A 72089-nucleotide genomic window follows, 5' to 3' on the forward strand; every position below is an offset into this window, starting at 1 on the left:
TTAACCTCACCCTTTAATTTACAATTAAAATCATGATTAAACCATATTTAGAAAATATTGGAACAATAAGAATTGGATGCCTTGCTAATTGATCTAAAAACCGGCATGGACATTCCACTGGATAGTTCATCACAACTTATTTGACAAACTATATTTAAAAATATGAAATCTACACTATCAGGGTTTTATTTCTATTTGGATTTATAGATCTATAGATTACTATTAATTGTGTATGCATGCAAGTTAAAGTTTTGAAGAAAATAGAGAAAAATGAAATAAAAACTCACAAACCATGATTTGACGGAAGATATGATCTGGGAAACCCTTTCGATAGAAAAAACCAATGGAAGGAGAGGCCACTCTACTTTCTTTCTCTAAATAGAAAATGGATGTGAGTACATAGAAGTATGGCTTCCATCCCATGGGATACTATAGTGCACAAATCCTATTTGTGTGTTCTATCTCTTATCCCTCTGGGCTATTTTTTCCCATCTATGGGACAAATGAACTTGAAAATAATGGAATCCGTTTTCCTCCTAGTGGCTCAGTTATAACATATCCCAATAGCATACTAGTGGTTAGGTTTGAAAACCTCAACTCTTAACCATAGTTACAATATGGTATATTCTAAAGTATTATTCATCATAATCATGTGGCTAGCCCACTTTTCATGAATAATGGTGGTTGATGTGGAATCTTCTCAAATTATGGATGTGAAAACAAGAAGGTCAACTTCTGAGTGGAAAACATTTTGCACACAGACTCTAATTGAGGAAATTATTGTGTCATTATAAAGGAAAAAAAATTTACCCCCAAAATATTTCATTTGATGCCTCAAACTGCTCCTAGAAGGTTTCAATCCCTAATTTGTGAAATTGGTTCCCACTAATAAAAATGGTCCTGTGAGCCAATTCCTTTATGTTTTCCTCTTTAAAAGCATTGACATGGGTGATAAAAATATAATGATCCAATATAGATCACACCTCCCAATTTTGGGAGTATTTTGGTCACTGAAATATTTTATTAAATGATGTTAGCAAAATTTTCCTCCACCTTCTCTTGGGTGTACCATTTAGATTTTCCTGGAAGTTGACCTTCCAACCCAATTTTCCAGAGTTCATGCTACCCATATATTTTAGTTTTAGACCTCTTCTGCAAAATTGTATATTTTTTCAACTTTTCATGACAATATAGTGTTAAATCCTCCACAGAAGGTAGGAGTTGTTCCTCTTCCTTTTCTAACATGGAAGATTCATATAGCTTTAAATTCTCCACATTCACAATTGGGTAAATGCACGTGTGCGGGTACACTAAATTTGTAGTAATTATCTCCCACCTTTTCAAATATCTCTAATGGACCATATCGTAGAGCCTTGATTTTCTTACCAAGATCCTATACCCTCTCCTTATTCAACTGTAAACATACTTTCTCTCCCACCTTGAATGAATTTTATGTTTTGTGTTAATCATGTGTGGCCTTATATTTTTCTCATGACTTCTATAGGGTCTCTTATACCTGTAGATGGATATTCCTAATCTTGTTAAAAAATATTTTAGCCCGCAAGTCATCCCATGTAAGATCCTCCCTCACTCCTCCTTGTTGTCCATATGATATATCAAAAGTAAAAGGTGGAAAATATCCAAAATAAGTTTCAAAAGGGGACTTACAAGTAGAAGTGTAGACTAGTTTGTTATAAGAGTGTTCTGTTTATACCAAATTTTAATCCTAGGTCTTAATATGGTTTTGATTATAAGCTCTTAAACGTTGCACCAATTTCCTATTGACTACTTTTGTTTTCCCATCTATTAGAGGATGGAATATTGTAGACCTCTTCAACTTCATGTCCATCTTCTCCCACAATGTAGTCCAAAATGCACTGAGAAATATTGTTCCTATTATAGTCTAAATCTACCTCAGGCTGAGAAAGGCAGGTCTAGGGTAACATCAAACCACGCTTAACTTGGTAGCTAGCCCTATCAGGTCGGGAGAGGGCTCTCTCCTTGTAAATCTCAAAAAATATAAGGAAACTAAGGCTTGAGATGACTGAAATGAATAATAATTTTAGGCTAGGTATGTTTGCGCAGAGGATTTTGATAGATTTTAATAGTTGGTTGCTGGATCAAATGAGGAAGGCAGCTTTGGGTTCGGGAAATCAACATAGATTTGCAGAGGTTTCTGTGGGGCGAGGTAGGAAAGTGTTTTAGCACTTTGAAATGAATGAAATGGTGAGTCTAAAGATTGGTGAGGAGTTGTATAGGGCATGCAAATGTCATGAGTCCTCTTCAAACAGCAGAAAACATTTAAAACTAAATAAACCCCAAGGCAGAGCACTGACACACCAATGAATTCCACCTTTTACACTTGATTCATTTAGTTATGTAGAAAGAGATAGATGAGGGCACATATAAACATGAGATAAACTGAATAACAGAGAAGAAAGCAATGCTAATTCACATGACCACAAGAATCCCACAAAATGCTGCAAAACCCTAGTTTATTTCCTTACCAAACTACAGAAGTGATGTACAATAGTGCTCAATGCATCCACAAGTGTCCAACCTTGACAAATGACTAATAAAGTATAAGATATAGGCATCAAACCACCTATGCTAGTCATCAAGGGTCGAATCCATGAGTCAAGGAGCTGTTTCAACAAGATCTAAACTAGGAACTAAAAAATAGGCAGTGGAACAGCTTGCCTCTAAAACTATGGAAACTTATTCATTCAACTCAAAACCAATTATAATTGATGTATCTACCTCCTTCAGTAATTTTTCATAATTTTTACATCATAGAACATCAAGTTACGTCAAATTACATCATGAATTTTACCATGAGTGAAGAAAAAGTCAAACTAGTAGAAAACTAGGTGAAATTTTGAGTTTTTGAGCAAAATTGGCAAAATTTTGCCTAATGCACAGTGCCATCTGTCTCATGCACAACGCCACTTCAAGGCTGAGTTTGAATGCCTTCCCCTTCACCAAATTAGCTCCAAGATGGCTTGTTGGAAAGATCTGTCTGTCTAATTTCTAGGAAAACTAGAATTTTTGGATTTGGAGTCCATTTTCCCTTTAAAAATCACTTTTCCCAAGACTGGTTCCTGTGTGTCCAAAAAGTGGCAGAGAGGGCATTTTTTTAGGTGTTTTTTTTCCTTTAGGTAACCCAGATCTCCTCCAAATTTCATGAAACTTTCTGGGTTTCATTATTTTTCCATGAGGAATCCAGAAATGCAAGCTATTTTGCAAAATTCCTAGCCAATTCAATGCGTAGCACCAGTTGTGTTGCGCATCAGCTGAAAATTCCTATGTTTTACATTTAAAAATTGTGAAATGACAAATTTTTCTCAAAATTTCTTCACAAGGGTCCCTCATTGATTGCTTTGTTGGGCTAAAGTGACATCAGCCAAAATGTTGAGCTTTTCATCCTTCTTTTTTCCTTTTGTTACATTTTTCTCCTACATCTAGCATTCTAGTGACTTCTGCAATAATAGCTGGTGAAAGAGTGAAATTGATCCCAGCAAGGTGTACCACATTATTCTCCATGTTTATGACAAACTACCTTGCTAACTCATTATGGTACTTAACCCTCTCAACCATCTCAGAAAACTCAAAGCAAGACTAGTGTCTGAAACAATTGGTAGCAAGGGGACAAGCAAGTTGTTCAGTCATGCTAATATGTTCTTATCTGATATGCTTTCCACCCTTACGAGGTCTCCTAGGCTGTAAATTTCTTTCTCTTGACCTGTCACTTAGTGTTTCTTCCTCAAAACTTGACTCACTGTTTCTTGTCATGGTGCTTGGTGCTTATCTTGGGGAAGTGATGTGATGATAATATAGTGGAAAATAGAAATGAGGGAGGACAAGGGAGATGAGTATGAAGAGATTTTATTAATGCGAAAAGGAGTTGGGGAATTAAGGGATGGGTTTTAGGAAACTAGGGTTTTGTGAGGGATTTAGGGTTTGATGAAGGGGATGAGGGTTTTAGGGGAGTGGGATATGGAAAATGGGATTAATGGATTGATTTAGGGCAATGTAAGATAGAAAAGGGAAAAATGATGTTGGTTGTAGTCATGGAGTGAAAGTTGTACAATGAACTGGAAAATGATGAAGACAAGCTAGGGTTTGCTTTTCAAAATGAAAAAATCATGAAGAACACATGTAGAAGATCAAATTCAGCTCAAATGCAAAGAAGAATTATTTTTAGAAGAGAAATATAGTGTTTTTGAGGGTTATTGAGTGATTTGGAATGTTTTGGCAACCTCTGGACTGGTGCAGCGCCTGTGTAATTTAACACTGGCAAAAATTGTCTGATGCGCTGCACTCCACTGATGCGCAGTGCCAACCCTCTGATGCGCAGCACCTCCTGATGTGCATCACTTTTGTAATTTAACACTGGCAAAAACTATCTGATGCACAGTACTCCTCTCATGCGCAGTGCTAACCCTCTGATGCAAAATGAGGCTGCCTAAATGCAAAGTGCTATTGCAGTCAACTTTTGAAGGTCTTCCTCAACTCCAAATTAAGCTCATGATAGCTAAGTGGAAATCTATCTCTATCTAAATATCATTTAAATCATCAAGCAAGTCATTTGAACATCCCAGCTAGGTGAAATCTTAATTTTCCCAAGGTCACTCCAGAAGTGCATCAATCCTCTTGAGGCCAATGATGTTTTCGACATTTCTCCCAAACCATGAAACTTGTGTAAAAACTGAAAGAGTTTTTTCTTCTTGGGTCAATTATGGAAAAAAACCTCTCTCACTTTTGTCAAATTCATCTTCTCTTTCTCAGAAACATCATTTGAATAAAACCTATCTCGATGTGTGGAACAGGGGATTTGTGGAAATGAAGGGAAATGAAGGGGATGAGGGGCTTCTAAATTCTTGAGAAAATTTTTGGAAGTAGGAAGGGATGTTAGGAATCAGGGGAAAGTGGAATTTCAAATATTGAGTGAGGGGAAGGGATCCAAAAGGTCAAAACACAGGCCTAGCCTAGAAAATTGTCAAATTGTAGCAAGAAACTAGGGTTTGTGGGAAAATGACGAATTTGAGGGATATCAGTGATTGGAATTGTTTAAGAAGGTATATTAGGGATAGGGGAAGGTGTATGAAAATCATGACACAAGTTTTGTTGCTCATTTGGTCATCCAAGAAAAATTACCTTCAAAACCCTAGGAGAGGGAAATGAGTCTACCCAAGTACAACTGAAGCATGAACAAGGTGTAAAATGACCCATTGGAACCTGAAATGATAATGACAACTCTTTGAATGATGGTACACTCAACTGAATGGTGACATGGACCGAAATTTGGACAATTTTGAAAGAAGTGAAAACAAATCCTAAACCTAATACCTATTGACCAAATTTTACTTGAAGACTCACTGAAATGACAAAATTTGACCATGACACCTTAAGAACACTTTGTAAGAGTGTGTTTGATCACTGGTGGAAGGCTTCAAAGACTGACACTAATAGTGTCCATGTATAAAATGATGCTCCTTAGTATCCCGAAGTGTACCCAGACCTATCCAAATAATAATTTTGTTGCTTCTTTCCCATTGATGGTCTTCTTATAGGGAATCAAAACACACATCTTGTTGAACCTATCAACTACCATGAACATGTAGTCATGTCCATCCTTGTTTGTTGGTAAACCTCACACAAAGTCCATGGAAATGTTTTCCCAGGACAAGATAGTATAGGTCTGGGATGATATAGACCTTGTTTCTTATTACTAGGCTTGTCGATACAACAAAACATGCATATTTTATGGACTTAGCTACTTATTCTTGCATCTTGGGCCAATACACATACCTCTACAAGTTGGCCATTTTCTTCCCTACACCAAAGTTCCCTTCAACCTTGGAGGTGTGAGTCTCTATGATTAGCTAAATGTTCACTTGTAGGAACACATAACTTATCAAACCTGTAGAGTAACTCATATTAGAGATTGTATTGAATGGCATTGTCACCATAATTCACATGACTTTCCTTCTACAACTACTGAAACACCTCCTCAAAGTGCTCATCCTCTTATTATGCCTCTATGTATGCATCATGGATTAATGGCTCCATGAGGATCAAATTTCCCAAAGCTTTGATATTTGATGTGGCGGCCTTGAAAGCATGTCAAATAAATAAATAAAAAAATCTTCCCTTCATGTACTTGATCACTAAATGAAACTACTGGAGAAACCCCATCCACTTGTAATGCCTGGTTTGATGTTGCTTAATCCAGGCTTGTATTTATTGTAGTGGCTAGCAATATATGTGGATTAATGTCTCCTCTCTCATTAGATAATTGTTAATGTTTGGTATGTTCTATGCTAGATCAATTTATTTAATTTCTTTTCCATATTAGCAATCACATCAGCATGAAGTAAACTGTAGATAGAACATAAATATAAATCGCAGAAGACAAGCCAAGACAAGAGGACACAAGATTTGGCACAAGCCAGGGACAAACCCCATAATGTGTGGGGAAACCCTTGATCAATTCTTCTTTTACATTCTTCAGAGTTCAGCAGAGAAAGAGAGAGAGAGAGAGAGATAGTACATTTACAACAGAAGTCAACACTTTGACTTATCTAGATCTAGTATAGATTATTTCGTATAACGATGAGATCAGTTGAATACATTCTACTTCAACTAATTCTCCAAGGTGACTCCTTCACCTATCATCATGCTACATCTAGTTCTCATGTTGTACCACTACATCTTGCACCATGCTACACTAATCATGATTATCATCATGCTGCCCATGTCCATGATCATCATTCAACTTCATGCTGCCCATACTAATGTGCATCATCATCATGCAGCTGCCTTAACAGATGGCATTCTATCATTGTTGTTCATTGTGATAGGGTAGCTACAGGTATTATCACATCGTCCTCACCACACCTCGTAGGTCAAGTTATGATGGTATCTCGGAGACATCCGAGATGGTTAATCAACATGACCTTGCTGCTGCCTTAATTCAAACTTGACTACGGCCAGATTACTCTTTCTGCCCATGAATATAGTATAGCCATTTCCAGCATCTGTGTATGACCTACGTATCATGTATCATGGCCTGCATATTGTCTCTGCGTATATACTTTCTGTGTGACTATATCATATGTGAATGTTGTGCATATATACGTAATTACCTATGTCACTGTATCATGGTTGTGCATATATACTTCCTGGGTGACTATATCATACGTGAATGTTGTACGTATATACGTAATTACCTGCGTGACTGTATCATGAATGTTGTGCGTATATACTTCCTACATGATTGTATCATACGTGAATGTTGTGCGTATATACATAATTACCTCTTCATCATTGTTGTTTGATGATTGTGGCACCCTAGACTGTGTATGAGTCTTCATGACCAGCATATAGGGTTTCATCATATTACTACGGCTACCCTTTAATGCATTTGGTTGCACAGAGAAAACTCCACACCTTTTGCTCTCTCTATACACCTAGGTCATAACCCTAACCAAAATAAAGAACTCGACAGCACGCAAATTCGACACTTTTCTTTACATGGCTGCAGACAGAAAACTCCACGTCCAAGATTCATGACGTGAGTTCCGAATGTGCCTTGAAAAAGTTGCGGCTCCATATTACAATGGATACTTTTTACCGCAACTTCTCCTATGCTTGACTACGGGTCATCTTGACTGCAGCTCTTCTCCTCCATGCGAAGATCTTTATTTCTGCATATAAATATCTCTATACCCTGCGTATAAGGTATCACATGAACAGTGTGTTAGATTCTTCATTGGCTGTGAGTAAATAAGTCTTCATGACTGTGTTGGATCAGCTAGGGCATCATACTTGGCCCAACATACGCTTTAGTGTCTCTCCTTCTCCAAAAACCCAAGACGTGGAGATGAGGAGATCACTCAAGAATTGTATGATAAAATGACATCAAATCTTCTTCAATTTATACTAGAATGTATAGGTTGAATAAACATGACGTTTGGGCTTCTTGAGCCTACATAAGAGCTGGTCGGCTTGATAATAATTACATAAACAAAATAAATTCATATCTCCATAAATACTTATCAGAATTGGATGATCTTTGGGTCAATCCTACACCTCTCGACAATAGGGATCCAATAAAAATTTTAGTTGCCATAAATAAGCTGACCCACATGGATTTTGGCCCTAGTTGCCAATTTAGCACTCCCTCTCAATTAGGGAGAACTCCATCTATTGATCCATAAGTCTGACTTTACTATCTTTGCCATCAGTGGCCTATACTGCTCTGCCCAGATTTTCTCAGCTCTGCTGTCTCCGCTAGCTCTGCTCTACTCTGCTCAGCTCTACTAGCTCTATTCAACTTTGCTGGCTCTACTCTGCTCTGCTCAGCTCTATTGTCTCTATTCAGATTTGTTGGCTCTACTCTGCTCTGCTGGCTCTATTCTGCTCTGCTCAGCTCTGTTGTCTCTGCTTTTCTCTTCTTAGCTCTGCTCTGCTGAACTATGAAGAAGAAGAATTGATTGAGAATTTCTCATACCATTCTCCATTGACCCGAAGTCAGTCTCAGAGTGCGTACCACTGGTCCCAAACCAGTCTCAATGTACCCAAAGTGAGCGTCATAGTGGGTACCACTCCTACCACTGGTCCCAGACCAGTATCACAGTCTTAGAGAGTGTACCACTAGTCCTAGACCAGTCTCACCCGACCCGAAGTCAATGTCATAGTATGTACCACTCTCACTGGTCCCAGACCAGTACTGCACTGACACGAAGTCAGTCTCAAAGTATGTACCACTGGTCCTAGACTAGTCTCAACTGACCTGAAGTCAGTATCATAGTATGGTACCACTCCTACCATTGGTCCTAGACCAGTATCATTGATCCCAGATCAATGGAGGTCATCCTAGCATAGGGAGTACAGTAGATACAACAATGCATCCATTGGTACTACTATGGTCCCTAACTTCATTTCCCTGCTCATTGATCAGATGAGAGGTACTTCCCATGATTCCCAGACTGCATGGATAGGATGCCTCGACAGGAGAACTTAATCAATCCTGTCCTCACAGGAGAACACATCAATCCAGGCCTCACAGGAGAACACATCAATCCTACTACAATCACCATGGAGAACACATCAATCTAGGCCTCACAAGAGAACACATCAATCCAGGCCTCATAGGAGAACACATCAATCTTGCTACACAAGAGAGCGAATCATCCTATTCCACAAGAGAGGGAATCATCTTGTCTCACAAGAGAGAGAATCATCTTGTCCCAGTACACACCACAAGGGGAGGGTGAGTCACCCTGTGGTCGTACGTTGCCCCAGTAAGAACTGCAAGCCTCCAGAGCTCCCAGAGCTCAATGTATACAATATGCAGGACCCTTGTACAAGGGTTTCTTGATGACTCCAAGTCGTTCAGGAAAATCACAGATTTGATCTTCCCCCAGGGCTTTGACAACGTGTACCGACCTGTACATCATATTAATGTGATGGAGCCCCCTTGCTCATCGACTTGCCATATCATAGATAAGGTAGTATTTGATGTCTATCCACTGGAGCAATCGTGGAATACGGGATTCCTCAATAATTGAATCCCACCTTTGGTTGTTACAGAGAATCTCAGTGGTATTCATCATGTGTACAAACAGCTCACTGAAGAGCTTCCCCAACCAAACAACTTCATACGAGATCATACTCGTAGATATGTATCCGATCTCGATGGTGCTTATAACAGCCAACTTTTTCTTCCCGCTTAGAAGCAGAATCCAAAGAGGAATAGCACTAAGAAGTGCTCCAGTGATCCTCCACATTGCCTGCCCAATCAGCATTCGAGTAAACATGCAGTTTCATATTTCCATCATTGTATCTCAATCCATGAGAGATTGTTTCCTTAAGACATCTCAGAAGATTCTTGGCACCAATCCAGTGAGGCTCAACCAAATATGAGCTCCTCGTGCTAACTGCAAAACATATTTATAAAATCCAACTCAAATGAGAGGGTCTACAATTGTCAGAAATAGTTCGTCTACATAAGGTTCCGGTATGAGAGGTTTATCATCCACAACCTTTGGATAATGGTTTGGATCGGTTTCACTCCTTAGTGAATCTCAGCTTCATTAAACAGCTATCAGTACTCTCATAGTATGCCTGGGGTGTTTTGCTTCAAGCCATAGAGGGCTTTCTTCCACCCATATACATGAGATTCCCGTTCATGAATCTAAACCTCCACGGGTTGTTTCAAACCGTGGGTTCTACTACATGAGGGGAATGGTCCCCTTGTAAGATTTTCCTTTGGTACATCTCAGACATGTACCTTCATGCTCTTTTTGAATTCAGGCTTCCCTGTCCCCATCTGACCCACAGACCTATGGTGCTATGTATCAATGCACATGATCCCAAGTGGACTTCCTGTAACTTAATACAACCCTAACTCAAAAGCATCTTTGAAAATTCTATTTTCAAACACATACCTTTCCATCGGCGAATTCCACCTTAAAAAATTTGATTTCCATTCCTGGGGTTCCTTGCTTCCTTGAAGAGTCAGCCATGTCCTTGATGAGTTGCATCTCTGCCATTCGGACACTCCTTCGCATAAGGGCTGAACTTATAACCAAGACATCTGCCTTTCCTTCCACCCTTAGATCTTAACTTCCCTATGAAGTGATCTTTAGGTAGGCCAAAAGAAGTTCCGTTGCGCCATTCTGATAATATGCTCAGCTTCGACTTCACCCTATGTGAATTAAGGAACCCATTGATCCTTCCGTCTTGTCCCAACTATCTTTGGTGATTGCTCTTTCACTCTTGCTTGGGCATTGTCTTCACTTCAGCTTTGATACCATGTTAATTTTTGTTATGTTCTATGCTAGAGCAGTTTGTTTAATTTATTTTCCATATTAGAAATCACATCACCATAAAGTAAACTACAGATAGAACATAAATATAAATCGCAGAAGACAAGCCAAGACAAGAGGACACAAGATTTGGCACAAGCCAGGGACAAACCCCATAATGTGTGGGGAAACCCTTGATCAATTCTTCTTTTATGTTCTTCAAAGTTCAGCAAAGAAAGAGAGAGAGAGAGATAGTACATTTACAACAGAAGTCAACCCTTTGACTTTCTAGATCTAGTAAAGATTATTTCGTATAATGATGAGATCAGTTGAAGACATTTTGCTTCAACTGATTCTCCAAGGTGACTCCTTCACCTATCATCGTGCTACATCTAGTTCTCATGCTGTACCACTGTATATTGCACCATGCTACACTAATCATGATTATCATCATGCTACCCATGTCCATGATCATCATTCAACTTCATGCTGCCCATACTAATGTGCAACATCATCATCCAGCTGCCTTAACAGATGGCATTCTATCATTGTTGTTCATTGCGATAGGATAGCTACAGGTATTATCACATCGTCCTCACCACACCTCCTAGGTTAGGATATGACGGTATCTTGGAGACATCCGAGATGGTTAACCAACGTGACCTTGCTGCTGCCTTAATTCAAACTTGACTGCGACCAGATTACTCTTTCTACCCATGAATATAGTATAGCCATTGCCAGCATCTGTGTATGACCTACATATCATGTATCATGGCCTGCGTATTGTCTTTGCGTATATACCTCCTGCGTGACTATATCATACATGAATGTTGTGCATATATACGTAATTACCTATGTGATTGTATCATGGTTGTGCGTATATACTTCCTACGTGACTATATCATACATGAATGTTGTGCATATATACGTAATTTCCTGCGTGACTATATCATGAATTTTGTGCGTATATACTTCCTGCATGACTGTATCATACGTGAATGTTGTGCGTATATACATAATTACATCTTCATCATTGCTGCTTGATGACTGTGGCATCCTAGACTACGTATGAGTCTTCATGACCAGTGTAGAGGGTTTCATGATATGATCGTGGCTACCATTTAACACGTTTTGTTGCACAGAGAAAACTCTGCACCTTTTGTTGTCTCTACACACCCAGGTCATAACCCTAACCAAAATAAAAGAACCCGACGGCATGCAAATTCAACACTTTTCTTTACACGGCCGCAGACAGAAAACTACACGTCCAAGATTCATGATGTGAGTTTCGAACATGCCTTGACAAAGTTGTGGCTCCATATTACAGTGGATACATTTTACCGTAGCTTCCCCTATGCTTGACTATGGGTCTTCTTGACTGCATCTCTTCTCCTCCATGCGAAGATCTTTATTTTTGCGTATAAATATCTCTATACCCTGCGTATAAGATATCACATGAACAGTGTGTTAGATTCTTCATTGGCTGCGAGTAAATAAGTCTTCATGACTGCGTTGGATCAGCTAAGGCATCATACTTGGCCCAACGTACTCTTTAGTGTCTCTCCTTCTCCAAAAACCCAAGATGTGGAGATGAGGAGATCACTCAAGAATTGTATTATAAAATGACATCAAATCTTCTTCAATTTATACTAGAACATATAGCTTGAATAGACATGACATTTTGGCTTCTTGAGCCTACATAAGAGCTAGTCAGCTTGATAATAATTACATAAACAAAATAAATTCATATCTCCATAAATACTTATCGGAATCGGATGATCTCTGGATCATTCCTACACCTCTTGACAAGAGGGATCCAATAAAAATATCAACTACCATAAATAAGCTGACCCACATGTAGTTTGGCCCTAGTTGTCAATTTAACAATAATGCTTGCACTTCTTCACAACTTGCACCAAGGTATATATCTCATTGTTGTAGGTAGGATACTCAAGAACTTCCCCGAGAAATACTTTAGAATGGTAGCATACAAGCCTTCAAGTTTTTCTCCCCACATCAAGACCACTCCCATACCATAACCGCTCACATTTGTCTCCACTTTGAAGGGATGTTGCAAGTTTGGCAATGCCATAACTAATGCTTGACTAGACTTCTTTTTCATCTCCTCAAAGGCCCTATGTTGATCCTTTCTCCACTAGAAAATCTTGCCACTTGTTGTTATAGCATGGATTAGTGCTGCTACCACCGAAAACAAGGATATGAATTTCCGTAGGTACTATGCTACCCCAACAGAACTCCTAACCTCAAAAACATTAGTGGGTATTGGCCATTTCATGATAGTCTCCATCTTGGAAGGAAATATCTTCAAATCTACTCCACCTGTCACATACCCCAGATACACCAAAGACTGTTGTGCAAAATTACACTTCTTAATATTTTCTAGTAGTTGGTGCTTCTTCATTGTCTTGAAAACCCACATCAAATTTGTGATGCCATATCAATATATCATCCTAGATAGCATTGTATACCAATATATCACCAAAATATACAATAACAAATGAATCTATAAAAGGGCACAAGATATCATTCATTAACCTCATAAATTTAGTTGGTGCAATGCATAGGCAAATCACATTAATAACCATCCATACAAACCTTGCCTAGTTTTGAAGGCAAATTTCTAAGTATCTTCTTCTTTGACTCGAACCTAGTGATATCCATACTTTAAGTCGAGCTTGGTGAAGTATTATTGTTGTTTGAAAATAATCCAATAGATCATCTATCCTAGGAATGGGGTACCTGTTCTTGAGTTTTATTTTTTTCAAGGCCATGTAATGAATACACATCTTCCAAGTCCCATCCTTCTTTAGAAAATTGATTATGGGTGACCCACATGGAGATGTACTCGGTCAAATGTCATCCTGTTCCAATAGCTATTACAAACAAAAAAATTCACCTCAATTGCTTCTATAACAAACTACCTATACAACCCAATGTTTTAGCAATGGGGATTTTAACAATAGCTATATCTCATGCTCCACATACCACTTGGTTGGTAACCCTTTAGGCTCATGAAACACATCCCTATATTCTTGCAAAAACTCTTCCAATTGATGTTTCTATTTCCTAGTGCACCCATATAGGGATGCCTTACCTCTTACAGACTCTTCTATAGCCTAATTTTCTCTTAAAAATAGAAAAACATAGTTCTTTATGGAATTGATAAATTTCTCGGCTTGGTTGGAACTTACCTAAAAAAATTTCGACGTGCCTTTATGCATATTGATGGTGAATTATTTTCCATCCTTGACAATCTTGTGCTAGTTGGATTTATGCATGAATATTACATGTTACATGTACATTTAAGGACTTCCAAACATGACTCCACATACGTCAAGGGTAACTACATCTAGTTCTACTTCATTAATAAAATTATCACTGATGGTAAATCTAATTTTGCATGATTTTTTTACTTCAACTCAACATCCTTATTTACCCATCCCAATTGATATGGTATCAAATGATCGTGAACTTCCAAATCCAATTTGTTGACCAACTCTACTATAAAGAGATTCACCTGTGATCTTGAGTCAAACAGAGCATCAATATTTGTCTTCTTGACTTATATCTTTATGTGGAATATTTTGGTCATTTATTTCTCTTCCTATTGTTCAAGTCTAGTCAGATTCACTGCCTTCTACACAGATGTACAGATAATCTTCTCATCCACATTTGAGTTTATTTCAACCTAGTTGCTTGAATTAGTGGCGATGATGTTCTTCTTCTTATTGTCTTTATTTTTGTTCTTTGTGTTAAGCTTTGGATGCAACTTCCTACACTTCTCCTATGTATGGCCATAAATGTTGCATTGGCTGTAGTGGTTGTTGGCATGTTTGAACTATTCTATTGTGGCTGCAATATTTTTATCTTTTCCCCTTTCCACATTTTCTTCCCCTCCTTAGAAGTGTCTTGTTTCTCCTTTTGCTTTGATCCACTTGATTTCCTTTTCTTCAAGGCTATGTTTTCTAGGTATTGTGCGTGTACACAAACCTTGTCCACTAATATAGGATTGAATATCATCACTTCTAAAGATGGATGTGTATACCCCTAAAATAATTGAGTAAATATGGGTTCTTTAGGGAGATAACTAGAATTATGGCCATCTTTTAGAACTCTATGGTGTACTCCTTTAAGCTCTACCCCAGCTTCTACTTGAAGTAGTGCCACCAGATCAACTAGTCCTCTACATACCCAAAAGGGTAAAAGTGTGACTTTATGAGGGCTTTGAATTCCTCTAACTTAATCACTAGAGAATCTCCCTCCAACCTTAAGATATTTATATATATTTCCAACCAAGTCAAGGAATGGCTCACTAATTTTAGCCACAAATGGAATCTTATGTTCTTCCTCAAATTGATGGACACTAAAATACACTTCTAATTACTACAACTAGTGATTTATCTTTAGAGAATCGATATCACCTTGGTATGGCTTGATATTGAAATTTTCTTCCATTTTGAATAGAGACTATGAATGATTCACAACACTGAAACTAGGTTGATATTGTTTGGGTCCTTTCTTTGGATAAGTTCTATAAATAATTGAAGCTAAAAGGTTTAAGTGAGAGAAATGGAGGTATAATGCAGTAATTGAACTAAAACAATAAAATACGATAGAAAGGAGTCCAATGATAAAATATGAGGAGTATGTTTAGAGACTAGAAAAGTTGTTCAAAAAATTGTCCATGGGAAAGTGCAAATTTGGAGGCATGAAGTATTTTTTGTTGCATAGTAAAAGAAGAACATGGAAAAGAGAAATATGTAGTGCTATGAAGATCATAGTTGATACCATTTCTAGAGCTGAAACATTAAGAGTAAAGAGTTGTGTGTAGAATAGAATTGTAGTGTACAATAGTTGTAAACAAAGCATAATACGCCATAGAATCATTACACATAAGTGGATAGGTGTCTACAAGAGTATTCCAATAAATAAGATTTGGTATTTTCTCCATTTAATGATTTCCACTTGGTTTTTGTGTTCTCTTGAGTTTTTTATGTCAATGATGCTAATATGTTTTAAATTATTTTAATTGGTTAAAATATCCATTATACTTGTTGGGTGTGGAGCCTGATTATCTTCTGTATTCAAAGGTATCACCGCATTGGACCCTAGTTCGTAATGGGGCAGCAACTCCGCCAGTAAAATATTCGCTGCAGGGGAGGTCTAGGGGGGGCGGCTGTGACCTTTGGGAGCTCCCCCTGGTGGGGGGATCAACGGCAATGCCCCCGAAGCTAAGAATAGATGTAAAATTTCCTTGTAAAATGTTGTAATTTCGTAGTCAATCTGGGCCGTTCTTTAGGCAGAGATCTGATGGTAGAAGTTCTGTTTAATTTAAGGTTTTTTCCCTAGAAGGCAACCCCTCACTATATATGAGGGAATTGTATTGCGTCTATGTATATCTGTATTCTGAGTCAGGAAGAGAGATGAGATTGAGACCGAAGAGGGAATTGTATTGCGTCTATGTATATCTATATTCTGAGTGAGGAAGAGAGAGGAGATTTAGAGGGAAGATGGAATTACAGCAAATCTATTGTAGGTTGTATCTCTTCAGTTTGCTGGATAATATAAAAAGAAGGACTAGCTGTTTCTCCATGGACGTAGCCCAAATTGGGGAACCACGTATATCTGTGTCTCTCTTGTTTTATGTGTTTTCTGTGTTTATATTTCTACAATATTTTATGTGTTCGATTGCTTTGTAATACATAATTATCTAACAATATTGATTCAGCCCCCTCTTAGTATAATTATAATCCTAATAATGGGTAAGAGAGCAAGGTTCCTTCAAAAGTAGTCTAGCCACTTGTTGGCTACTTGGGCCTGACCCAGGTTTAGAAGTGATTTAGCCAAGCAAATCCCGGTCCTACTGGCCCTTTTGGAAACAATCTACAGAGCGCGGACTGAGGTCTCACCCAAAGTAGTATGGGAAGGTGGTGGAACCAGGTTTCCACACCCTAGGGATGTCTTGATGAAGGTTCTGGAGGTTCACAGTCTGAACGTGCGCACTTGCACTGTTCCGTGCAGCAGCCTATGCGCACCTATGTGAGGGGCACGCATACAGTACTATCCTGATCTCGATCCTTACTGCGCTATTATATTGGTGCTTTGACTTAGTTGGTGCGGGCCCAATATTCTTATTACTTATTCAACTTTCAAGTAAGTATGCATAATCAAAACCAATATAAATGCATAAAGATAAATAGAACCATAGATGCACAATATTCCGAATCAAACTTATCTTTATTAATAATCCTTTCCAAGTTCAGTTCAATTATAGACCCGACACTTCCCTATGCACTCAGCTGCAGGGGTCCATGCACTCAGCTGTGGATTTTACTAGGCCTCTGTGCACTTAGCTGCAGAGCCTCTTCCTACTACTATGACACAATACACTTCAGATCCACTTCTATCCTCTAACCATGCCTTCACATCTATCTATTACTGCATGTTCCAAAAAAACTATCTTTACACTTAGAGCGTCACTCTATTTATACAATCCCATGGTCCACAGACCATGGGTAGGCCAACACAACTTTACATTATTTTACAATTCTTAGGGAGGACAACCCTATGACTCATCCTAGACTTTCGTGCTCTGCGTCCGTACTTCGCCCCAAAAACATGTTGTGTGGGATCCCATGCCCAACAGGCCCCCAACACAATCATTGTGACTCATCCCGAGTCACTCTGCTGGTGCGGCAATCTTTACGCAAAGTCCATCCAGCAGGTCTCACGCAACTTGGGTGTCCATAGCACACTGTTCTGCTATCTGCTATACTTATTGCACACATATCTCTAAACTTTCGTGAGGAGGGTCACATTCCTGTCTAACCGCATAAAGTTCCTACATTTGGGCCAACTTCCCTTCAATGGTAGCTGTAATTGTGAAAGCTTCATCGATCCATGGTTGGATGCATGCTTTAAGCGAGGCTTCTTTTTGGTGCACGACATCTAATTGGTCCTTCAGTTCCCTTTCCTGCTATAGTCTGGCAATTCGTTGAGTAAGGAAAACCATCTGAATGCTGCCCCAAACACTGTCATACTCCTACTACAACTCACATGCCTCTGTCTCTAGGCATTATAGGTTCGGGTCTTCCTGCAGGTGTGTAAGCATGGTTAGTGCTTGCTCCAACATCCCAATACAATCCTGTGTCGCCTGGCCAATTTGCTCCAACCCCATCTGGATAGCACAACCGCACTGCTCTCTTACTTCTAGGGGCATGGAGGGGTGCACCTTCAATCGCATCTCACCAATCTGTAGGTTCAGCTCCAACTGAACCTTCGCCATTTCCTCCCTAGCCTCATGGAATTTGGCCGCCAATCTATGGACCCGCTTTGCTGCTGGTAGTTCTGCCAGCACGGCCAACTCTGGGATGCTCCTACACGCATCCTCTACTGCTTGCTCTAGTCCACAAGCCTATGTAACCAACTCATCACGCTAGAGGCTGAGCTGGTCCATGTTGATTTTCTGCTCGTTCAGGACCTGGATTGCGCGGCCTTCCCGGGCGCGGAGCTCTGCGATGACCCCATCCTGTAGCTGGTACAAAATTTCACATGGCAGGGCTACCAAGTTTAAGCCGACGCCTTTCATGCTGCTCATCGCAACCTGGTCACCCTCGCTTGCTACTGCTGGCATGCCTTCGGGAAACACAAAAGAGTTGTCCATACGGGCATGCAGCATTTGTTTGGCCTCGGCGGTTCTTGCTGCAATGTACTAAGCCATTGTACCTGTTTGGGGGGGGGCTGTAGCTGTAAGCCTTGTAGTTGTGCACTGAGTGCCCCCAACATAGTGTTCTACTCCATCCTCAGTTCCTGGAGCGCATCCTTCGTGACCTTGCGAATCCTTTCGCCGATGTCAAACATATCACCTTCTCTGAGCGTGATCGGGTCAACAGACATCTTTGTCGCTTTTACCTTCTTCATGGGAGCTATTTTCTCAAGGCCGCATGGCCACTTCAGTTGGGTCGATGTTGAACTGAGGTTCACGCATTCTTTTGTCCTGTCCACTTCCCTGGTCTGCTACCTCATGGACATCTCTTGGCCCTCCTCGGGCTCTCTTATTGGTGCTTTTGTGGTTTTTTCCATCTGCGCCGTTGTTGCTGCATTAGCCGTCTTTTGTTGTGCGGCTGCTTCTTGTTCCTGGCACCTCTTTTTACCTAGATGTGCGATACGTAACTTGGTGTCCTTCTTTCTTTGCTGGGCTGCGGCCTTCTCCATTTCTGCCAAGTTTGGGGCACACCATCCCGGAGGCCATGACTTCATTACTACGAAGATTGCATCATTCATTGCGATGAATGGAAGCTTCACCCATTTCTACGTTAGATCCTTATGCGCTTGGATATACAGGTTATGCATATCCACCTTGAACTCTGCCGTGCTCTACAAGCTATTACGAACCGTAGGAGATAGGCGCGGCCTTCAGTTGATCCACATTCAGATGCTCGCCTCCATGAACACCCAGAACAGCTTCGTCTTGCGAATCCTCTTCATGTCCTTTGTAGCCCAAAGCGAGGTGTATCTCATGGCTTTGAGCAGAGCACCCTCAATAGTGGGAAACTGGTTGTCCTCCTGCAGTTCCCCTGTAACCAACAAGATGGACAAGAGCAACCATGCATAGTGGAATGTCTTACCTTGCTCCCGGGCCTTCTTGCAGTTCGTCAGAAACTGTTCGCAGAGGAACTGTGCCCAGTTGAACTGTACCCCCTCTGCACACTGCTCTGTCAACGTAATCATAGACACTGGTACTTCGTCGGTGCAACATTTCCTCATTATCTTGTTGGCTAGCAGCTAGGTGGCTACGCACACCCCTTTGCCCTTAATGCTTGCTATTGTGTACCCCCGCTTTTTCTTCTCTAGTTTATACCTGATCTTCATGGATTTTGCGAGGGTCGAGTTGTTGTTTTTTCCCACTATGGCCGCGGGGTCATGTCCTTTGAAGGGCAGTCGAGAAATTTTGTGAATTAGGTTGGTTGTGATGGGAATAGGCTCCTCCAGCCAGAGATATCCATCATGCACTAGGCACAGTAGCTACCTGATGACGAAAATGGTGATGGGTGTGCAGTGGTAGTGGGGTATCCATCGTAGATGGAGTAACCCAGCCTTCTCCACATCGCGCAACCATTTCTACTTCATTAACCTTTCCGTGGCCAAGTGTGGGAACTTCTCACTGTCCACAAGGTCCCAATCCTCGAACTTCATGGTTGGTATTCGTCCCAAAGGCGGACCTTCAAACATTATACCATCGGGGAGGAGCAGGGTCTGGAGCACACTCTTCATGGCCTCTAGGTCTTTCAATATCTTGGCTTTCCCTTTCCATGGGGGGACGTACGTAGGTAACTTTGTTGTGGAAGGCATTGGTGAGACATCCTCCGCCTCATCATCTTGCACCTCAATTTGAGCGATTAGAGCTTGCAAGTCTTCCTCCTCTGCATCTGATTCAACGGTGACGACTTTTCCCTTTTCTGCCATTAACAATTTGCTAAACCATGGGTTTCTTGGGGATACACGGACTAGGCCCATAGTCTGCTTATCTTTCTACAGCCGCAGCATTCGTGGTGATTTTGGAACTTCTGGCATAGCTACCACTTCTCCAGGCTCCTCATGGGCCATATGGGGCTCTGCGGTAACTTCGGCGAATCGCACTCTTGTTCTAGCAGCCATTGTCGTGTCTATAGTCAAAGCTAGTAAGAGTACACAACACTCACTACTCTATAACTGCTCAATTCTCACAGAACCAAGTGTTGCCTCAAGGCTAGTCCTAGGGATTTTATAGCATATTTTGAATTTGAATTCAACCATTCCCCCCACTTCTAAGTCATTAATGCCTTCTTAGCGGTAGATCGTCTCAAATATAGCTCTTAATTCGTGTCTTAATTGCCCTTCACCTGCTCCTTTTTGCCTTGAATTGGACCTCTTATCATGAACAGTGACACCAACGGTCACATCCCAGCCTACTCATGTTGCAACGTAGCACCCTATGTGCGGGTGCCACCAATGTGACATATTGATCCTGCGCGCAACCTCCTTATTGTGAGCTCCCATACAGACTCTTTTATTGTCCCGCACTCTCTTTCAACTGCTTGGAGTGCTGAGACTGTGCTCCCTACGGATAGTCAGGTGGTCGCACCACCTATGTGAGGCTTCAAATCACTTTCCATCTTTGTCCGCGGGCACTTCTCAATTACCCTCGCGACAGTCAGTGCCCTGCATTCTTCCTTATGCAGTGCACTCCCCTGGATACATTTTCTGTTAAGGTGAAGTCGCAGCCATGGTAGAAGAGCCACAAATTCTCGGTGGCCATCTTCTAATGCAGTAGTATGGCTACCCATATCTTATCCTATCATTCTTATTTTATCGACGCGGTAGGCTTGTGTGTTTTCGTTTTCCAGTTCTTTGATCTCTACATCCATTAACACACTTTTCTTTCTCAATCATACCTGATCTTTGAGTTTGTGAAGCTTAAGGTTCCCCCACTTAATGGCTTTCTGAATCTGCATAGGTTCATCCTCGTGGGGATGCATAATTCCTTCGTTTTGGTCCTCGCGTACTATCCCAACTGTGGGAGCTACTACATGAAGATTCCTTCCTTCCAAAACTATGGTCTCAACTCTGCTCGTCAGCTTCAGGATCATCTCAGCGCTCAGGTTTTTGTATATGGCCCTATAGGCCCACCGGACCGCTGGTACGCGCAGGTCCCAATCAGTTCGTCTCACTCGGTGAACCCTATTTAGGATTCCACATACCTTCTTGAATGCTTCTACATGGAACGTTTGTGGTGCATGTCGCTTTTCCTACTGCTACATCCTGTTCCAATTTTCGATCCTTAGTTTGGGGTGTGTTTGTGTGGACTGCACAGAACACATCTGTACCCATTGACACAGGTGGGTGCGCAAGCTTCTTCGTCCTAGCTACCCAACTCTCATTCGAAGTTGGGGGCTTCCAAACCACAGGCACATCATCCTTCTATATCCGCACTAGTCCTCAAAATTGTCGTGATGTGTACCCCACCATCGTGTGGGTGTTGCGCACAGTGCCCATTTCAACACATCGGACCACTGTTGTTCCAGTACTGCACTTTCAAATTTTCTCAAGAATTCATCCATCGCTGTCAATCCATCATATGGCGGTAGTTCCCTTGCCTCTATTTTCATGCAACACAGTGATCTAACCATCATGTTTTAGTTCAACATTGTCAATTCGTGCAACTGATTCTGCTATTGTTCTACTTCTTCATCTGAATCCGAAGTGTAGGAGCTTTCTCACTCCCACGAGATTCTCCCATCTACAGTTGGATTCACCCAATCCTAGTCTCATGAAGTTATCTTGTAAATACAATCTAGCTCATCGTTGCTTTCATCATCATGCATTGGTTCAGTGTAGTGTGCATCTTCAGCTGGATCCAGTGGGACTACTACGCGTAGCGACCTTTTATTGAAGATCATTTTGCGCTTCTTTAGATTGATGAATCCGTTCATATCAATGGCCCAGTCGATTCCTAATAGCGTGGGATAGGGATTGCTATCATCGACAATCTCTATCACTTCAAAATCTGTCTGTGTGCGCATGCCTTCAATATCAACTGTTACTCCTTGTAACCTCCCCATGGGCAAAATCTTCTTTTGGTTTTCCATTTGTAGTTGAATAGGGGACCATTGTAATGCGGGCATGCCCATGTGTTCCCATGTTTGCTTTGGTAACACATTCACATCCAAATCCAGATCTAGGACTACCTGATCCATTTCATACTCACCAATCTACGCAGTCAATCTCATTTCTCTTCTGGTGTGCAAGGCATGCTTCACTAATTTCTGGACTAAGCATGGTTCTCCTAACCCCACGCACCTGGTGATAAGCTCCTGTAGTCCCTTAACCACCTTGTTGTTGCACAGCAGTTTCATGCATGTCTACAGAAAGCTAGTAAGCATTGAAGGATCCATTCCTGGCTCTGGTTGATCCTTACTACCTAAAGTGGAGGCCTCTGCGAAGCTCTTCTTAGCTTCCATGAACATCTCCTTTGCACATTCTAATTCAAACTCAGGTTCCATTGTAGGAGCCTTGTGAACCCATCTATCTTCCTTGGGCTTCTTCCCCTTATCCTCCCCCATGGTCACACCACTTCTAAGCATCATGTTCACATTTGGGTCTTCTTCGCGTGATTCAGGCCTCATCATTTGTATATTTTGAGTTGGAGGAGGCTGGAATACCCCTTTTTCACGCATCTGTGTGATCAACGTAGGACAATCTATTATTTCATGATCAAACTGATCACAGTATGAACAGGATATCCTCGTTGGGTTGGTACAATCACGATCATAGTGCCTTGGTCCTCCACAATTGTAACAAATTAACTGTCTGTGGCCCCTTCCTCATCCCATTCCTCCTCATCCTTGACCTTGCCCCTGAAATCTAGCATGCGCCATCCCTGCAGCTGGGTTGATGGCTCACGTTCCTGTCTACATCCTATAGGCTGGGGTCTGATCCATCATTAGCTCGTAGCTGTGACAAGTGCACTCATCATGGCCTACTGACCTGCAAAAATTACAAAACAATTGATGGGGTGTCGGTGTATACTTCTACAATAAATGTGAATTATCTGTCATGTGTTTTCCTCCTATCTGACAAATCGCACACCATAATGCGGGTGTCACACTCGACCCTGTTTGTGCCTTTGGTTTCAATGGCATTGGCCCCCCTCCTACCAAGTAGTTCGTGAACACTGGATAGTGATCCTTGTCATGGCCCTAGCCTTTGCATTTTATGCACCATACTTCCTCGCGCGCCTCTGGCTGCGGTGCTCTATCCTGCTTCAAAATTTGCATTTCCAGGCATAGATTCTGTAGTTGCATGTGGATTTTTTGAACTCCCAACCCAAAGTCTTATATCGGGGTCTCATGCAACCTCATCAGCATTTCCAATGCTTCGGCCTAGGTGGAAAGTTTTTGTTGTGATAGTGTCGTCCTCAAGTGCAGTGTCAGAGATGCCACAAACCATGCGCGATGTTGTGCATCCGTTAGCGTCATATTGGCCTCACAGATCGTACTCTTTAGCCTTTGGTCCAGATCCCACAGGGTCTTGCCTAGAAGCATCGCGATCTCTTTAAACCCGATGATTGACTGTGTCTCTGATTTCGGCTGGCTAAATTCTCTATTCAACGCATTCTGGATCTCTGCTATCCCTGAATTTGGGTGGTTGTTAGAGTGCTTGATATATCATGTCAATGCGTGATCCTACAGTGCGCTCACCAATGTAGCCTTCTTAATATTGTCGTCTGCGACACCTTACGCTCCCCATACTGCTCTTACCACAAACTAGAATTGGTCCGCATCTTCATTCCCTACTCCTTTGAATACGGGTAGTTTGATCGCGCTTGCCATACTGAACGATGGAGGTGGTGGAGGTGGAGTGGGTGGAGATGGAGGTGAGGGAGGTGAAGTGGGAGGTGGCATGGGTGGAGGTGGTAACCGTGGAATGCGTTGCCTTATCAAACTAACCGCGCTTCTCAGAGAGACCTTAGCAAGCTCTTCCTCGTTCTCTCGTGAAGGTGAAATTAAGGGACTATTTTCTAACTCTTCACTGCTTTTGTAGAGCTTTCTACTCCATGTTGTCCCAAACATTAATGTATTCGCATAAGTCACTTTTCACATAACAGCATCTTAATCCAAGTATTCAGAGATTTAATATACTTATCTCACAGTCCCTTGAGAAAACATCGTTCTGCTTCACTGTAGCTCACGGTCATATCTATCGCAAACTCAGTGATAAACCCCCCTATTATCTGGTTGAGCCAATGGTCCACAGCTCGCACGATCTTATCTTCTAACGCCTCTTGTCTGCGCACTAATTCTAGAGTCCACACTATTAGTTCTTTGAGCCTAGACCTGCCCTGGCTGTCAGCTAACTTCACAATCCACTCATATAGCTTAGACGGAAATGATGCAAACACAATTTCATGGATTTCCATATACACGTAGCAAGCCAGCCACCTTTTCTTAGATACTTGCGGAGTTCTATTTTCTTGTGTCACAAACTTGTGAATCTTCTTGTCTAACCACTCTTCAATTTCCTTCTTTGTTGGGTTCCAGTGGCACGACATCAGAAATCTCTTAGGCAGATCCCGGTCCCGACAACAAAACCATTTGTTGGCTATGTGGGGCCTAACCCAAGTTCAGAAGTGATTTAGCCAAGAAAATCTCAGTATTACTGGCCCTTTCAGCGACAGTTCGCAGAGCGCGGACTGAGGTCTCACCCGAAGTGGTATGGGAGGGTGCTAGAACCAGGTCTCCGCACCCTAGGGATGTCTTGATGAAGGTTTTCGAGGTTCGCAGTCCAAACCTATGTGCTTGCACTATTCTGTGTAGCAGCCTGTGTGCACCTCTTTAAGGGGTGCAAATGTAGTACTATCCTAATCTCGATCCTTACTGCAATATTATATTAGTGCTTTGACTTAGTTTGTGTGGGCCCAATATTCTTATTACTTATTCAACTTTCAAGTAAGTGCGCGTAATCAAAACCAATATAAATGCATAAAGATAAACAGAACCATAGATGCACAATATTCTGAATCAAACTTATCTTTATTAATAATCCTTTTCAAGTTCAGTTCAATTATAGACCCAACTCTGCCCTGTGCACTCAGCTGCAGGGGTCCGTGCACTCAGCTGCGGACTCTACTAGGCCTCTATGCACTCAGCTGTAGAGCCTCTTCCTACTACTACGACCCAATACACTTCAGATCCACTTCTATCCTCTAACCATGCCTTCACATCTATCTATTACTGCCTGCTCTAAAAAAGCTATCTTTACACTTAGAGCCTCGCTCTATTTATACAATCCCATGGTCCGTAGACCATGGGTAGGCCAACACAACTTGACATTATTTTACAATTATTAGGGTAGACAACCCTATGACGCATCCTAGACTTTCATGCTCTGCGTCCGTACTTCCCAGAGTCTTTACATTACATTGACCAAAACTCGGGCTTTTAAGCCCCAAAAACATGCTGTGGGGATCCCATGCCCAACACCACTCGTAGGTAAATATTAGAGGGGAAAATGGATAACAAAAACAACAAAGCCCCAAGTTTCTTTGATATACAAATTAGACTTTCTGGAAGATAAGGATGAGAGCACATCTAATGTCTCTTGGTGTTGATCTATGGTGTTTTGTGGTAGAAGGCTATAAATTTTTAGAAATTCTTGCTACAAGTGTAGATAAGAAAAAGGTTTATGTAAATAATTCTGAAGAAATGGATGTCATATGAAGTGGTCTTTCTAGTTTTGTATTTGTTAAATTAATGCATTCTGACTCTGCAAAATAAATTTGGGATAAGCTTCAAAGCTTTTATGAAGGAGATTAAAAGGTAATAAGGGATAAACTTCACACTCATAGAATACAATTTTAAAGTTTAAAGATGCATGAAGAAGAATACATTGCATATTTTTTCCTTCAATTAGATGAAATTGTGAACACTCTTAAAGGATTGGGTGAAAAAATTAAACAATCAAGAATTATTCAGAAAGCCTTGAGATCTCTTCCGTTAAGGATAAGTCTAACGGTTTCATCGATTGAAGAAATGAAATCTCTCTAAAATTTCAAGATGGATGGACTACATGGAATAATTATTGCATAAGAGATGAGAACAAGAGAAGAGAAGTTTGGATTAAAGGAAGCAACCTTCAAATCATTAAATTAAACAAGAGAACCTAAGGACCATTATCACTTTATCCTAGAATTAGATGAATAAGAAGCTCAATTCATGAGAAAGTTCAAAACATGATCCAGTAGATATAAAGAAAAGATACCATTAAATTGTTTTAAGTGCGGTAGAATGGGTCATTATGATTCCAAATATCCAAAAGGAAAATAAAAAATATTGATGATGAAAAACAATATAGAATAGAAGAAAATTTCCTGAAAATAAGAAGGGAATTTCTCTTGAGAGTAAGAATTTTGATTCCAAGGAAGATAGTAGCTCATTAGAAGATAGCGATGAACATGCATCTGATGATGATCAAGAATATTTCCTACTCATGGCCTTGGTAAATCAGAAAGAGAAATTAGATGTAGTGCAATCTATCTCAAAAGGAGAGAAAAGGAAAAGGTAATCCTTTAGTCTATCTTGATTGAGGTAATAAAGGTCATTTTACCTATGAATTTCCGTATGAAAAATATGAAAGAAATAATGATGAAGATGATTTTCTAGTCTTGAATGATCAAATTGTTAATCAACAAAATAAATATAGCTAGAAAGAGAAGATAAAAGAAGAAGAGAAACTGGAGATAAGAAATATTTTCAACATGAGCTCTCTACTGCCTTGTAAGAGATAAAGAAACTCACATTAATTAAAAAAAAAGAAGTCTAAAGGAGCTAGTGTAGGATTATGAATATAAGGACCACAATTAAACGGAGAAAATGGTTGTCATCCTTAAAACGAAATTAGAAGAAATAAGGAGAATGAAAGAAGCGGTAACAAGATAGCTAGAAGGAAACGATGGACATTGTGAGAAACTAGAAGCTAATATTGTTTCCTTGAGAAATTATCTTAGAAAAGAAAATGATCAATTGAAGTTTGGAAGAAACTCTTCTGTCTTGGATAATTTACTTAGTAGCCAGAGATCACCTTTTATTAAAATAGGTATTGGTTCTGAAGACGATAGTGATATTTCAAGGAAGAATCAAACTCAAAGACATATGAAGAAGAAGAACCTAAAATCTATGCGAATGTCGTAAAATGGTGAAGCAAAAATGCAAAAAAATTTAGAAATGAAGCTAAGGATAAATAGAGACATGATTCCATCAACGACGCAAGTGAAAATGGGAAAGAAGGAGAGGGCCAATAGAGATGTAATATGAAAATGAAAGGAGGTAGCACTAGGAAAGAAAGTAACCATTAGTCAACACCCATAAACGAATTCAAAAGAATTGCTTCACCAATAGGGATCCTCATATCTTGGTATTAAAATTTCTTTTATGGCCATTTCTTTTCATGCAATAATTTTGGTCACAAGGAAATATATTGAAAATATTATGTAAGAAGTTACTATAGTATAAGTAGAAGCACAAGATCTTATAAGATGCTAATGAATAACTATGAAGGCAACAAATCTAGAAATTCATATGAAGGTGATCAAAATTCATTTTATCCTCTATTGGATTATGTTGAATGTTAAAAATGAAATAAATATGGTAACAAAGTAAGTGAATTTAAAATCAGTCCAATAAGGCCTCTAAAGAAAAATAATAAAGAATAATCCACAAACATTTGGAAAAGGAAGAAAGAAAAATAAGAAGAGTGTGGTGTCATGCTATATGCTAAAAATAAAGGAAATCAATGGTAAATTGATAGTAGTTTCTCAAAGCATATGTTTGGAGATAAGGGAAAGTTTCTATCCCTAAAGAAAGACAATGGAGAAAGTGTTACCTTTGGAAATAGTGCTCCAACAAGAATAATGGGAAAAGGCACAATTGTTTTGGACAAGGGAAATATGAAAGCTCAAAATGTAGCATATGTTGATGGTCTCCAAATGTGTGACCAAGGATATGAGGACCTATTTCATTTACATAGTTGTGAAGAAAAAAAGGAAGATTCAAGAAAACTGTTGTGAAGGAAATTAGAACCTCAAGTAATGTATATGTACTAGATGGAGGAAACAAAAGTTGTTACATGGAAAGAATGGATAGGTGCTAGTTATGGCATAGGAGACTAGGTCATCTAAGTTTCAATTAAATTGTTAAGCTAAATAGAAAGGACGTTGTATGTGATAAGACCCAAATTTCAAAATCAAAAAATATTGTTTGCAAGTCATGTCAATTTGAAAAGAAATCAATGTTCCCTTCAAGGAAAAGGAGCATTAAATATCAATACATTTAGAACGTATTTGCACAAATCTATGTAGACCTATGAGAAATCAATCTCTAAGAGGTGAAATATATTTCATGATTTTCATTGATGATTATACTAGAATGGCAAGATTTGTTTTTCTAAAACAAAAGTCTAAAGATTTTAATAAATTCAAGATCTTCAAAAATTTGGTTGAAAATGAGATAGACTTGAATATTAAGTGCTTAAGATTAGAAAGAGGGGTATAATTCAAATCCAATCAATTGGGTGACTATTGTGAGAAAGATTGAAATATAGTTTTCAATAGCTAGAATTCCTTAACAGAATGGTGTGGCTAAAAGACTAACACGACTATTCAAAAAATGGCTAGAGTAATGCTTGATTAGTCAAAAGTTCTAAATAATTTTTGGGTAGAAGTAGTTCAAACAATAGTCAAAATTATTGATATGGATAATCTTATAGTAAATACCAACAAGATTTCTTATGAACTATGGCATGGCAGTCCAACTTCCATAAAACATTTCAAAGTCTTTAGCAGTAAACATTGCATCAAAAGAAATGAGAACAACTTGGGAAAGTTTGATTATAGAGGAGATGATGGAATTCTACATGTTTATTCCTCCAGGAGAAAAGACTCTAAATTCTTTAATAAAATAATTTGAAAATTTGTTGAATGCATTGATGTGAGAATAGCTACAACATCTCTTCAAAAAAGTAGATGATAACAATGTGACATATTAGATGATATAATCAACTATGAGCCCTAAGAGGATGAAATAAAAGAGAAACATGAACACTAAGAACAAGAATAACAAGAGGAAGAGGAAGAAGAACCATAAATTCCACATCAAAATACTTTCTAACAGCATGCTCACAAAGTTCACCCAAAAAAACAAATCCTTGGCAATAAGGAGTAAGTGATTTAGACCAGAAGGAAAATGGAAAGCACACTAGGGCATGCCATGATATCTTCTTTAATATCTAAGATAGAACCCAAGAAATTTTCCAAAGCCTATGAAAGTAAGCATCGAGTTAAATCTATTGTGTAAGAGATAGACCAAATTAATCAAATTCATAAGTGGGAATTTGTTCCTAGACCAAAAGATAAGAATATAATTGGCACTAAGTTGGTCTTCATAAACAAACTAAATGAAGATGGATAGGTAGTAAGAAATAAGGCTATATTACTTGGCAGAGGGTGTGCTCAAGTGAAAGGTGTATAATTTGAAGAAACCTTTTCTCTTACAACTAGAATTGATGCTATCATAATGTTTTTGGCGTTTGCTTGTTTCAAAAAGTTCAAAGTTTATCAAATGGATGTAAAATCAACCTTCTTGAATGATGATTTAGAGGAAGAATTATATTTCAAACAACCAAAAGGATATTAGTTGTCGAATAATGAAAATGATGTCTATAGATTGAAGAAAACATTTTATGGTATAAAAACCTCCTAACACTTCGTACTCAAGACTTGGACTATATCTACAACATCAAGGTTTCAAAATAGGAGCAATAGACAACAATCTCTATATCAAAATCAATAATGAAAATATGTTTATTATTATAATAGATGTAGATGACATTATTTTTGGGAGTGATGTCGATCTAACGAGTCAAAATTTCACAACAAAAATAAAAAACGAGTTTGAGATGTCTATGCTAGGAGAATAGTCATTCTTCCTAGTATTGCAAGTGACTCAATCAGAAAAGGGCATATACATATCTCAAAAAAAGTATCTAAAGGAAATATTAAATAAATTTGGCATGAAAATTTATTGCATTGATCAACACTCTTATGGTCATAGGATGCATGTTGAGAAAAGAGGATGAATATCTTAATTCAAAGAAAACTATGTAGAGATTAATATTTGGCAATCTTATCTATTTAATAGTATCAAGACCAAACATCATGCAAGTTTTTCATCCAATTGGAAGGTTCCAATTTTCTCCAAAAGAAATTTTTGTGCTAGATGTGAAAATAATCTTAAATTATTTGAAAAGAACCATGGAATTTAGCCTATGGTATTCAAGAAGAAAATACTTAACTCTAATAATATATACAAATGCTAACTAGGTAGATTATATGGATGATAAGAAAAGCATCAGTTTAGGAAAATTTTAGTTAGGAAACTATATAGTTTCCTAGTTGAGTAAGAAACATAGGAGGTATAAAAACCTCCTAACGCTTCATACTCAAGACTTGGACTATATCTACAACATCAAGGTTTCAAAATAGGAGCAATAGACAACAATCTCTATATCAAAATCGATAATGAAAATATGTTTATTATTATAATAGATGTAGATGACATTATTTTTGGGAGTGATGTCGATCTAACGAGTCAAAATTTCGCAACAAAAATAAAAAACGAGTTTGAGATGTCTATGCTAGGAGAATAGTCATTCTTCCTAGTATTGCAAGTGACTCAATCAGAAAAGGGCATATACATATCTCAAAAAAAGTATCTAAAGGAAATATTAAATAAATTTGGCATGAAAATTTATTGCATTGATCAACACTCTTATGGTCATAGGATGCATGTTGAGAAAAGTTGATGAATATCTTAATTCAAAGAAAACTATGTAGAGATTAATATTTGGCAATCTTATCTATTTAATAGTATCAAGACCAAACATCATGCAAGTTTTTCATCCAATTGGAAGGTTCCAATTTTCTCCAAAATAAATTTTTGTGCTAGATGTGAAAATAATCTTAAATTATTTGAAAGGAACCATGGAATTTAGCCTATGGTATTCAAGAAGAAAATACTTAACTCTAATAATATATACAAATGCTGACTAGGTAGATTATATGGATGATAAGGAAAGCATCAGTTTAGGAAAATTTTAGTTAGGAAACTATATAGTTTCCTAGTTGAGTAAGAAACATGTCTTTATCTCACTATCTGTAGCTGAAGCATAATACATTGTAGCAATATCTTGTTGTACTAAACTTCTCTACATGAAACAAAATTTGCAAGATATGAAGGTAAATCATGATTCACCTATTCCCACTATTTATGATAACATAAGTTCTATAAATATGACAAAGAATCATGTTTTACACTCAAAGACCAAACACATCCCCATTAAGTATCATTTTCTTAGAGAAAAGGTATCATATTAGAATATTAGGTTAGAATATACTTCTTCAAAAGAACAACTTGCAAATATATTTACCAAACCACTTCCCAGAGAATCCTTTGAGTATCTTAGAGAGAGGTTAGGAGTTGTTGGGTGTGGAGCCTGATTATCTTCTGTATTCAAAGGTTTCAATTGGATGTATACCCCAGGAAGACTGTACACCCCTCCACGGGGGCGGGTGTGGGTGGGTGCGGGGGGGGGGGGGCAGCAGGGTCGGGGGCCAGCAGTCCCCCGGCAGGGGCTGGGGGGCAGCGCCCCTGAAGCTAAAAATAGATGTAAAATTGCCTTGTAAAAGTCTAGTAATTTCTAGTCAAACTGGGCTGTTCATTAGGCAGATGATCTAACAGTGGAAGTTATGTTTAACTTAGGGTTTTTTGCCCTAGAAGGAAACCCCTCACTATATATGAGGGAATTGTATTGCGTCTATGTATATCTGTATTCTGAGTGAGGAAGAGAGAGGAGATTGAGAGCGAAGAGGGTGTTACAGTGGATTTGTTGTAGGTTGTATCTCTTCAGTTTGCTGGATAATATAATAAAATAAGGACTCGTTGTTTCTCTGTGGACATAGCCCAAACTGGGTGAACCACGTATATCTGTGTCTCTCTTGTTTTATGCGTTTTTCTGTGTTTATATTTCTACAATATTTTTATGTGTTCCATTGCTCCATAATATATAATTTTCTAACAAATAATATCAGAGCCGAAGATCTATTTGGCTGATAAACTCACAGGAGAGAAGGGTTCCTGGTTCGAGTGGGAGCAATGGCAGAAGACGGTAGGTTTAGGGTCGAAAAATTCAATGGCCAAAACTACCAGCTGTGGAAGATGCAGATGGAAGATTATCTATATTAGAGAGATCTACACCTACCATTGATGGAAAGACAAAGAAGCCGGCGAGTATGATAGACACAAAATGGGATATTCTCGACAGAAAGGCACTTGGAACAATAAGGCTGTGCCCAGCGGCATCGGTAGCATTTAATATTTCAAAGGAAACGACAACACAGGGTTTAATGTTGGCATTAGCCAAACTATATGAAAAACCCTTGGCATCAAATAAGGTATTTCTTATGAAGTGTTTATTTAATATGAAGATGTCAGAAGGTGGATCTGTTGCAGATCATTTAAATGATTTTAATACAGTTACAAGTCAGTTAAGTTCCGTAGGGGTAAATTTTGATGATGAAGTTAGGGCTCTGTTATTTCTGTGCTCATTGCCAGAAAGTTGGAATGGTTTAGTTATGGTCGTTAGCAACTTTGTCTCTGGATCTAGTACTTTAAAGTTTGATGATGTTGTTGGTGAAATCCTTAGTGAGGAAATGCGATGGAAAAGCTCCGGTGAGACATCAGGTAATGCTTTGACTGCAAGGACTAGGGGAAGAAAAATGGAAAGAGGAAAGAGCCCAAGATATCGTAGTAAATCAAGAAAGGGCAGATCCAAGTCCAGATCGGGGATAGTGTGCTACAAATGCAGGAGGAAAGGACACCTAAAGAAAGACTACAAGTCTCAGAAGCGAAAAGAAGGAGATGCGCAACAAGAAACTAATCATGAAGTGAATGTAGCAGGTGATGTGTTGCAAGATGCTTTGATTCTTTCATTAGAAAATACTATTGATGCCTGGGTGGTAGATTTTGGGGCCTCATTCCATGCCATACCTAATAAGAAACATTTTCATGATTATGTTCAAGGAGATTTTGGACAAGTTCGATTGGGTGATGATAAACCCTGTAAAATTGTTGGAATGGGTATAGTTTTCATAAAACAGTAGAATGGAAACCAATGGCTACTAAAGGAGGTAAGGCATGTTCTAGATCTGAAGAAAAATCTGATTTCAACAGGGCAGTTAAGCGGTGAAGGTTGTGTGACAACTTTCATAGATAAAGCTTGGAAGGTCACCAAAGGAGCCCTAGTAATAGCAAAAGGCGAAAAGGTTGGTACATTGTATTTATGCAATGGTATTTCTAACTCTATTAATGCTTTAACTTCCAAAGGAGCGGATGCAGCATTATGTCATCATCGGCTCAGGCACATGAGTGAGAAGGGGATGCAAATTCTTTACTCAAGAAATTTTTTGACAGGTTTGAAGCATGTTGATTTAAAATTCTGTGAGAATTGTGTTTATGGAAAATAGAAGAGAATCAGATTTCTTAGAGTTGGAAAAGAAAACAAGAGTGAAAATTAGAGCTTGTGCATATAGATGTATGGGGACCTGCTCAGGTATCATCTCTTGGTGGCTCTCGTTATTATATTACTTTTATTGATGATGCAACCAAAAAAACCTAGATTTATTGTATTCGAAATAAATCTAATGTATCTGATACTTTCAAGAAATGGAAAGCTTTGGTTGAAAATGAGTTAGGGAAAAGGTTCAAGTGTCTTAGATCAGATAATGGAGGTGAATATTGCAGCAAAGAGTTTGATAGGTACTATTTAGAGAATGGAATTCGTAGAGAGAAGACAGTTCCAGGAACACCACAAGAAAATGGTGTGTCAGAAAGGATGAACAGGACAATCATGGAGTGTGCAAGGTGCATGAGATTGCATGTAGGATTGCCTTTACAATTTTGGGCAGATGCTGTAGATACTATTGTTTATCTAATAAACAGAGGGCCTTCAAGTTCCTTGGATGGTGGTATTCTAGAGGAGGCATGGATAGGTAAAAAGGTAAACTACTCATTTTTAAAGACTTTTGGTTGTGAAGCCTTTGTCCACATTAACAAAGAAAATAGAACAAAGCTTGAGGCAAAATCAAAGAAATGTACCTTTATTGGATATGGTGTTAATGATTTTGGTTATCGCTTATATGATTATGAAAATCATAAAATCATTAGGAGCAGAGATGTAATATTCAATGAAAAGGTTTTGTATAAGAATCAGTTGCAGGAAAAGAAACAAGAAAAAGAAAACAAAGAATACACAGTGCTTGATGATATCACAGAAAAGGTGATGGTGCCTGAAAATCATAATGATCAACAGCTAGAACAACAACCACAACAGCAACAAGCACCTCAAACACCTAAAAGTGGTGTTAGAAGATCTACCAGGATAAGTAGACCCCCTGAACGATACTCTCCTTCATTATATTATGTATTGTTGACTGATTCTGGTGAACTAGAATGTTATGAAGAAGCAGTGCAGGTAGAAACCAGGAAGAAGTGGGAGCAAACCATGAAAGAAGAGATGGACTCCTTAGCACATAACTAGACTTGGGACTTAGTCAGGTTGCCTGAAGGTAAAACAACATTGCAGAATAAATGGGTTTACAGGCTAAAGGAAGAAGATGGAGGAAAATAGAGGTACAAAGTTAGACTTGTAGTGAAGGGGTTTGCACAGAAGAAAGGTATTTATTTTGATGAAATATTTTCTCCTGTTGTTAAAATGACTTCAATCAGAACTATTTTAAGTCTAGTAGCAGTTGAAGATTCACATCTTGAGCAATTAGATGTAAAGACAGCCTTTCTCCATGGGGATTTGGAGGAAGAGATATATATGCAGCAGCCACAAGGATATGAGGTAAAAGGGAAGGAGAAACTAGTGTGAAGGTTGAAGAAGAGCTTGTATGGCTTAAAAGAGGCTCCAAGGTAGTGGTATATAAAATTTGATAGGTTTATGTCTGAACAAGGTTATACTAGATGTCACTCTGATCATTGTGTTTATCTCAAAAGGAAAAATGATGGCAGCTATATTATATTGTTATTGTATGTAGATGACATGCTTGTTGCAGGTTCTAACATGCAGGAAATAAATGTGCTAAAAAGGAAATTGGAAAACTCATTTGCAATGAAGGATTTGGGTGCTGCAAAACAAATCTTTGGTATGAGAATAACTAGAGATAGGAAGAATCGCAAATTAACATTGTCTCAAAGTGAGTACATAGAAAAGGTGTTGAAAAGATTTAATATGTAGAATGAAAAACCAGTTAGTATACCTTTGGCTCGCCATTTCAAATTAAGTAAGGAGGCATGTCCCAAGACTCAGGAAGAAATGGCTCATATGTCTAAAGTTCCATATGCATTAGTAGTTGGAAGCTATGTATGCAATGGTCTGCACAAGCCCTAATATTGCACATGCAGTAGGAGTTGTAAGTAGGTACATGAACAATCCAGGGAAAGAACATTGGATGGCAGTGAAGTGGATTCTCAGGTATTTGAGAGGTACCACAAATCAAGCATTATGCTTTGGTGGTTCAAACATTGCTCTACAGGGATATGTTGATGCAGATATGGTAGGTGATAGAGATAAAAGGAGGAGCACTACAAGATATGTATTTACTGTAAGTGGAACAACTGTTAGTTGGGTTTCAAAAATCCAAAGTGTTGTTGCACTTTCAACAACAGAAGTAGAGTATGTTGCTGCTACAGAGGCTAGTAAAGAATTGATTTGGTTACAAGGTTTCTGGATGAATTGGGTAATAAGCAGGAGTTGGGCAGGTTATAAAGTGACAACCAAAGTGCCATATATCTTACAAAGAACTCCACATTTTATTCCAAGACTAAGCATATACATCTCAAGTACCATTTCATACAGTCAGTATTGGAAGATGGACAGTTGAAGCTGGAAAAGATACACACTAGCCAGAATCCTGCAGATATGTTAACGAAAGTTGTAACCAGTGAGAAACTGAGAATCTGCTCAGTTTCAATTGGTCTTCAAGTATGATGAAGAAGATGAGAAACAACCAGGTCCAAATTGGAGTTATTGTCTAGCAAATGAAGCAACGATGGAGTTTCTATAATCAGTCTCCAAGTGGGAGATTGTTGGGTGTGGAGCCTAATTATCTTTTGTATTCAAAGGTTTCAGCTGGATGTATACCCTAGGAAGACTGTACACACCTCCACGTGAGGAGGTGTGGGGGGGGGACTTGTCCCCCCTGCGGGGGTCTGAGGGCCAGCAGTCCCCCGGCAGGGGCTCGGGGGCAGTGCCCCCGAAGCTAAAAATAGATGTAAAATTGCCTTGTAAAAGTCTAGTAATTTCTAGTCAATCTGGTCCATTCATTAGGCGGATGATTTGACGGTGGAAGTTATGTTTAGCTTAGGGTTTTTTGCCCTAGAAGGCAACCCCTCACTATATATGAGGGAATTGTATTGCATCTATGTATATCTATATTCTGAGTGAGGAAGGGAGAGGAGATTGAGAGCAAAGAGGGTGTTATAGCGGATCTACTGTAGGTTGTATCTCTTGAGTTTGTTGGATAATATAATAAAAGAAGGATTGGCTGTTTCTCTGTGGATGTAGCCCAAACTGGGTGAACCACGTATATCTGTGTCTCTCTTATTTTATGCATTTTTCTGTGTTTATATTTCTGCAATATTTTTATGTGTTCCATTGCTCCATAATATATAGTTTTCTAACAGGAGTGACCTCTCCTCCTTTTTCTCAGTAGAAGGAGGAGTATCCAACTGCAGTTCACAAGGTGCAATAAAAAAGGAAAAAGTGTTGTTCATATACAACACAATCATAGGGGGGAAAGAATAAGTAATGTTGCATGCACAACTTTAACAAGGGAGATTCTAAATGTAATTACAACTAGAAGTAAAAATTTCATTTTTTCTCATCAAAGGGAGAAAATATGAAAATATTAGGAGATATCACAAATAGAGGGATTCCTCAATCCAGCGAAAAAGTACCAGATTTGTAGTGATATTTGTCTCCTTCCTATTGATGTGAAAGGGGGATAGATAAGTAGGGATAATGAGAATCAATAACCTTTAAAATGAGAATAATCAAACAAAAGAGGAGTCAATCGACAGTTAAGGGGAGTTCTTATCGAAAGTATATGAACTATAGGATCATGCTTGGTGATGTTTTCATCAATGCCGAAAGGGGAGATTGTTTCACATATGTTGTCATTGATTTGAACTATAGCATTGTTAATGATGCCTAAGGTGCAGTGCACAACTCAGTTGGATCCCTACCCAATATTAAGTAATAGAGGGTCAATCAAGGAAATAAAATGAAATTTGGTGTTTCCATAAGGTGAGACGAAACATTAGAGCCTAGGTGGCATATGTCATATTGAACTATTATGTGATATAAGCCCATGTGTGGTACCCTAGGCATCATACCAGTATATAATCCAATGTGGTGCATACAAGTGATTTCTCTTAACACTAAAATCAAATATATTTTTTGCAAATTGACATTCTTAATCTCACCCTCTAATTGATGATTAAAACCATAATTAGAAGATACTAAAGCATCAGGCACCAGATCCCTTTTTAATCGAGTGCATTGCTATGATATGACACCTCCATGTGGATGACAAGTGGAAAATCTGTTTATGTAGAAATAACAACAGGTGGCATGTGGCAGGAAGAAATGATGTTTTTGGCTATTCAATTGGATGATTAGTAGGTGACACATGGTATGTACATTTTTAGCATTTAGATGAATGGAAGGCTTTGATTCACCATAACATATGACATGGTAGGTGACTTTACATGTGATATAGAAGCAATGGTGGGTCTTGTACTAGGGTACCAGGGTATCGAGCATCAAATTATAGTTTTTTGTAGAAAATCAAGGCCAGTTTTTGGTATGTGTTATTAGGGAAAATAGTGTCCATTCAGAGTTGCTAGTCCCACTAAGACGAGTAGCTATCTTAGAAACAAACAAACTAAAGTCACTCGTGTCTTCCTTTATGAGAGATAGATAAGAAAGAAGTAGAGAGTACCAACCTCAGTCTTTCGCTTGGCTCCTTGCTTGTTTCCTTTCCCCTTTAACAGAACCTCACCACTTTTTCCTTACTTGTCCCACTTCAAAGAGCACCTGTAGAGTCAAAGCAGCATAATACCATCAAAGCATAGAGATCTATAACCATAAACAATATAGGATTAGATGTATATTAACCATACAAATGCATATATCAATACAAGATTCAGAGATACACAAGAATATGGAGGAAAACTCAAATAGATTTATTGATAGAAGTAGTAGAAGAGAGGATTACAACTCATTGGTCTGACCCAGTGCCATCCTCCTAGCATGAAAGCCCTCTTCACCTCATGAAAAGCTTAGATCACCCAACAATACAATGTTGCACAGAGAAACCAACAACACTTCCTTACAAAATACAAAATTCCAGCCTTTGGATCTCTAGGATGAGGGATCCATATATAGATGTTTGCAGGTGGGTGAGTTAGCTTCTAGGATTTTGATTAGTGTCATCTCTCTGATAGTTCTTGGTTCCACTTGGAGATTTCATGATCTCTTACTCATCCCTGGGCGAATTCAGAGAGGCAAGTGTCAAATGAGTAGCTTCTAGAAGATTCTATGGGTTTCCACCTAACTACTTCTGCCATTTGTCTACTCTCACTCATCGCACCCCACAGAAGGGCTTTCCAGTATGCATCGCACCGTTAGCACTGAGCAGTCTATATGGTCTAGTTTTTACCAGTTCTGAGTAGTTTTTCAGGGAGAACTTCTAGGAGATGATGTAATCAGCTGACCTTGCTCCTTTAGGGTATGAAACAACACTTTTAGGGACTTAGAAGCCCTTGGTTTATGGACATATGTGATTGGGGTTGTAGTGTGCAAATATTTCTATAACAGTTTCCCCCTAAAGCATGAGGTCATAAATATTTTTGATGTCGGGTGAAATGCTTTATCATGAGGATCTGAGGTTTTTCGAACTGAAAGGTGACCTGTAATAAGATACAATACAATACATTATCTTCATAATATTTTCATGATCTAGCTAAGGCAGGCATTCCCATGCTTAGCTTTATAAATTCATTTTCATGTTCATAGGACAAACAACCGTCTATGTGGCAGATTGATGATTCTGGTAGAGTCATCATCCTTTGGCTTGGATGATTATCTGTGTAGCAATGATGTACATTTGATGTTTTTATTTTCCTAAATATATCGCAGCCCGGATGGATGAAACTAGATCCGAGGTCTTCAAAACTCATTCAATATTCACCTGAAATACAAGCCAATCCATATGAAAAGATGTTCTGGCGTCGAACATGGAAAGAAATCACCTAATTACTAGCCAATGATGTAAGTTGTTAACAGGCGTGAGAGGAATCACTAATAATGATAATGACCCTCAAGGTACTGTAGTACAATTCACATGGTGTGAATACATGAGTCAATGTTGAAAACCACGCAAAATCTTTTGGTCAAAGGCCATTAAAGTAAACCTGTCGTCGGAAGTGAGAAACTTACCATTGAGGCATGCAAGCTTCAAAGTACTGAAAGGGTTGTTCCTAGGTCGACTTCTTGGATAATGAGCTGATGTCGACAAGAAGTGACCTGTCGTAGGAGGGCATTAATGAATCCCACATCTACGACATGGAACGGAGCAAATGATTTTGTGGAGGTGAAAACGATCTGATGATACAAGGTTCAGGGTGGCGGTCATGAAAGAATGAAGCGTGAAGGTATTGCAGTGGATGAGACACAAGCTGGGTTGGTGAATTCTCTGAGTGACTTCTCTTGAACATATTGGCGACACTGAAATGGATTGGTAGCGTTAACCCCAAAAAATGGATGGTACAGTGGACCAATGGTAATATGACCGGTGAACGGAATAACCCAACCCGACTCAATCATGGTGATGGAGTGAAAGTGTCATGTTCAAGAGCGACCTGCTACCAATAAAGTTTCTTCAAGTTTTCTTCCCAATTTTTCCCCAGTCATTTCTGACCAGTACCTCTTTATTTTTGTCAAGCTTAAGGAGGATAACATATGCTTGTTCTATAATTTTCCCTTCGGGCAAACTCGTCGCTATGTTTTAACGAGTCTAGTGATAGTGAAACTCACCCTTTCCTGCATGGACAAGTTTGTCGCTATTGTTTTAACGAGTTTAATGACAAAGATAACTTGGTCCTTTTCATTTTTAGAGAGTCTGAAAAAGGACGGAAAGGAAACTCCAGTATTCCTTTTTCGTAATGTAATCCCTTAAGTCTGAAAAAGTGTAAAATAATATGAAAGGGATGAATTTTCAATAGTTTTAATGAGCCAAACAAGACAAGCGCTCGATTCTTTTGTGTAATGATCCCTCAGGTCCAAAAAGATTAAAATATAGAGGAGGGATAGCACTTCTAATCGCTTTAATGAGCAAGAGAGGCTAATTGCTCGACAATCTTTTCATATTTTACGAGTCAGATGAAAAGAACTTAAAGGAGACTCGTTTTTTGAGGAACGAGTGATGTTTTCGAACAACAGTTGGTTCCAGGTAAGGTTTGGAACTTTTTCAATCATGGTAGTGTAAAGAAGGTGGCTAATAGGATCGCTCGTCACAGCTGTTCCTCAAAATGGGTAGACAATCAAATGGAGGCGTATGATTGGCTAAAAAAGAGTGGAGGTGATGGTAAGAACACGACCAAGGCTCAAAAGCTGATAATAATGTGATCGCAATAGTTATTTACCAGAGGTGGGTTCATTTTTTTTTAATGAGCTTAAACTCTGGTGGAACATATTCTCATTGCTAGGTTTATTTTTTAACGAGCTTGAACTTCGAGTAAAACTGCTCATGCCAGTCGTATAATAAGGATGTCTCATCGATAGGTTCATTTTTTAGGGAGCTTGCCCCATTCGAAACTTTTCTCCAGAGCCTTTTGTTATGCAAGCTAGGAATGACCAATCCGACGAGTTTAATGGGTTAGGAACCTACAAACTAAGAAAATAAATGGTTGCTTTTCACTTGCATGCAAAAAATTTTGCATGTCCCCAGGTATAACGAAGTAGAGTTTCCAGGTTACCATTCAATTGCAGACAAAACACTTCCATGGCTCTGTCGAGAAAGGCATACCTTCTCACGAAGGAATCTTATTCTAGTCTAATCCCATTTTCCTAAACGGACAGGTGTGTCAGACTAGTCATATTCTTACGCGGAAACCTACCTTATAACTAGGGTTTTCCTGCTGAAGCAGACCAGGGTGCATACCTCCTGGGTTTCAATCACAATCACTGAATCACTCACGCTCATTAGGTGGACGGACTGGAGATTGATGAGACATTCCTTACACAAAAAGACCGGTTAGGGATGGCATTTGACTACTAGCTATGTGTGAGCCGGGGAATGAAAGCTAGTCTACGAGCTGGACTATTCTGCCTTCATGCAGAAAACACATCACTCGAAAGAGTGAGGAAACAATAGTTCCCATGCTATAAATGTAGTCATGCCCAAGGAGTAGATTTTAATATAAAGGTCCTTGGACTACCATTACGTTCAGGTAGACAGTTTTCCTTCTTAAATTTATAGGCAAACTTGAAAGGATCCCTAACGGTCGACTGGTTCCTTTGTCGAAGCCTGTTAGATTTCGCATCTCAGGTAGAAGCGATGGCGAACCAAGTGCTTTCCAAGAAGTTGAGGATAGGATACTCATAGAAGCCCCTTCATCTATGATAGTACCAACCATGATCATTCTGTAAGCTTGTACTATGATTCAGAATGGTACATTAGATGGTAGACGGGGTCTGCCTAGTAGATTCCAATCGAAGGAAATGACTAGATTGCTTGGAGGTGGGACTGAATAAACAGCTGGATAAATCTCTAACGAACTTCCTTCCCGCGGTAAAGGAACAGGTAGATTGCCCCCATGTTCATTGGAGTCTTTGTTTACGAAAAGAATTTGAACGGTGTCATTCTCATTCTCTTGGGTGATGGTATCATCTGAAGGCGGATCCTCTAAAGACAAGATTGGGTCGACTGCCATCTCGACCTGTTGACTTTGGTCCAGGGTGGACTCAGAGGGTTTACCTTCAATGATAGGTGCTTCAACCGACAACAAAGGTGTGTCAGTCAGATTTTCAACTAGTGATGGACTTGGCAAGAGTTTCTTGTATCCAGGAGGAAGCCGTAGTGGTGAAGCAGGACGGTTATCCAAGACTCTTTTAGCTTCGTCTAGGAAGGGACAACGGTGGATGGCATGATTGCCTTCACACAGTCTACAAGGAATTTTAGATCTTCCTTTTTGTCCAGTGACTTCATTTTCACTAGTTGACGGTGTACTTTCAACATGATCGTCAGAGGTCGAGGACACCGGATTGTGGAAGGGAGGACACCAGTCCGTTAAGATCCGTTGGATGCAAGGACAATCTCGGTGATAGTGGTCCCCTTTTCAAATGACACATGGAGATTTAGGTTTGGATGGTGCAGTGTCTGGATTTTTGCTAGATGATGCTTGGTTTCCCACTTTTACAGTTGGCTTCTTCTTCTTCTTCTCCTTCTCTTTCTTCTTCTTCTCAGTTACTTGGTTTTTAGTTTTACCAGCTTCACCAAGTGAAGAGGAAGAAGGATAGGGAGAAACAAACGAAGTAGAAGGTTGGGGGGTAACTCTAGTATCATCCAGTTGCTGATTTGATTGCTCAAGAATCACAGTGCTTTGAACGACAGAGGCTGAGAAGAGCCACACTGGCAAGCCAATTGTCAGTCCTGGAAGGGACAATGTGGCCATATGAGGTGCACCAACATCTCCCCAAGAGGAGAAAGGACTAGGATTTCCCCCAAGGGGAAATCCTTGGTTGGTGGACTCCATTTTCTCAACCTAATGTCAACAAGGGAACAAGGATGTTATTCCAATTAAAATAAATTTTATGATGCTTTCACACAACTTGATTTTTCAATTTTTAAGAGTCGAGAAAAAGCTAAAGATGACTCTAGTCACCTTCGATTTTTAATGAGCCTGAAGTGACAAGTGCTCAGATGGACCTTTTCATTTAAGGAGTCTGAAAAGGAATGAAAGAGACTACTCTGGAAATATAGACAGAGGGATTACCAAACCAATCACAAAACTGCAGAATACTTTTTACAGTACAGTAGTCAATCTTCCCGAATGATGTGTTTAGTGCATTGCAATCGATAGGGCGGCAGACATGGATTCCTAAGGATAAAGGATGTAACCTATTGTGGTCTCCCAATATATACTTGATGGTACATGGGAGCACAAGTCCGTACTGGCACTTGTCATCTCAAAGAGGAGGAATCACCCAACCTACGATGAAAGCGATAGTTACCAAGCTTTACGACGCCGGAATACGTCTCTAGCCTAGACTTCTAAATGTTGTGCGTTAGGTTCCAAAGCATTTTTATGTTCATTGAATTTATTTTACAGTTGATATTTCTTAAGAAGTTTTCCTTTAAGGTTCACCGCGTGATGTAGATATACAATTCCTAAATATGCAATCTAAGATGATAAACAATTATTTACTCTTCTTTTTGCAATGAAAATCCTAGCTACTAAGGAAAGAGAAGCGAAATTCTTTCAACATAGAGCAGAGAGCACACACTAGATGCACTGTCCTAAATCAAAATCAACAAGAATTCTAAATGCAAATGCACATGCATGTATTTGTTTTCCGCTTTCTTAATGTGTGAGTGACAAAAAGAATGCTAAATACAAATTTGAACTATCTTTTCTCTCAAAGCGACAGTACTAACAATTTTCTCTTCAAAAGATGAAAGGAAGACGAAGACGACTCTTTGCGATTTCAAATTCAAAAAATGAAAGGAAGACCAAGATGATACTTTGCGATTTCGAATTCAAAAACGAAAGGAAGACTACTTTGCAATTTCGAATTCAAAAAATGAAAGGAAGGCTAAGACGACACTTTGCGATTTCGAATTTAAAAAACGAAAGGAAGGCTAAGACGACACTTTCATCTTCAATTTGAAAACTACTTTCGACACTTGAAATACTATTAATTCAAATCAAATACAAGAGTAACAGTGTAATTGACCATCAAAAAGAGTAGGATTCTTTTCTTTGACTGAAAACGACACTTGCGACACTTTCAAATCAAAAGACAACAATTCTATTAAGCTACTTTTTGTAAAGGAGAACTATAAATGGTGAAAAATACATAAAAACATTCACAATTCTTTGTACAATGGAGGCTGAATAATGCAAAGGAAGGGAGTTTCAACAGTGGTATATTGATCACAGACAGCAAAACTCCTGAATAAAGCTGAAGGGAATGAAGAAAAAAGCAAAATCTGGAGGCATAGACAGTCTTATCTGATCATCGCACCTGTAACATAGGGAAATAGGGATGCATCTCACCTACTGCACATGGGAGGTGCGATGCATCCAGACTGCTAAAAGGAGACAGTGCGATGGTCCAAGGAAGAGACTTTAACTTGGTTTTTGGTCACAGTTTGTAGCTTAGTTCAAGGATTTAGGCTGAGCTAATGATAGTCAGTAAACACAAAGTATAGGGGCTGATCTAATGAGGTTACTTGAGCTACCACCAGGGAACTTAGGATGTTTGCAAGTTAGTTGTTTAGTTTATAAACAAAACCCAGAGATAGACTAAAGCAGCATTGATCTACTTTGCACTTGCATAGCAAATGCAGTTCAAAGGCTAGCTGGATTAACTTCAGGCTTCGTCTGTAGTTTATAAAGTAAACAAATATAAACAAGCAAACAAGCTATTCGCTCCCCAGCGAAGTCGCCATTTTGTTATCGGGAAAACTAGTGTCCATTCAGAGCTGCTAGTCCCACTAAGACAGGTAGCTATCTTAGAAACAAACAAACTAAAGTCACTCATGTTTTCCTTTATGAGAGATAGATGAGAAAGAAGTAGAGAGTACCAACCTCAGTCTTTCGCTTGGCTCCTTGCTTGTTTCCTTTCCCCTTTGACAGAACTTCTCCACTTTTTCCTTACCTGTCCCGCTTCAAAGAGCACCTGTAGAGTCAAAGTAGCATAATACCATCAAAGCATAGAGATCTATAACCATAAATGATATAGGATCAGATGTATATTAACCATACAAATGCATATATCAATACAAGATTCAAAGGTACACAAGAATATGGAGGAAAACTCAAATAGATTTATTCATAGAAGTAGTAGAAGAGAGGATTACAACCCATTGGTCTGACCCAACACCATCCTCCCAGCATGAAAGCTGTCTTCACCTCATGAAAATCTTAGATCACCCAACAATACAATGTTGCACAGAGAAACCAACAACACTTCTTACAAAATACAAAATTCCAACCTTTGGATCTCTAGGATGAGGGATCCATATATAGATGTTTGCAGGTGGGTGAGTCAGCTTCTGGGATTTTGATTAGTGTCATCTCTCTGATAGTTCTTGGTTCCACTTGGATATTTCATGATCTCTTACTCATCCCTGGGCAAATTCAGAGAGGCAAGTGTTGAATGAGCAGCTTCTAGAAGATTCCCTGGGTTTCCACTTAGCAAACTACTTCTGCCATTTGTCTGCTCTCACTCATCGCACCCTACAGAAGGGCTTTCCAGTATGCATCGCACTTTTTTCATGTGGAAGGTGAGATGCATTGCACCCTTAGCACTGAGCAGTCTTTACGGTCCAGTTTTGACCAGTTCTGAGTAGTTTTTTAGGGAGAACTTTTGGGAGATGATGTAATCAGCTGACCTTGCTCCTTTAGGGTATGAAACAACACTTTAGGGACTTAGAATCCCTTGGTTTATGGACATATGTGATTGGGGTTGCAGTGCCCAAATATGTCTATAACAGTATGATGTGGAAGTGAGGAAGTTGAAGGGATGACTTGGTACGAGGACCACATGATATTATGTGATTGGTTAATGGTGGATTGGCATGGCATATCTTGAGGTATCGAGATTTATGTCATGACCATGTTTGGTGAGCTTTTCCTATGTATTTTGTTTTGGGAGAAAAATGAAAAATGAAGATCACTAGTGAAGGTCTATAGAGGAAATATTTTGTATAAATTTTATAGAAAATGCAAATTCTCAATATTTCAAACTTAAAAAAGAAGATACACAATTCTACTCTACTGATTTATGGAATGGAACTCACAATTTAGAACAACAAGCATAGACATGCAACAAGTGAAACCACAAGTACACAGTGACTTCTAGGGGAACCCAACTAGGAAAAACCCCTCAAGCCTCTTTGCATTAACCAGTTGCATAGAGAAGCTATTACAATTGCTTGCTCCAACTCAAAGAAAAACTTGCAAAAGAATAATTTTTCTCTCCGGTGAATGAGAAATTATGGCAAACACTCGACTAATTATTTTCTCCTATAGCCTCCTATTTCCTGGCACAAATCTAAGAAAATTCTAGCTCCTAAATAATAGGGAATTCTGTATTTCCTTGTGCAATTCTAAAGGAATTGATCTCCTGATAGCATGCAACATTTGTACACTCAACCAGTATACAAATCTTGTTACATCGGCCTTTTCTCTTCCACTTCAACTGATAAATTCGAATTCCTTGCATGCATTAGCTATTTTGGGTTGCTTGATCAATTAACTAACAGATCTCTAAGCTAGACTATTGTCCCACTACACAACTGATCTTCAACTGAGTTTATCAATACTTAGAGGTTATTTAATTGAATGCAACTGAAAATAGTTGAACTAGATTGCTAAAATTTAGTAATCAACACTTGCACGATTGAAATCCAAGCTCTTGTCTCAAATTTACTGAGCTAACTGAGTGAAAAGATCCATGTCACACTAGTTAACTTCCTCCAATTTGTCTTACTGATGTGGAAATTTGACTTACTCAATTTGACCAATGCTAAAGTCAAATTGAGCCTTTCTTACAACATTTTTTAACACTCCCTCTTAGCAAGAAAGAGATTTTTCACCACCCCTATCCTGCACCTATGGAATTCAAATTTACCTCTGGAGAATGAGTTTGTTAAGATGCTAACATCTTGCTCCCTAGTTGGAATTTACTGTAGCAACATAATTCTCCTTTGCACACATTCCTACAAATGATGATACCAGATATCAATGTGCTTGGACCTATCATGAAATACCAATTTTTCAGAGATCTTAATGCAACTCTGGTTATCACAATATATCAATGTCAGATCCATCTCCTAGCTTAAAAGACCCATGAGTATTTTCCTCATCCATATGTCATCACATGCTACTAGACTTGCATCGATGTATTCATCCTATGATGAGATGAGTACCACAACCCTCTGCTTCTTGTTGTACCAGGAAATAGTTGTAGACCCAAAAATGAAAATAGCACCTGAAGTACATTTCCTGTCTAATGGACTCCTTGACCAATCTACATAGGTAAATCCTTGGAGCTTCATTACCTTTTTCTGCCTGTACCATAATCCATACTCCGTAGTGCCTCTGAGGTATCATAATACATGAGTTGCTTCATTCCAATACAAATTGGTAGGCCTCACCATAACTTGACTACATTATTTTATTGCATAGAACATGTCGAGCATTTTGTTCACAAGATACATCAAAGACCTAGAAAGCTACCTATAAATAGTAGCATCAACCTCTTCACCTGAAGTGGCATTATCCTTCCTCCAATTTGTAGCTAGAGGTGTGTCCATGGGCTTTCAACTCTTCATGTGAAATATTTGAAGTATTTCAGAGACATACTTCCCATGAGACACAAACAATTCACCATCACCTTCTCATACTTCCAACTTGAGGAAGTAATGCATTAATCCCACGTAATTCATCACAAATTCCCTTGCAAGTTCCTCTTTGCAAGAGCATATTAGCTTCTCATCACCTATAAATATTAAATCATCAACATAAAAAACAAGAATAAGAAATGTACCATCTACCATAATGTGTTAGAGGTTCACATCGGCTTCACTTTTGGTGAAGCCCAATCCACTAAGATAATTGTCGATCCATGTGTACAATTCTCGGGTGCATATTTGAGACCATACAATGCTCTCCTAAGTCTGTACACATGTGATTCCTGATAATATGTCTCAAATCCTTCTAGCTTCCTTATGTAAATTTCCTCCTTAACAACATCATTGAGAAAGGCAGTCTTCACATCCATCTGGTGGATTTTCCACCCCATTTACGCAACCAATGATAGATTGGGTTTGATCCAGGAATATCTTGCATCTAGTGAAAGCATTTCCTCATAGTCCACTCCCTCTACCTGAGAGAATCCTTTGGCCACAAATCTAGCCTTGTACTTCTCGATGCTACCATTAGCTACATGCTTGAATTTGTAGATCCATATGGAACCAACCACTGATTTCCCATCTAGTCTCGGCACCACCTCCCATACATTGTTCTTCATGATGGATTCATATTCTTCCACTATGTCATTAACCCAAACAAGTTGCGAATTTGCTTCCTCAAATGAAGAGGGCTCTATCTCAACGAGCTTTGTCATGAGAGCCATGTAACCAATGTACCTCTTAAGTGAACTCCTCTTCCTTTGCTATTATTTAAGGGCTCCCACGTTCTCCCAGCATTCTACAAAAGTCTATTAATTTCTCTCATTCTCTTTTTCCTTTCTCTGGAATATTCTAGTTGAGTGGGTGCCTCCATTCTTGTAACAACCCTGGTTAAAAATCTATGTAAAAATAAATAATACCAAGATCATGGGACACTTATTCCAAGCTAAATGGTGGGCAAGACATCCTAGTGTGGGTGTTCATCGGTTTATTATGGCTAAGGAAATTGGAAAAGGCTTTGGAAAGGAAAAATTATATTGATTGCCACTTTATTTATGAAAATAATGGAAATTAGGAGAAAAGGAAGGTGAAAAGTCACAAGTTGCATGTGAGGATGAAAATCAAGGAAAATAATTGAAAATGAAGAAAATATATGCCTCATTAATAAAAAAAACTTTTGAGGATCAGTTGGCAAGCTTTTTCTCATGCTTTTCCAGTGTAACCTTTTGTCAGTTCAATTTTGTAGCTCTCTCATTATTTTTTTTCTCTCTCTCTCTCTCTCTCTCTCTCTCTCTCTCTCTCTCTTGGACACTTAAGAGTTTTCTTAGGAAACTTTGGCATTAGATCAAGAAGGGAAAAGAAGGAAAGAGGAAGGAAGGAGAAAGCAAGGAAGAGCAAGATCAAGCAGCTACATCAGGATCCTCTGTAGGTATCGATTTGCATGTGTGATATCCATCCTAGATTTGGCATGCATGGTATTCCATGTGGTTCTTTGCTATCATGGCATGGGTTTTTCCAAGTGTGATGGTGTATTCACCCTAGTCTTTCCATTTCCAGATAGCCATGGTGTGATGGGGTTTTCATGTTTTGGTCAAGCTAGATTGCCGGATGGATTCGAGGCTGAGTGAGGTAGATCTCCGAAAGAAAGAACACATGGCCTAGTGATCCCTGAACCATAATGTGGATCATGATAAATCCATTGGCATAGTGACCCTTGAACCGGACTATGGGGTGCGGTAAAGAAAAGTATTGTGTGCCTTGGTGGGCTTAGGAATCTTCGACCAATTAATGGTGGGATATACAGTAAAGCCTAGAGGATGGAGTCTCGGTTAGGGCCTAGTGATCTAGTGTGGATTTCAGTAAAGCCTAAAGACTAGGAGACAAGGAAATTCCTCACTGTGTAGGTGGAGAAATACGGTGGCATCCATGCTTGTTTTATGGCCCAGTGATCCGGGATGGATTGTGGTAAAGACTGGTTCTATTGATGAGGGTGAGGTGGTGTAGCCTCAAGAATCCTTGGTTGAGTTTGGTTTTAAGTCCGACTTTCATGCTTGGAATATGCCATGGGGGTGATTGGTTGAAAGAAATATTTGGTTCAACCAATCTATCTCTGGGTGGTTGATGGAAGCCCGAAACTTTTTTGGTCCTTGCATTCATTAATATGAGGTTATTTCTCCTTTTTATGTCATGAGTATTATACTGGTTTATATGTGGATTATATGGCTATTGTTTCCATGATATTCCTCTTGTTATTATGTTGGTTATGAATATTTATTATGACATTGGTGATGTATGGATCTCATCATGTTTTTACTTGTAATTAAATGAACAATTAACCTATGACCTAATAGATGGTAATGAAACTAATGTGATAAGGAAACAATTCCTTATAGCGAATCTCAGCTAAGTATGAGTTCCCTATGCTCAATTCAGTTGTTAAGATCTATAGATTCCATATTTGTGATATGTTTGACGAAATACTTGTCATGGATAGTAGGGGTCCAGTCTAGTCCTTTTCAATGTTTTTTCTTATGTATCATTGTTCTGTTGTGTAAATTCATTTATGAAGGTGTCATTGAGTTCTGGGGAGTGATCTAGGCTCTGGGCCTGAAAAAGTGGCACAAATCTTGGAATCGCAAACATAATACTGGGGGGGTAATTCTCCAGAAGATCCATGTCCCTTACTGTTGGAGCTTTTGAAGCCTCCCAAATGCATCCTTGTCCATATCAAAGGAGCATCCAGGGTTTTTATGCACTAAAACTTCAGTAGGTCTCAGGGGCTAGTTACTTGAGTAGTTGGGATGGCTCCTGGGAGTTCTGTTGCTAATGTGGAAGGTCTGTGTGGTGTGTTTTCGTCAATTCAACTTCCCGAAGGTCACATAGGAGGTCAAATCATATCATAGTAACCTATTGTCACATATTTACCCTCGTTGTTGGTTACTTGGGTAGATGTGGGATGAGGGTGTTATAGAGTGGCATCAGAGTGGGTTGCGAACTCTTTAGGTCATATAAGTGGTATCAGAGTGGGTTTCATTCTCTTTGGGTGATGTTTGGTTTCCATTCTCCTTGTGTGATTATCTGATTACACAGAGTGGTATTAGAGTATGGTTCACCCCTCAGACTGGATGGGTGGTGTGTTGTTCATGCATTCATGTCGGTTGCATATGTGTTCCTTATGCTTGCAGTCTATGTGCTTGTCACATTTGCATGGTGTTGATCATGGTTGTAATGATGTCATCATGTGAAGGTTGATGGTGTTGTTGTGGGATGTGTCGTCACGAGTGTATGGTTGTATATGCATTTGTTATGCATTCATTTTCATGGTGAAGGTTGGTGTGCATAAGGTCATTGTATGCAATTAGGTCATCATGATGATATTGGTATGTTATGATGTTAATGTGTTGGATGAGATAGAGTAGGAGATGCAGATCATTAAAGTGAATTTCAAACAATGGACTTCGTGGTAAGAGCATATCATCATACAAGTTTGTATGGTGGGAATGCAGGTCTGTAGGTTAAGGGTTGTTATATGCATTATGGTTATGTGTATGCCTTTCATTCTATTGATGTTATGGTTACATACATGATAGATGCTAGTTGATTAGTGTATTTATGTTAGTTAACTTGATGATTATGTTATATGCCATTGATGAATATGTTATATGCTAATTTGTAGTTAGCTTGATGATTATGTTATATGTTATTGATGAGCATGTTATATGTTAACTTATTGTTCTTATATGTTAGTTAACTTAATGATTAGGGTTATAGAATTAATATCTTAATGTTATATGTATCATGCTAAATTGGATTGGCCTATGCAGATGGTTAGGATTATGACAATCAGGTATGAGTCGACTTATTTGTGACATTGTGTTGTGCTAATTGAGACTTATCATACATATGTGATTGCTATGCATGAATGAAAAATGTTTATGAGCTTATGATGTGAACATGTTAGTTAGTTACTATTATGGATATCATGACCTTATTTATGTTTGACCTGATATGTTGTGAAGTTATGTCGTGCTAACCAGATTGATTGTGCAAACAAGATAGCCTCCCTTGAGATACATTAAGGTATGAGCTTTCTTATGTCGTTTAATTTGTGCTTGAATTATTGATTATGTCATCTATTTGGTGTTTGAGTGTTGGTTTCTATTATGTCGTCTATCTGTTGTTGAATGTTTGATTAACTGCATGATATGAGTATGTGTTCAAATGATTTTGTTTTAAGATGATTGTATTAACACATATGTGTTGAGAAAATTGATATGTACTTGAGTGTAAGTAGGTGATAGTTGTATAATTATGTCTAATGACTATGAGTTGACTATCGATTATGACACAATTGCTAGTCTTGGTAAAGGTTGACTTCAAATAAGTAGATATGTTGCCTTGATCCTTGGAACATGTAGTAACCATGTGTGAGCAGTTGTAGGGAAACATGCTTGGTGAAACAAGGTAAGGTAATTGGTGTAATGTGATGTTCACGTATGCACTGACAATTATGTGTTTATAGTAGTATGATGCAGGGGATTGCATGGAAAAAGAGACTATCATGAAATCTTAAAGAAGGCTCAAGTTGATATTTCCCTTGGAGGCTTGGGAACCATGGGGATTGAGTCATGGTGTTTATTGCTAGTCTTGTGCTTTTGGTCTTTTGTGATTTGTTGTGATTGATTTCAGCTTTGTTTACATTTGGTGTATGGCCATACTACTTTGTTTGTGGTGTCGTATTATTATTGGTTTTCATGCTTTTCTCTTGCTTGGTTCTTGGTATTGTCTTTTATGTTTTAAGAGTCATGGGAATTAGTTGGGAAAGAGGAAAGTTAATGGAGCTCAAGAAGTGTTGAATGAAATGCAACAAGTGATGTAAGACTCAGATGAGGTGGGTGCATGTATAAGGGCGACTGAAGGCAAGAGTATGACAACCAGTTGCGTTGGTTGGGTCCATTGGGATAAATGAAAGATGGTAGAACAATCATGAGAAAGGTAATAGGAAAGGTAAAGTCAATATATTTGAGGTGTCAAATGCCTTGGTTATGTTGGGGATCATTGTTCTCAATGTTGTGCACGCTGTGAATGAATAAAGGGAGTTCTGTTAAGCTTGAGCTTATAGTATCTGGTAATTATGTTGTGATCATGATTATGTTGATGTCTACATATCAATACATGTATGTATGTATGTAAGTATGTCATGTCTAACAGGGTCATCATGGATCATGATTGTTTTTATGCTAATGCTAATACGTATATATGTATGTATGTATGTCACTGTCTGACAGACTCACTAGGGATCAATCTTGTGGAGGAATGATTGCTTATGAAGGTGAATGGCATAAAGAGGTTCCTGGTTTATGAGGAATAAAGTGGGAAGAGTAGTCATGACAAATATATGAGGTCAACATCATGTGGATATGAATTGATATTCTATGCTTATATTATTCCTATGTTTATGTTATGAAAGGTATTGTTGAAGGATACATCAGTGTAATGAAAACAATGTGCTTTGTGACATGCTAAGATAATCCTGGATGGTGGAGAGACACTAGAAGCAAGGTTTCTTGGTAGAGGTGGTATGGTTTTGAATGTGCAATGCTATTGTTGTGTATATGTTGTGCATGTTTTATATTTAGTGATTGTACCTATGGTGATGTGTAATGTTGTATATGTAGTATTGTGTACATATGATGTTGTATGCATGTTGTATATATGGTGTTGTGTGTATATTACATATGCAGTGTTGGGTATAGATGGTGCTATGTACATGTTGGATATGTGGTGTTGTGTAGATATCGTACTATGTGCATATTGGATATGCAGTGTTGTGTGCACGTGGTGTTGTGTACATGTTGTACATGTGGTGTTGTGTGCAGGTGGTGTTATGTGCATGTCATGCATGTGGCAATGTGTACATGTGGTGTCATGTACATGTCGTGCATGTGGTGTTGTGTACATGTGGTATTGGGTACACATTGTATAGGTGGTGAAGTGTACATATGGAATTGTGTAGGTGGTGATGTGTGCAGTTGGTGATGTGTACAGGTGGTAATGTGTACATGTTGTACATATGGTACTGGTGTACATGTGTTATTGTGCGCATGTTATACATGTTGTGTTGAGGGCATGATGTATTACGTATGCACAATGTGTAGTTGTGGCATCGTGACATGTGTATTCATTGTTTTGTACTGTGTATGTATATGTATTATGATTTACACCAGGTGTAGGTGTGTGTGTCGTGATGTATATCAGGCGTAGGTGTATTTGTTGTGATGTATGTCAAGTGTAGGTGTATGTGTTGTGTGATGTTGTACATTGTGTGTGGATGTATGTGTTGTGATGTACACTATGCATATGTATACGCGATTAAAGAGAAGAAAAGGCATTGGGTGCTTGTCGGGTGTGGAAACTGATCCGGTATGTGTACAAAAAGAACGAAGGTAGAAGTAAGGATTGATGAAGGATAAGTATTAGTATGTCATTCAATTTTACTATGCATGTGATCTATGATTTTGATTTATGATGGTTATATGTGATCAATGATTCTGGTTTATGATGATTGCATGCGATTCATGATTTTGATTTATTGTGGTTGCATTTTGAGCTAACCTGATGTGATATGTTTATACATAATGAGTTGATCAAAGGTGCTAGTTTTATTTGCTGTGACGGGAAGTGAACAAGATTGCTTACTAACGAGCTATGGATGAGGTTTGATGTGAATTTATTTCAATCTATTTTAATTCTAATGGAATTTATGTTCTTGGTACAAGAAGCATAGAAATTTTTGGTTGAGTGATTGAAATCGACTACAAGAATTAGCAGCAACAGTGAAAAAAATTGGAATGGGTAGTAGTATGATGGTAAAGCACTTCAGGAGAAGGGACATTATGGGATAGTAGTACCCAATAGTTTCCATTGATTTCCATGATCATGCTATGACCAATATGATGGTTTTGAGGCAGGTATATGTCTTGGTTTTTGGACCTTTCGATGCGAGGAAACCTTGCCAAGGGATGGAATACCTGGGATGGGGGTGCCATTGGAACATGGAAGGTGTGTAACTGCATGGAAGGGGTTGAATTTCCAGAGAGACTATGTAGTAGAGAAGGGAAGGTCAGGATGGATTAGTTTTGGTCATTAGAATTACTAAATGGAATCAAATACACATTCGAGGTGTGCCCTGGAATATTGAGCTGGTAATTATTTACCGAGAGGACAAGTGACGCAGGATTATAGCGTTGGACATATGCAGATTTGACCTTCCAGTGGATTTTGGAATTCGTGGGAAGGAGGCAAATCCTAGTGATACTTTGAGGGTAGATGTGTGATTCTCTAGATTCCCTTGTTGCGAATGCAGACATCGTATCCTTTTATTTGTTGGTTGACAAAATGTGCATATGTATATATGTGTGTATTATTGTAAAGATTGTATCAAGCTAGTTTTGTAAAGCTCCATAGCCAATATTATTATTTGTTGGGTGAAGAAAATGTGTATGTTTGTATATGTGGTTATTATTGTAAATACCATAATGAGTTGTGTTATAAAGCTCCAGTAAATGGTATGATTGTCATGTTCAGCGGTGATCATTGTAAATACTGCAATGAGTTGTGTTATAAAGCTCCATGGGAAGTATGTTTTGTTTTCAACAATCTTGTTGGTTAGAGGTGCCATTGAACACTGAGGACAATGCTCGCTCAAGGGGGAGGGTTTTGTAACAACCCTCGTTAAAAATCCATGTAAAACTAAATAAGACCAAGGTCATGGGACACATATTCCAAGTTGAATAGTGGGCAAGACATCCTAGTGTGGGTGTTCATTGGTTTATTATGGCTAAGGAAATTAGCAAAGGAAATGGAAAAGGCTTTCGAAAGGGAAAATGGCATTAATTAGCATTTTATTTATCAGAATAATGGAAATTAGGAGAAAAGGAAGGTGAAAGGTCACAAGTTGTATGTGAGGAGAAAAATGAAGGAAAATAATGGAAAACGAAGAAAATAGAGGCCTCATTAATAAAAAGGCTTATGAGGATTAGTTGGCAAGATTTTGCTTAGGCTTATTTAGTGTAACCTTTTGTCAATTTAGTTTTAAAGCTCTCTCATTAATCTCTCTCTTTCTCTCACTTTTGGTACTCAGAGTTCTCTTGGATCACTTTGGAATTGGATCAAGAAAGGAAAAGAAGGAAAGAGGAAGGAAGGAGAAAGCAAGGAAGAGTAGGATCAAGAAGCTACAACAAGATTCTTTGCAATATCAATTTGCATGTATGATTTCCTTGCTAGAGTTGGCATGCATAGTATTACATGTGGTTATTTTCTATCATGGCATGGGTTTTACTAGGTGTGATGGTGTTTTCAACCTAGCCTTGCCATTTCCGGATAGCCATGGTGTCATAAGGTTCTCATATTTTGGTCAAGCTAGATTTTCAGATGGATTTGAAGTTGAGTGAGGTGAATCTACAAAAGAAAGAACACATGGCCAAGTGACCCATAAATCAGACTGTGGATTATGGTAAAGCCACTAGCCTAGTGACCCCTGAACCGGATTATGGATTAGAGTAAAGCCAGGTATTGTGTGCCATGGTGGGCCTAGGAATCCTCAAATAGTTAATGGCGAGATATACAGTAAAGCCTAGATGTGGTTTCCCTTGATTATGCCTAGGAATCCTTGTCAGTGAATGGAGGGATATATGGTAAAGCCTAGTGGGTGGAGTCTCGATTAGGGCCTAGTGATCCAGTTTGGATTGCAGTAAAGCCTAGAGACTACGAGACAAGGAAATTCCTCACGATGTAGGTGGAGAAATCCATTGGCATCCATGCTTTTTTTATGGTCTAGAGATCTAGGATGGATTGCAATAATGTCTGGTTCTACTGATGAGGGTGAGGTGGTGTAGCCTCAGGAAGTGGTGGTTGAGTTTGGTTTTAAGTCCCACATTCATGCTTGGAATATGGCATGGGATTGATTGGTTGAAAGAAAGATTTGGTTCAACCAATATATGGTCGAGTGGTTCGTGGATGTCCCAAACCTGGTTGGTCGTTGCATTCATTAATATGAGGTTATTTCTCCTTGTTATGTCATGAGTATTATACTAGTTCATATGTGGATTATATGGCTATTGTTTCCTTGGTATTTTTGTTGTTATTATGATGGTTATGAATATGTATTATGACAATGGTGATGTATGGCTCCCATCATGTCTTTACTTGTAATTGAATGAACAGTGAACCTATGACCTAATAGATGATAATGTAGCTAATGTGATAAAGAAACAATGCCTCAAAGTGAATCTCGGGTAAGTATGAGACCCATAAGCTCAATTATGTTGTTAAGACCTGTAGATTTCATATTTGTGATATCTTTGGCAAAATAACTATCATGGCTAGTAGGGGTCAAGTCTAGTCCTTGCCAATTCTTTTGAAAATGTACCATTGTTCTATTGTGTAAATTCATTTATGAAGGTGTCATTGAGTTCTGGGCAGTGACCTGGGCTCTGGGCCTAAAAAAGTGTTACAAATTCGGGAGTCATTGGCACAACACTAGGGGAAAAAGTCTCTAGAAGCTCCCTTTCCCTTACTATGGGAGCTTATAGAGCCTCCTATATGCACCATTGTCTACATCAAGGGAGCATCTAGGAGTTTGATGCACTAAAACTTCAGTTGGTCTCAAGGGTTGGTTACCTGAGTAGTTGGGATGGCTCCTAGGAGATTTTTTGGTAATGTGGAAGGTCTATGTGGTGTGTTTCTATCGATTGCACTTCCTTAAGGTGACTCAGGAGGTCGAATCATATCATAGTAACCTCTTGTCGCATATTTAACTCGGTTTGTTGGTTAATTAGGTGGATGTGGGATGAGGGTGTTACAACTCTACCTTATGTCTACTCTATTGCATGTGGCTTCTCTATGACCTCCTGAAGCTCGAAAAATTATAAAATGAGACACATTAGGCTTTCTCCCAGAGAAATATTCCACCGGTGTGATCATACCATGTATTCTATGAGAACTCTAATTCTTCAAGTAGACTGTAGTGTTTCATGCTTCTACCCATAGATGTAATGGAAGCCCCTAATCATGCAACATGGCTCTTGCTACTCTCACTATGCTTATGTTCTTCCTTTCAACTACCCCATTTTGTTGTAGGTTATGGGGTGCTATCATCTCTCTTTGGATACCTTCTTTAGCACATAACTTGAAGGAATTTGAAACGCATTCACCTCCATTGTCACTCTTGAGAGCCTTCACATTCTTCCCAGCCTCCTTCTTAACCAATTCTTTGACTTCAACAAATTTTGAGAAGACTTCATGCTTATTCTACATGAAGAAGATCCAACATTTTCTAGAGAAATCGTTAATAAAAATAGCATAGTAGTTATGTTTTTTCTATGGAGTTTGTAGAAAATATTCCACAAACATCATAGTGGACTCACCTTAATATTGCATCTACTCTACTATTTCTGTCATGGAAGATGTATTTTACATATTTCCCCTATGTGCAACACTTGCAGACATGCTGCTAGTCAAGGGAGCCCTTAGGAAGACATGTGGTAATTTGCTACATTATTTTTAAGGCACCATGGTGTAGATGACCCAACCTCACGTTTTAGACCAACATCTCGAATCTACACCTTTTATGCCTTGCTGCTCAATGTAGTGCAATCTCCCACCTCAAGTTTGTATAAGTTCTTCACTCAAACTCTAATTTGTTTCACCTTCCTAGTAGTTATGTGTCTCAGAATGGCTTTCCCTTTATTAAAAACAACATCATACCTTCTATCCTCCAATATTGCTACAAATATTAGGTTCTTCTTCCCGCTAGGTACAAACATAACATATTTGAGGTGAAGAGGAGAGGTTTTCTCCCTCTCCAAGGTGACAGTACCAATTCCTGTAGCATTGTACCTCGTGCCATCTCCCATTTAGATATGAATCTAGAGATACTTCTCCACCAAGCTACTCAAAAACTCCTTGCACATTTTCATATGGAATAAGGCACCAGAATCAAGGTACCACACACTCCCCATAATAGTGTTGGCCATGCATGCTATTAGGGTGAAGTCTAATTCGAATGGTGAAGCCAATGCTTCACTTCCTGCTCCTCTTGAAGGCTTCTTGTTAGACTTCTTGTGTAGACTTTTTGTTGCATAATTCTCATATTTGTGTTAGTGAAAGCATTGTATCTTGCTCAAGTCTTTCTTCTTACCATTATTTATGATGGATTTAGGTTTTCTTTGGGTCTTCTTTCCTTTTCCCTTCTTCCCCTTTCCAACCAATGAATTTTTTCTTCATCCTATTGACACCTAATCATCAAGATTGGGTGAAAATAATGTAAATAAATAAATAAGTAACGTGAACAGTCATCGAGAGGTGAAGTGAAAAATATCTCCCTCATGTATATAATGAAGACCAACCCAAAGGAATAAGATATACAAATCAATTTGTGTTGAGGAGTTACAGCCTAGTCTGAAATGGTATCAGAGCCAGCTCCCAAATGAGTTGTAACTCCCTTCTACCATTTTCTTGCAGTGTGTCCACTGCCCCTGTGGAGTCTATCTATTGCCCCCTCCACAGTCACTGCTACAAATCTTTGACAGTATCTGTGCCCTCTGTGCTCCCTGGGTTGTTCATAATTGTCCTCTCTGCCATAATCATTGTTGGCATGGTTTTCCTGTATAGGTGTAATGTTTCCTTACCCACTTCTGTCTCTCAGTTTTCCAGAAGAGGAGCGTTGAATCCCTACATCTCTGTGCGTTGAAACTCCTGGTCGGTTTCTTTGTGCATTGAGATTTGAAGGTTGTTGTGTTTATACCTTTCGTTCTGGTGTTTATACCTTTTGTTCTGGTGCTAATCCCCTGAGCACTTGGCTCTCGTAACAGCTCTATCTTTTGGTTTATTTACCTATTCCTTCTCTATACCTGAACGTTTTGAGAACTAGTATCGTTTGTTGAGGAGTTACTGCCTGGTTTGACACATCCTCTACTCTAGATGATGTTCCATCTCTGGTATTTCTCCTGAGATCTTCTTGAACCAAATCAGACCACAACCTTTCCCAATTAGCTAAATTTTCCCTTCCATTCACAGAGTCCTAGTAGTTGTGTCAGGATTTTGGAAGGCCTAGAAGAGCTAGGCTCACCATGTCATATTCTGCAACATTCACCAAAACCCCTCCAAACTCATCACAAACTTGAGTAAATCCGGAGAGATACTATGTAATGGTATCATTCTTATGCATTTCAATGCTTCAAAGTTTGTCTTTAAAGGCAAAGGTTCTATGGTCACTCTTATTTTCAAATAGCTCAGTCAGTGTCTTACACATAGAAAATGGTGTCTCTTTTCCATAGAGATTTGAGACCACATGGTATCTCACACCTTCCAAAAGAACTCTCAAGTCCTTTGCAACATCCTTCTTCCATTAGGATAATTATGTGCATTAGACTATTAGGGTTTTGCAATGTCATTTTTAACATATTCTAACATACCATTGTCATCAAGCATTGCTTCCATTCGATCCTTCCAGGCTATGAAATTTGAGCTACCCTCTAGGGCATACTCAAATCTCAGTCTGTTGAAATACATTCTCCCGATCTTGAAGAAAAATTACAACATTGAATCTACAAATTTGAAATTCCTGAGAGACAAGTTAGAAATACTAATTATAATGTGATTTCAGGGCTCTGATACCGTGTATAAATTTGATATAAATTGCAACTACTCAAGATTTAAAACTTAAAAAAATGAGACACAATTCTACTCTACTGATCTATGGAACACTGATGCAGGAGCCTCCAGCTCAACAATTTCATTATATTCTAGTTAACTTAGGGGGTCTTGTGTTTTCAAGGAAGTTGGATTCCTATGTATGTAATTATTAATGTTTTGAGTGATTGGAATAGGAATTAATTAGATATTGTGAGGATATTTGTAAATGTTCTCGAATGTAGGAGAACATAAGTGATGATGAGTGATTAGTGAGGATTGAGAGATTTGGAAATCAATTGTAAGTCTTAGATTAGGAATTGGTTTCGTGATTTGTGGAACTAGAGAGGATTCTTAGGGATTACTGGAGTCAAAAGTGGACTTAGAAGATATTCAGGATTTAGTTTAGCAGATTACAGATCTAAACCAGAATTGTTTAACAGAACATTTTGTATAAATGTAAGCCTAAAAGGCATAGATTCAGTCAGTCAGTTAGTTAGTTAGAGATTCTAGAGTTTAGAGATTAGATAGGGGTTGATTGTAAGCCTAAGGAGAGAAAGAGAAAGGGACATTGATTAGAATATCAAGCCAAAGGAAGACTCATTATGTAATCATTTGTTTATATATACATAGAGAATTTAATTCTGAATTTTGCAAGTGTGAATTAAATAATCGAATGATAAATCGTGTGTGAGCTAGAGTAATTCTGCGTAACATAGGTTGCAGGTGTGAAGAATCAGAGAAGAAGTGTAGAGAAGAGTGTCATGGTTTTACACACAGACAGTATTGAAGAAAACCTTCAATGTTACAACAAAGGTATAACTATAAGGTTTCCTAAAACCTAAGGATTTATGAAGGAAGCATAAAGGCACGAAGAAATGAAATAACAGAGCAGAGATCGAGATCCGAACAAGTGAAGACCGTAAGGCATGAACAAATACACAGGCAAAATATGGAATGGGCTATTACACAGTAAGAAACAAAAGAACGTAACAGTGCACAGGAACCATTGGATCAGTCAGATCAACAAATGAGAGCGAGGGAGATAGACAACCAATATTAAGTCGTGCAAAATGAAGTCAAGAGTTTAAGGTTCAGAGTGATCGGACCATCCGTTTAATGAGTGATTGGAAACATATCGCTTCTGAAAGTACACGAAGGTTAAAGTGCTAGAAAAAGGATGGAGTGATCTTCAAAATATGGTAAGTGGTATCTCGCATGCCCTAAAAGGAGTAAGTGGTATTCTAAAATTCTACACAATTACCCTTAGCGACCGACACGTAGCACGAGAAAACTACCTTTCTCGCGTGCTCTCGACCTGATATTGGTCATGCATGATTTCACGCGAGATTGTGCGATAGCCGTTGGATTGAGCAAGATTGATCAATGGTGGAGATCGGTCGAGCTAGTTAGCGAGCAGGTGACATGATAATCGTTGGATCAAGCGAGACAGATCAACGGTGGAGATCAAATAAGCTAGTTGGCGAGTGGGTGACACAATAGCCATTGGATCGGATGAGACAGATCAATGGGTGAGATTTAATGCGCTAAAGAGAGCATCGATATATGTGAAAAGGTTTGAAGAATGATGGAAAGGTAAGGTTTTAAGTACGGGTTATGAAATATTTCTATTATACAAGAGTTATAATAGAAATGAGCAGAATTAATGTTTTATGGTAAATTTTGATAGCTTCTGCTTAGATATTCAACTAAAAGTCTTAAACTTTGATTTAAGATGGTTTCACCATTGATATTGGTGTTCATCTTGGGACATGACAGAGACATAATGTGACATGCAATTTTATTTTCATACTGTGGGTATAGTGGCTTAGGCTACATCATTATGTTATATGCGGATTAGGCTGGCATCATTTGGTATCAGAGTAGAACAAGGAAATTCTGTGTGTAAGAATTCTTTGAGAAAACTTAGAATAGAGTTATGTTTTGAAGGTGTGTATGTAGGCAAGAAGAGATCAGATTTTAAATCTGACAAACAGTAGACACACAGAGATAAAGTGTAGCAGAATTTGTAGATGCAAAGGAAACATAGAACAATCCATTCAAAAGTGCGGGTGAATGGTAGAACAAGATCATGCAGAGGTCTTGAAGGTATCGAAATAAGAAGGTGAGAAGATTGCAGCAACCTAGAGCAAGGAGTGCTTAATTGGTTCCAGAGGAGAGAACCAGAGATGCCAAAAGACTGAGCTCAGAGGAGAGAATCTTAGTGAGGTATCATGTAGAAAGCGGGACTTGTTACTACAGAGGTTTTTTTGCAGCTCACAAAAAGATCATAAAGGCAATTCCACAGAGGATGTGGGTAGAATTGCTAAGGGATGAAGAAGCTGGTAAGAATTTCTGAGTGAAAGAAGAGGTGGCAGAACCTAGTATTTCATTGTGATTGAAATACAAGAGGACAGTTGTGTTCTTAAAAGGTGCATATGAGTTGAAGCCTAAAAGTAGAAGAGAGAAGTGCTCAAAGAGGTTCAAGAGAATAGAGAACCAAGTGCTTGCCAAAATACTATGTACAGAGGAGAGATTGGTGAGGTAAGTGCCAGCAGGGAGGACTTGCTGTTGTACAGGATTTAATGCAGCTCATAGTAAGTGATTGAGGAACTCATGAAGATAGATAAAGAGATGACTACTGGTAGTCATAACAGAGATAACAGAGGTTCCGAGAAAGACCAAAACAGAAGAAAAATGAAGAAGGAGGATGCCAAGGTAAATGACATGAGAATGAGTCAAGAGGAGCGTGACAAGGAGATTGGAGAGTTAAAAAACAACTCAATGTATTAAGGATGATACTAAAGGAAAACCAAATACAAGGATGGGTCTTTAGGAAAATGGCAGTGAAGTGGTCTAATTTATAGAGAAGGCTACAATAGAAGAAAGTGAAGTGGCTGGTGGAAGAACTCAAAGAAGTTGATTTGGAAATGGAAGTTCCCATTTGTGGAGCAGAATAGGGTGAAGTTCTGGTAAAAGATGAAGACTAGAGATCTGTGGAAGATCTTATGAATTATTATGAGAATTCAGAACAACAAGGAGATATGATGACTGAAGCATCAAGTGAGACCACAAGGTCTTATGTTTTTAAAACTAATAATTTGTGTATGATTGCAGGTATTGCAGGAGAAAGGCAACTTTGTGAAGATGTCTTCAGAATGGATGAAGATCTTGAAGTAAAAGGTGACAAAGGAAATTTATTAGAAAAGGAATAATTTGACTGGTTACAACAGAAAGAGTCTATGGATGAGTTACTTAGTGAGAGAAGACAGTCATTTAAAGCTGTCATAGAGATGCAAGATCAGGATCTTATTCTGATGAAGAATGAAGGAATATTGCCTCGAAGAGGTAATATAATGAATTGATTGATGAAGAACAAGTGCAAGAGAATATTAATGCATATGATGGGGCAAGGATAGCTCTTGAAGAAGGTTTACAGAGAAACAACAAGGAAAAGTGTATTGAAGAAGAAGGAGAGGCAGATTTGTCTCAAGACAAAGAAAAGACAATCACAGAATTGAAGAAAGAAGAAGTCTATGCAAAAGATTTAGCAAAAGGAGAAAGGACATCTAATGATTGGTCAATAACAAAGGAAGGTATGGAAAATTGTGTAAAATTTCCAAATTCTACTCCAATTGAAATTATTGAGTTATATGGAAAATTAGACTTTCAAAGAAGGAAGTTGGAAAAGCAGAGGATGTATACTCAAGATAAATTGCTAAAAAAGGAAGACAAAGAAATTGTCATGAATGACAATCATAAGGAAAAATGGATGGTAATAAAAGTTCAGCAAATTGAAATTACAGAAGGAGGAGTTCATTATTGTGAACCAGAATAGAGAGATATCATTGAAACAGATGATATGAAGGAGAGTTTAAATCAACATACTGATGTGTTGACAAAGGAATTGAAGGAAAACTCAAAGCAGCATACTGAGATGTTGCCAGAGAAGGAAAATGTAATGAGGCCTTATATTTTTAATTCTGATAATTATTTTATGATTACAGGATTTGATGAAAATGAGACAAACATGTTTCAAGTTGAAGAGTCAGTTTTAGAACTAAAGAAGACTGGAAGTTTCCAGGTCGGACATGCTGATGAGGAAAAATAAAAGCATGAAGATACCATGCTTGAAGAAGTTAAAATAATTGTTAGAATCAGTCAAGGAAGTGAAGGAAAATTACTGAGGGTTTTCAAGGAAGAGGAAGGAAAATATGCTGGAATCAATGAACAACATAGTGGTCTATTTGAGAGGAATCAAGTACAAAGGGAATTGGAGGACAATTTATTTTTTGAAATTAAATTTACAGAGATTGAACAGAGGTTGTTTGGGAAGCCACATGAGGGTAAGGATGAAAGGGTGGTAGTAAGAATCCGACAAGTTGAAAGAGAAGATAGTAAATATCAGTTTGAAGATGAGTGAACAGAGTACAACAACAAATGGAAAAGTAATTATCAGTCAAAAGATAAATTGGACATAGAGATTGAAAGAATAATAATATTGATGATGAAGGTGCCTCAGAAGAAAGGAACAGTAAGAAGGCCAAGCAGCAATAAGAAAAAGACAGCAGAATATTGTGAAAGCATAGCTAGTGCGAAAAAGCAACATAAAGTGTGGAAACCTAGAGAACAACAACAAACAACAGCAACAACCAAAGACAAATTACAAAACAAACTATGGGATCTAGGAAGACAAAGGTCGGAAGCACATGATCATGAGATCATGATTATTTTAACCTTGGGAGTCTGATGCAGGAGCATCTGGCTCAACAATTTCCTTATATTCTAGTTAACTTAGGGGGTCTTCTGTTTTCAAGGAAGTTGGATTCCTATGTATGTAATTATTAATGTTTTGAGTGATTGGAATAGGAACTAATTAGATATTGTGAGGATATTTGTAAATGTTCTTGAATGTAGGAGAACATGAGTGATGATGAGTGATTAGTGAGGATTGAGAGATTTGGAAATTAATTGTAAGTCTTAGATTAGGAATTGGTTTCGTGATTTGTGGAACTAGAGAGGATTCTTTGGGATTACTGGAGTCAAAAGTGGACTTAGAAGATATTCAGGATTTACTTTAGCAGATTATGGATTTGAACCAAAATTGGTTAACATAACCTTTTGTATAAATGTAAGCCTAAAAGGCATAGAGTCAGTCAGTCAGTCAGTCAGTTGGTTAGAGATTCTAGAGTTCAGAGATTAGATAGGGGTTGACTGTAAGCCTACGAGCAGAAAGAGAAAAGGCCACTGATTAGAATATTAGGCCAAAAGAAGACTCATTATGTAATCATTTGTTTATATATATACAGATAATTTAATTTATAATTGTGCAAGTGTGGGTTGAATAATCGAATGATAAATCATGTGTGAACTAGAGTAATTCTGCATAACATAGGTTGCAGGTGTGCAGAATCAGAGAAGAAGTACAAAGACGAGTGTCATGGTTTTACACACAAAAAGTATTGAAGAAAACCTTCAATTTTATAGCAAAGGTATAACTCTAAGGTTTCCTAAAACCTAAGGATTTATGAAGGAAGCATAAAGGCGCGAAGAAATGAAATAATAGAGCAGAGGTCGAGATCGGAACAAGTGAAGACCATAAGGCGCAAAAAAATATGCAGGCAAAAAGTCGAATGGTCTATTACACAGTAAGAAACAAAAGAATGTAACAGTGCACAGGAACCGTTGGATTAGTCAAATCAATGAACGAGAGCGAGGGAGATAGACGACCAGGATTAAGTCGCACAAAATGAAGTCAAGATTTTAAGGTACAGAGTGATTGGACCGTCTGTTTAATGGGTGATCGAACGCATATCACTTCCAAAAGAATGCGCAGGTTAACGTGCTAGAAAAAGGACGGAGCGGTCTTGAAAAGATGGTAAGTGGTATATTGCACGCCCTAAAAGCAGTAAGTGGTATTCTAAAATTCTACACGATTACCCTTAGCGACCGACACATAGCATGAGAAAACTACTTTTCTGTGTGCTCTCGACCTGATATCGATCATGCACGATTTCATGCAAGATTACGCGATAGTCGTTGGATTGAGCGAGATTGATCAACAGTGGATATCGGCGAAGCTAGTTGGCGAGCAGGTGACACGATAGTGTTGGATCAAGTGAGACAGATCAACAATGGAGATCGGCCAAGCTAGTTGGCGAGCGGGTGATGCGATAACCGTTGGATCGGATGAGACAGATCAACGGTGGAGATTTAATGCGCTAAAGAGAGCATCGATATATGTGCAAAGGTTTGAAGAATGGCGAAAAGGTAAGGTTTTAAGTATGGGTTATGAAATATTTCTATTATACAAGAGTTATAATAGAAATCAATGGAATTAATGTTTTATGGTAAAGTTTGATAGCTTCCGCTTAGATATTCAATTAAAAGTCTTAAACTTTGGTTTAAGAGGGTTTCACCATTGATATTGGTGTTCATCTTGGGACATGAAAGAGACATAGTGTGACATGAAATTTTATTTGCATACTGTGGGTATAGTGGCTTAGGCTGCATCATTATGGTATATGCGGCTTAGGGTGGCATCAAATAGAAATCACAATTTATAACAACATGCATAGACATGCAACAAGCAAAACCACAAGCACACAGTGATTTATAGGGGAATTCAACTAGGAAAAAACCCTCAAGCCTCTTTGAATTAATCAGTTAAATAGAGAAACTATTATAATTGCTTTCTCTAACTTAGATCACAACCTACAAAAGAGTAATTGTTATCTCTACTGAATGAGAAACTCTGGCCAACACTTAGCCAATTATCTACTCCTCCAACCTCCTATTTCCTTGCGCAAATCTGAGCAAATTCAATCTCCTAAACAATAGGGAATTCCCTATTGGCTTGCACAATTCCCAAGAAATTGATTTCTTGACTTCATGTAACAATTGTACACTCAACTAGTATACAACTCATGTCACCCTAGACTTGTCTCTTCCACTTGATCTGAGAAATTCAAATTTCATGCATGCATTAGCTATTTTGGGTTGATTGATGAATTAATAGATAGATCTCGGAGTTAGATTGTTGTCCCACTGTACAACTAACCTTCAACTGACTCTATCAATAGTTAGAGGTCAGATAATTGAAAATAACTAAATTATATTGCTAAAATTTATCAATCAACACATGCATGATTGAACTCCGGGCCCCTAACTCGAATTTACTGAGATAACTGAGTGACAAGAGCCATGTCACACTAGTTAACTACCTCCAAGTTGTCCTGCCAATGTGGAAATTCGATTTAATCAATTTGACTAAGGATAAAGTCAAATTGAGCCTTTCTTGCTACATTTTTTAACAGAGTTAACCCCTATGGACCCTATACTAGGACATGAGAGTCTTAGAGTAGTGGGATGACCAACATGAAGAGCTCTCCAATATGAAGCGTTCTGGTATGATGAGAAAATAATTAATAGTTGTGGCCAATGGTAAAATTCGGTCACTTACAATTCTTTCTACTGAGTTTAGTGACCATAACTATACTGGGACGTTTAATAGAGGACATGATCACAACAATCGATCCAATGTGTTGAAAATTTAGAGTATGGAGCTACAAGCATTGGAGGGGGGAAATAACATAGATCTATAATATATTAGGAAAGAGGAATACACCAAGTGACAATACTTTCATTTTTTGTTACACTCCCACTTGTGAGCTCCTTAAGTTCCTCAACCTCTCTCACTTGGAAGAAATGTCGCATCCCTTGATATCATCATAAAGATAGTATGATGTACCTCAATTAGGATTCTTGAGGGTTGATTCCAAACATCCTACTCAATCATGATGGAAATATAACTCCCTTTGTTTCCTCTACAACAACCTAAGGCTATATCTCTAATACCATATGTCTCACCAGATCCTCATTACCATATATGGCCTCCTTTTATAAGAAGATGTACAAGGGTAAGAGATAGGTTCAAAGGATAGGATCAAGCAATAAACAGGCCATACACAAGTTATAAAGCTCATAATGCCTAATGGCCAACCCATCCCATGTTGATCTCCTTGGCAATCTCTAAATATTGAAAGATATAAGGTGCTTGTGGGTTTAATGAAGGAAACCTATGGCTAGGCATGGCTTGAGTATGAGCAAAATGTGACCCACTACAACATGATATTAGCAACACATGACTAAACACCCTTTTAGCTAAGAAAGATATGACCATGCTCAAAAGAAATGTCCTTGAGAAAATTTCCAAAATCAACACATGATTTCATTAAATATAATCAATAATTCTTGGGTAAGGCCTAGGATTATAAATACATATGTAGCACCATAATTTCCATCCAAATGAGAGGAAAAAAATAAAGTGAGAAAACATAAAATGAACTCTTTTAATAACAACACAATGGATGTTAATTTAGAAAATATCAATGTCATATCTATTATGATGAATGAAATATATTGACTATTTTAAAAAATAAAGAAATAAATAAAATCACACTAAAATAGCATAAATACTCAATTTTATGAAGTTTGTTAATCTATCCATTCACCCTTTGTTATTTCAATTTCATCACGGTATAAATCACTACACATCATTTCTAGTAGTACAATGAACATGTGAGTATATTCTAATTTCATAAGAACATACAAATACATTTAACTATTTACACCATAAAATAAATGTGTATGATGAATAAAATTAAAAAAAAAGATTGATGTTATAATTATATATATATATATATATAGATAGATAGATAGATAGATAGATAGATAGATAGATAGATAGGTTATCAACTTAACTTACATTGAAATATAGCCGCAAACTTGTCTTTTATAAAATTCCTATAAATTTTAGGTTTAACAAATTTCATTCTTACCAACTACCTCTAATCGTAAGTGTTAATTTGTAGGTGATATTTCAAAAAATGAATCCCTTAGCCAATCAAAAACATTTTTATGTAATAGCTTAAAACCATAAAACTTTTATGAAGCAAAATAATATAGGTAAGAAAGCATGTTTCCTAATCATCACTTAAATTATCTTTAATAGAACCATACATTTTCAATCACATTTAGTTTTAATTTTATAAATAAAATTAAAATCTATTTTTAAATTTTAAGCTTTTATAAAAGAAAATTTTATTATAGATTTGAAGTTTTTGTGATCTACATTTTGCATGGTGGCATCTTCCAGAACCATCGCATCCATGTTTTCTTGTAATCGACGTTTCGAACCAACCACTGTGGTTCAACATCAGATGAGTGAATAAGTCAGAACCTCAAGGGATAAATAAATAGAGGAGAGGGTTAGGAAGTGAGTGAATGGAGCCGAAAAATAAAAATATAATTGTCAAAATAAATTAAATATTAATAATATTTAAATATGATATTTAGGTTATAAGTACGCGGCTTGATTATTAAAATTAATTAAATATTATTAGGATAACCCTATTAACAATACAACAAATCCCTTCAAAACTCTAATTAATAATTCTATATCATAGAATTCTGTAATTATATACTAATTTAACCCTTAAATAAACTATTAATTAATTCTAAATAATTAAAATATTCTTTCTAACCCCTAAAAATTTTCTCTAATATTTTATAAATAACTATTAATTTAAAATAAATTTATTTTATATTTAATTTATTTTAATATATATTTAGAATTATAAGTTTATAAAATACCTCCTTTAACTTTTATTTTAATAAGAATATAACTAAATATATATTTATATTTTAAAAAAATTATAACTAATGATTAATTACTATAATATTTATATTAAAAAAAAAACTAACTATTAATTTATATTTATTTTATAATTTATTTATATATTTATAATTATAAGTTTATAAAATAGTTCCTTTAACTTTTATTTTAATAAGAATATAACTAACTATCAATTTTAATAATCAATTGAATTAACTTTATTAAAATAAAGGCCTTGCCCTTAATCCAGTCCAACTAACTGTTTCCCAGACAAATCTAGCCGTTAGTCAATATAGCCGTTACCTGGTCAAGAAATTTAGCCGTTGGATGTTCTGCTCTGGCTATTTAATATGCAGAGCTAGATCTGATTCTTCAACTTGTCCTGACGATGAACCACACTGGTTGGTTTGAAACGCATCGACAAATGTTCTTTCATGTGATTCACGCCGAAACACTTGTCTCATAATACTTGATATGGATCACAGAAACCTAAATTCAACAATCATTAACTAATTAATAATCTAAATCATATCATTAATAAACTTGTCGGCTCCGTTCGCTCACTTCCCAAAACTCTCTTCTATTTATTGATCCCTTGAGGTTCTGACTCTTTCACTCATCTAATCCTAATGATGAACCACAATGGTTGAAATTTCAAGAAAACATGAATATAATAGCTCTGGAAAATACCACCATACAAAAGAAAATCTTCACAATAAATAAATATATATAACCTTATTTTAAATAAATAAATAAATTTATACAACCTTATTTTAATACCTTGAAATGTTCGTTGTAGGCAACAAGGGGTGAACAAGGGGTGATTATGTGAGATATGATTTTGCTAATTTCCACATTCCAAATTAATTAGCAGAGTCGCATGTGGGCATGGAAGAACGTGATAAACAACAACGGGTACGCGTGAGTTTAGACAGGCAAGGACCGCACAAAACAAATAAATAGAAACAACACCTTTCCGTTATTAAGTGTAATTATGTAGCCTTTTTAATGGTTTAAAATATTTGAAATTTAGTTATGCAGGTTATATATTTATTGTTTTATACATATGGTATGCTACTTCATATGTTTAAAATGTGAATATATTATCGTATTGGAAAAGATGTACACCTCAGTGATAACCTATTAAAAATTGCCATAATATGTGAAGGCTCACATGACCCTTAGGTTCAGAATTTCATGTTGACGTTCTCTTGTGCATGCGACAATAATATCTGATACGATCCTTGTGTTGATATTGTGGTGTGTATATGACAATAACAAGTGACAAATAATATATAATTTTTAATAATGTAATAAACTTTATATAAGTTGATATATAGATACTTAGATTATATATATATATATATATATATATATATATATATATATATATTCAATTATAAATATTTTATTTTATATTGTATTTATTTTATTTATTATATTATTGTGAAATATATATTATTTATATTAATAAAAATTTATAATATATTGAATTTTAAAATAATTTATATAATATGGTGGAAGGTGT

The sequence above is a fragment of the Pinus tabuliformis genome, chromosome 2_2, assembly GCF_031772625.1.
Source record: "Pinus tabuliformis cultivar Carrire ecotype Pingquan chromosome 2_2, CPIR1, whole genome shotgun sequence".
NCBI lineage: Eukaryota > Viridiplantae > Streptophyta > Pinopsida > Pinales > Pinaceae > Pinus > Pinus tabuliformis.